Source organism: Opisthocomus hoazin, chromosome 7, assembly GCF_030867145.1.
Source record: "Opisthocomus hoazin isolate bOpiHoa1 chromosome 7, bOpiHoa1.hap1, whole genome shotgun sequence".
Taxonomy (NCBI): Eukaryota; Metazoa; Chordata; class Aves; order Opisthocomiformes; family Opisthocomidae; genus Opisthocomus; species Opisthocomus hoazin.
The window spans coordinates 57,326,613-57,397,877 of record NC_134420.1 but is presented as its reverse complement, the minus strand read 5'-3'; the positions used below and the strand labels follow the sequence as shown (position 1 = coordinate 57,397,877).

Below are 71,265 nucleotides of genomic sequence, written 5' to 3'. Positions count from 1 at the left end.
CTGCATTCGTGATTTGTTACCTTCTTCTCATAATTAGTATTGTAAGTAACTGCTTTTGGGATGTTATATGTATGAATGAAAAAATACATAAATTTTTGATGTAAGATTTTCTTTGAGGGAAGTCCCCACATAAAAATGTGGCTCAGCTCAAATTTGAACAGACAATCTGAATGTACTAGATGCTTGGCTTCCTGCACTCATGACACCACCTCATCTCAGCTGTCGATATGCCGTACTAAGGTAATTTTTCTGAAGAACAGAGTGCCACGTGCTCCCTTCTCTAGGGGCCCAAAATTGGATCCAAATAACAACAGACAAATAGCTGGAAAAATCTGGGGTAAGCTTGGCTGACACACGCACTGTGCACTGGGAGGGCAGTGGTTTTTTCAAGAGTTAAGAGTTTGCCTTGATTTAAGGAGAGAATGCCATTCCCTGAGATTCTCTGACATACACATGAATAGGCAAAGAGATTTGTCCAGCCTCATGGATGATGGGGACATGAGTGACACCTTTGTCCTCCTCTTCCCTGGGAAAATACACAACAGTCAATCAAATCAACTCAAGCATTACCCAAATAATGAATTTCTTACTTGGTGTTCACTTGTCTGTATGTGGTGAAATGGCCTTTGGCTTCAGCGGGCGTTTTGCCTTTAGAAAAGCATTCATAGCTGACCTTCCCTGTGTAAATCTGTTAAAGAGAGTCACCCAAGGATATGCAGAAAAAACTGAATGTCATGCAGGACTGCCAATCTTTCTGGGCTCATACCCAGACTATGAGAGTAAGGAGAGCAAGACCCATCCCTCATCTCTCAGTGAGGGTTGGAGGTGACCATTTCTCTTCCCCTCCCCTGGGCACCAGAGGAAGGGAATGACCGTATGTTAGTACTGATGATGCTGTCTACCACCTAGGCCATGCAGGGCACAATTGTAGGTTGCCTTGTTTGCCTTCACTCCAGATTTGGACTCTTTCTGCTGCAGGTTACACCACTGATGTGGGACAAGGTGTTTGTGTCAGCCAGGAAATTACTCAATTGACATATTTTTTAAAAATTTTCATCACTTATTTACCAGCAAAGTCTGGTCAGGCCACAACTTTCATCAGGTTTCTGTTGATAATATTTCTGGTTACTGATTTTCTGTTGATACACAATTATTTAATTATTTGGTCAAGTCATAATTCAGTGATGCTGACGTAAATTGAAAGGGAAATAATTGTATTCATTTGTGTTATATTCAGGTAAGTTAGAAGAGCTGAGGGCAGGATGCATCTCCTTTTCTGTAGCAGATCTATCATCAGCACACTGAATGCAGTGATGGTTTGAAAAGTTCTTTAAAAAGTTATTAATTGATGACCAGGGAAGTTTAATATTGTGATTTTTATAAAGCTTGATTGGTTTCATAAGCAATTACACTACTTGGAAAATTTTGTTTTATGAAGCAAGGTCATTTCAGTCATTTCTGTTATTTCAACATTTCTTTCAGGTTCAATGTTAAGTTAAATGGAAATGTAAAAAGAAATCTGATGTATTTTGTTAGATTTTGCTTTTTAAAGAAAGACTACACTGCATGTTTACAAACAGATCAAGAATTTGCTTCTGGAATCAGATCTTGTATGAGTACTATCAGCTTGCAGTGATGAGATTTTTTTCCTAATACTTTTCGAACCCTGGTAATAGCAATGATACGTGGTGCATTGTCGTAGCATACAATCACACAGCTCTGCTCAGTAGTGTAGGATAGCAAAGATGGGAAAGGGTTGTGTTGAGACAAAGAAAAGAGTCTCTTTCTTTGCTCTGATATCAGCACTTTCAATGCCGACGGGGTTTTGGGCTGAGTGTTTACAGAGATGACTGTACTTTGAAATGTTCTGCACGTAAAATGAATGGGTATTTTTATAAACACATACGTCTATATGGGCAGGGCTCCTTATGAGGACAAAATGGACTAAATACAGACTGAGGGAGTATAAAAGAGACCTGTCCAGCTTCTTGACAAGTTGGTGCCAAGATTATACTTTAATACTGCACTCAGGGGCCAGGCAGCAAATACATCGCATCATATTGCACAATGGAGAAAGGCATTCAGGAGCCAGGCAGGTTTTCTGACAGCAAGATTCATCGCAGAAATTACCAACACAACAGCCTTTATATTGCACTTATCTTTCAAGTTTAACTTCAGTGTTTAACTCCCAAGGTCTGAAATTTTATAAATCTGTGAGCCCAGATCCTGCTAGACAAGAATGACACATTTATCAGTATAATTCAAAGTGTGACGGTCTCTTGAATGGGTCCTTCTGTACGGATGGATGTGAAAGAGCTCATGAGGATTTTCTTCAGATGAAATGTTTGTCCTTCCACCTGTATAGAGATTGATTCAGTGGACATGACTGTTGGAATCTTAGAGAAAGTACCTGGTCTCATAGGTTTTACAAATGGGAGAATGAGATATGGTCCCAGTTACAGATTTTCCACTGGGCACAGAGTAAGTCTGGCAGCTAAGGGATGAAAAATGAGGGTCCTGTTCCAAGAGTAGTCCATTCAGAATGTCTTCAGTGATTTTTATGCATTTGATTTGTTTATGATTATAAATTTTGGAAGTCTAGAGTCTTTTATTGCTGGGGGTGGAGGTCTTTGAGGGCAAGCTGCAAGAGAATGGTCTTGAAATGTGCAAAACTAATGCACATGCCTGGTATGTTGCTGATTCTTTTGAACAGATACTCTTGGAATGAAATGCTGCCAACACACATGGGAAGGACTCTGCCCCTAGGATCTTTTGCACCATTTTGAGAAGGTCCGCTGGGCAAATCAGCTAGATGTAGCAGCTAGAGAAGTAGGTTTGGGCAGCAATTTAGATAAAGCAGGTCGATGCATCTATGTGGCAGAGCTCTGTGGTGTGTAAATAGATACCATAGTGGTGGGCACATTACAGCTGAGGGATGGATCAGATAATCTCACGCGTGAGCAGCAGCTGCACATACTCAGTTTCCCAGATCTGTCCTAGGCTTTTCTGGGGCTGAGTAAACCAGTTGTGCACATATGTGTCATATTATGCATGGTGTTGTTCTGTCTTTGTATTTTTATTGACTACATATTATCTGCTATAAATTCCGATTTTGCAATGAAGAATCATCTCACTGCCTTCTATAATCCCCTTCCCCATGTTGCAAGACAGATTTAAATTCAGTCAGTGCCTACCAACGTCATCGCACTTTGTTTTTATTTTCTGGGATGACACCCTGAAATGCACTGCACTAAGTTTACAGATAGAGCTCTTTTACACGTACAGGAAAGTTACTATTCATTCATTCTTCCTTTTTGTCCTACATTCCTTAAAAACACTGCTTTTTCTGAGAATCTCCGACCAGCATGTTGTCCATAAAGGTTTCTTCTTTTATATTCAAAGGTATGGTGGGATTTGAAGTCACCTACCTGTATTCACCCAACTGGGTCACTAAAACATTTTTTTTTGCTTTCTGCAGCTGCAGCAAATGTCTCGTGTGAGACTTCTGGGGACCCTCAGTTGCTCATGATGAGTTGGGAGCGCAGTAGGAGTCTTTCCCGACGTGCAGTGCCCTATGCACAAAACCACATCTATTTGGATGACTTCTCCTGTAAAGCAAGGGAGCGGAGTTGAGAGAGAAAAGTTTTAAACAGCCTCTGCCTGCATCAACGCAATCCAACCTCCTTAGTTTTAATTATACCAAACTATGATTTGAAGCAATATGTATTTCAAGATGGATGCAAATCTCCTGCAGATCTCCGCTGAGCGGAGGGGAGCAAAGGGGAGCTGCATTCCCGGCCACGACTGCAACCCCTGGTCCCATAGCAGCCTTGGCCGTGTCCAGGCAGAGACAGTGGGGCAGGGGATTATGGGCCTCAGGGCTTGCGCTGGCAAACACTTCTTCTGCATGCCACTATGCAGAGATCTGCCAAGTCATGTTAACACCCTTATCTGGGCAAATGTCCCTTCCTTGCCACATGTAGCACCTTGGGGAAAATTTCAGCCTAAAAGCTTCAAAATCAACTGCAAAAATTTCAGTAAAAACAGTTCCCAGGATACCTCCAAAATACAAATGCTGCAAAGAGAATTGGAGGTTTAGGGTTAGATTTCTTGTTTTCAGAAGCTGCTCAACTTGCTTGGTGCTGTCCTTTTTTACACACAGTTCCCAGTCCTCTTTATGCATCTGTGTGTGCATGCATGTGTATCTCCTGCAGCGTATGCAGAGATTTTATCTTTTTTTTATCTTCTTCCAAACTGCAGTTCTCTCAGAAGTTCTCTCAGCACAGAAAAGTGTGTTTTTCCTCTACGAAATAAACAATAGAGGTGCAGAGTCCCATGCTTATATCTGTCTTCTGCCATTTCAGTTACATGTAATTGTACCTTTATTTTTATGTAATTTTTTGGAGGTCTTTGTTAATATGCATACTGTGCTGCAAATTTTTGTGGTTATTTTTTTCCTGAGGATGTTTAGCCAGTACTGAACCTGTCCAGTCACGATGGTTAAGACATATACTGCCTAAGACAAACTTTTTTTCTGCTTGCTGCAATTCAGCCTAACCGTCTTCATAATGCACACCTATTTTTCATATTTCATTGATGCCGTGCTCGGACAGAGTGGTGGACAAGTTATATCATCAGGTCCTTTCCAGGTCTGTTTGCAATTGTGGTTGTCAGCAAACTACCCTGAACCATATGGGATGAGCAGAGAGCTTTTCACCCACGTCCAAAGAGCCTGAAGTCTCACTCTTCATTTCTTACAAGACATGGGATCACTCTGGAGCTCAAAAACAAAAAGTATCAATGTGTTGTGAGAACTTCATATGCCGAGTCAGTGTATGCTATTTGCATGTCGCATTGTTTCACAGGTCTGAGACATAATTTTAAAAATCTCTGGAAGGAACCTACATGCCTCTCCCTGAAATGCTTCTTGTGCACCTTGGCCTGAGCTGCACCTTCTTTCGAAACAAGTAAGTACAGTTCCACTAAAACAAATGGGGACACACTGATTTCTAGTAGCTAAAGATCTGCTCATTCTTCACATAAATAAATGCTAAATTCCCTGGTCTTGTCTGTCAATTTTGTAGCATACAGTGAAGAACATAAGGACGTACGGAAAGCATCTGGAATTAGAGTTTTAGCTATATGAAGGAATTCTTTATTGGAACGAAGCTGGAGAAAGCCCGCACCTTCTACAATATTTTCCCCAGCTACTCTCTTGCCACACTAATTTGTACCTGTAATGGATATCTCAGGTAATGGACTTCACCCTCTTCACCCAAGTACAGCTGATTTCCAGTAAGATGGATGGCTATAAACCCTTCAAAAGGGATAGGCGAGGAAAGAAAGGTGGTGGGGTGGCACTGCCTGCAAAAGTGAAGTCTTGATGCATGTGTGGGGTTTGGGATTTTTTTTTTTCCTTTGACTATGTTTTAAAGCTAGCCACAGTTTCCTGTGTGACTTGAACTCAGTGTTCACAGCGTGTCCCAGTGTCATTTCTGTGTGACTCAAGGTGTCAAAAGCTAGGCTGGTGCGTGCAGTCTTGCTTGCCCCTAGTGCCTGGCTCATGGTGCCAGCATCCATAGGGGATGGAGGTCCTTGCTCCTGGTGTTCAAAGCCACGTGTGGGTCTCTGCTGGTACACAGCAGGAGGTTGTCAGAAGTTTGACAACAATAGCACAGAAACATGCTATTTGGGGCTCTTGGATTCAGTGCTTCAAAATGTCATGTAGATAAAGAATTTAGCGAGATTCAAATTTGGGCTCAACGTTACATAAAAACAGGGCTGTTGAGAAGTAAATAATCAGAAAAACATTTGTAAAGGTCATAAAGTGCCAAGTTTTGAAGATTGAAACCAGTCTTTATGAGCTGGCAGGATGTCTCTGAGGGGAACAATTTATCCTGCCAGAAGTTTCTTGCAAATGCTCCCAAACCATCACTGTCAGAGTCAGCCTATGGGGTCTATTTAAGCTGACCACTGGCCTGGTTGATTTTTAGGCACGGAACAACAGAAAACAAGATTAAATCCGAGATTAATCCATGTTATACAACTGTGACCACAACTAATGTGACAGACTTGATGTACAGTTGCAGCAGAGAAAGCAAAACAATTTTCACAAAAAAACAGAATGTGCCAACCAAGAAATGACTCAGTCTGTGCAGCATTTCAGTAAAAATACCTTTGACACTCTGCATGGACCCACCTACACACATATATAGTGTGAGTAACTTAGGATGTCTAAACTTGTCTCACAACCTCAGGTCAAAAAGAAATCACTCATTAAAGGAAAAAAATGGTAAACAGGATTTAAGCCCTTTTGAAGGGCACTGCACTAATAGCAAAATGCTTTGGTATCTGGAGAGCAAGCACAAAGTCGATGGACAGATTTCCCTACACTCACACAGGAACTCACCTTGTTTTGGTCCCGAGAGACTGTCCCACCTGAGGGGGAGAGTTTTTGGCTGAGAGGACTGGACAGTGCCTGCCATAGCCCGTGATGTGATCGATTATCCTGCCCCTACACCCGAACTGAGCCTGCACGTGCTCCCATCAGCTTCTGGGCAACTGTCAGGCATCAGCCCTCTCCATTTGGGCCAGACCAGCTTTGCCCCAGTGACCCAGGGATCTGTTTGTATCCCATTTCTAGTACCCTGAAACAAAGCCCTCTCCTTGCCCAGCTGCCACAGGAGCATTGGTTCCCCACACTCCCCCAGTCCTTGCTCAGCAGCACTGCACGCTGCCTGGGTGCTCTCCATGCAGCCTGGTACCAGGTCAATTTGCACATTACAGCTGTCAGACTCTCTGTCTGATGGCCAGCGGCATTCAGCATTTTCTGTCTCATCCTGGTGACCCTCCCTCTGCCAGGCTGTAGCTCCAGGGGCACGGGTGGACAGGGACCCTGTGCGCCAGCTGGGAACCTACAAGGTCTTTTCCACAGCCAGGAGCCACAGAGGCTGACAACTTGCGCTGGAGGAGAGCTTGGCTTTGATGGTCGTCATCCACAAATGGCCAGAGTGCCAACAGCCCCACCATCCAAGGCTTTGTGAAAACACCCTAACCTTTCCTTATCAGCAAGGTGGGCCTAGGTAAATGGCAAAGGACAGAAGCACGGCAGCAGCTCAGACGGAGAAAATACACCCTGCTTAGCGTTACAGCTCTCAGTAACATCAGGGCAGCTTGGCTGAATTTCAGCTCTTTACTCCAGCCTTCGTCTGTACTGTTGTGCTTGTTCTCATCTTATCTGTAAAGGTGTTAAACAGATTTTCCATCTCACTTTATGGCTTTGACACTTGTATAACAGGGTTTTTTTCCTGCGCTCAGGTTTTCCCGGGAGCTATGATATCCAAGCACAGCTCAGGAAGCTAATGATGCATAGTTTGGAGATCTGGCTCTCCCTGCCTCAGCCACACTGACTGGTGACTTCTAGCCCTGTCGTAGCTGACAAAACCATGTATGTAGCAAGCTACTTCTTCAGTGTGACAGAATCTGTCCTCTTCTAGGCTTAGAGTTAAGCCTAAACAAGTTAAACAACCGTTTAACTTTGCTCTTGAGGAATCAGAGTTCTCTCACTTTGGTGGGAAAAAACTACACAATTCCTTTCGCAATTCCACTCTAATTTACCTACTCATGTCTTTTTTTTTAAGATAATGTAGACTGTCATAAACAAATTACTATGGGACCCTAATTACTACATGATACAAAAAAAAGAAAGGACAAATACAGAAAATTATTTTTTTTCTGTCTTCTTGCTTTTAGTGACGTCTTTTCCCTTAGTACACTTGTGACCCTTATTATTGCACTGTCTGCCTACCAGCTCAGTAGATAGAGTCCAGAAGCCTGCTGAATTAGGTAAGTGTATGGTTATTTTTAACTGAGTTGAACGTTACATGTTTGTATGGCATGCTGTGCACCAGATATACGCTGGTGTCATATGACATTCTGTCCAGACACTTGTCCTAAATTTAGTGCTAAATTTAACCTGAGAGATGTAGGGCAAATAATTAAATGTCAGCCCTGCAAAACAAACCTGTTGCATTGTGATTTGAACTTAGGCATAAGCCTCTGGTCCTCTCTCATGCGTGCTCCAAGCAGTCAGTGCAGGACAACGACCCTTTCTCAGTGGCAGTATAAAGGACAGTTCATTTGATCAGGGCTTCAGGTACTGTATTTATTACATATGAATTTGACCACACAGCAAAAACAGCACTGGGTAAACAGAGATGATGGTGCAGTGCCCTTTAGCACTCTATTCTGGTTCTTTTGCAGTTCTTGTCTGCACAGCAACCTGTGATGTCCCAGGCCTGGCCATCTCATCAGGGGGAGCAGGCCAGCGTAGCATGGCAGGAGTCAGTGTGGACAACAGCTTGTCCCCCTGCTTTGAGTTTCTGAGCCCCATGACAGCAAATCCGCTTCCAGTTGGGGTGCCCAGAAGCCACCTTCAGCATTCATCCCAAGCCAGGCTGGAGCCCATCTCTCAGGAACCAAGCCCACCCACTTCTCCCTTGGGCTGTGCACAGGAGGGTCTTGCTCTGCCTTGCCACTCTGGTAGCACCTGCTAGCCCTAATTCAACTCCAAGCATATAGAAAGTCGTAATTCCTTGAACTTCATTGTGCTTAAAGTTACGGTCATTTTTGCAAGCTGCTGAATTGAGGTAGGGGCATCTTTTGTTTTTCAAGGGCTGTTTATCTGTGGCAATAGTAAAGCAAAGACAGACATGTATCTAGAAAGCCTGTTGTTCTCATGTCACTGAGGGAAGGGGAGCAATGCAACAGGTCTTATTGCATACAGCAGGCACGACAGTTAGAACAAAATCAGTCTCAAAGGAATTAGATGGTACCAGAGAAATGCATCAAAAGAGATTTTGTTCATAAACTAGCCTAAGGGATCACATGGAGAGGTAAACACCCATTGTATATTTCCAAAGGCTGCTTTAAAAAAACTGTGGAAATGTTGTTCCCCATCAAAACTGATTTCACTTTTCCATCATTGCTGTTCTGGTGTCACTGTTTTTCGCAGGACCTTTGCTATTCACAGCAGCTTGTGCCTCTTGTTGCCATTCTCATCCTCCTGCTCCCCTGCAAGAACCTTGGAGCAATGGGGTTGCAGCAACATCTCTGAATTTTGTGGTTTTTGTAAAGGTCAAGAAAAAGACAAGTCTTTCATTAGAATTCTTACTAACGTACATTATAACATAAGATAAATGATATTTGCACAGCAAAGAGTAACCAAAAGATAATGTTTATGCTTCCCCTCTTCCTCCAAGGAACATGTATTTGTTTATACAGTCTTTGGGTTGTGTTCACTTCATGCTAGCATTTCGTATTCCCTCTGACTGATTCCTCTTTCAGTCTGAGTAAGTGGATGTGACCTTATGATGACATTTGCAGAGAGGCAGTAACTGCGGTAGCTGCACGTTCTTCCAAAGCTCGCTATCAGGGCAGGTCCGGGCTGCGTCATCAGATACCTGAAATGGGGCTCGAGACCCCAGATGCTGGGTGTTCGCCTTTGTGCTCATCCAGAATTTCTGGAGAGGTGAATTTTGTGTGTGTCTCAAAGGTAAAAATTTTCTGTGAGGAGCCACCGTACAGAGATGGAAGTTGTACACTGCGCCGAAGGCCACTCTGGCTCGGCGGGGGGTGGGGTGGGGGGGGTGTGAGTCAGGAGCCATTAGCGTGGGATAAATTCCTTCAGAAAGGGGAATTGTGTTCTGAGAAGAGTGATCTCAAAACACCTACTTCTTTGCAGCACTGAAGTATTTAGGCAGCAGAGTCAGCAGTAATGTATATTGTGTTCCCTACCCTTGGGCATGCGTGACATCCCGCACCTTTTCCCATACAAGTGCCTCTGGCTCCTTGCCTCTCTCAGGGTGCTGGGGCCAAAGCAACCTCTGGCTCCTTGCCTCTCTCAGGGTGCTGGGGCCAAAGCAATCATTAGTTCTTGCAAAGGAAATTGAAACCCTCTTCCCCTGCAGGACTTTCTATCTTCTTGTTCTTTGTACATGGGTTGTATAGCGGGAGGCGCGGGAGGGTTACTTTTGGTTCTGCTGTTTGCATTTAATCTTTGGGAGTGTCTGGTGGAAGCACAGCACGGCAACACCGAATGCGAAGCTCTGCTTACTGAAATATGATTGCAAAAGGTCCAGAGATGTGTGCCTTAAGTCTACGCGCTCAGTAAAATACGCCACCAAAACATCTTGCTGTCTTTCTACAGCGAAAAATTTCAGTCAATGTGTAAGTAACTAGGGAACAGTTCCAGGTAATTGGTGCACAAAGCAGTATGCTAGTCTGTGGCAAAGTATTGCCCATCTATGGCAGCTCTGCGCACCGAATGAGTGTGTAAGGAGCTCATCGGACTCTCGGGATGCACGAGCAAACTTTGCTTTTTCACCAACTTCGGTTGCTTGACTTAGTCTTGTCTTAAAACAGCGCTTAGTAGAGCTGAAGGGTTACTTCATTCAACTAATGGAAGTAGAGACTCTGAACAAGCCCCAGAATAAAGGAAATGTTAAATGTGCTTTCCTAACCTGACTTCTGATCACTATTTTGAGGAAACGTGAAGAAGAAAGCAAATCTTGCCATTTACTTCACCATTTTTTTTCATGTGGTCATCCTTCTTTGTCTTCTTTCAGATTCACATCTCCTTTATTGCACCCTGTTTGTGAGACCCTAGCTGCCTCACTCATCAGCATGAGTTGACTATTTCCATCATTTTCTATTCAAAGAGAAAGCAAACAGATCTAATATGCAGTCATTGAGTTTGAAATCTGTCCCAGAAAATGGTGTAAATATATGTATTTATTTTTACAGGTGACATTTTGTAATCTCTTGGAATGTCTTGGGGTTAAGCTGAAAATGCCGATCCATAGCTGTGCGTGCCCCAGGGGAAATACTAACAAATGTGATGCAATGCTAATAAATCATAATGATTGTTATTACTATGCTTTGGATGTGCTGTAATAAAGCCACAACATTGTTTTGTTGGAAAAAAAATCAACCCCCAAATATATGATTTCATTCCTGTATAGTAATATTTCTGTAATTAATATTTAAAACTTCTGTGAGGTCTTCCTCTGAGGATACTGAAGTATTTCACAGATACTAATTAAATAGGGTCTTATTCAGCAATCTCTGTCCATCTGAGTAGTCTTGTTGGCTTCCTATCTGCAAGGAATTTTAGACTCTTCTCTAAAGTTAATGTATTTGATTATTTCCACTTCATTAATGTAGAAAACGATACGCAGAGGAGTTAAATTATTTACTCAAGACAAAAGAGAGAGTTAGTGGTATCTGAAAATAGATCTTCTGAAGCAGAGTTATGTGCTTTTATCAGAAAATGGTGCAGCAGCACTCATAGGAGCTCCAAATACATCGAAAGAGCGCACGGGGCTTTGCAAGGAAACCCAGGAACGTGGGTGGGAAGGGAACTGCAGTGTGCTTGGTGTGAATGTCATGGGGAACCACCTGCAATGTTCATAGCTGATAGGACCTCGAGCCCCAGCGTCTTTTTTGGAATCAAACAGTCCATCCTGGAAGACCTAGACATTCTTGCCTCTGCCAAATGTGAATCTGCATCACAATACTGCCATTTTTCCTTGAATTCAGTGGCACATCAAGCCAGTCATCAGAGTGCCAAGGGTGTGGATCTGTTGAGAGACTGACAAAAAGCAAGCAGAAGTGTTAAATGTGGGAGATATTCACTACTGGTTGTAAGCCAAAGCTGGTTACAGTCTTAAATTAATATCAGGAAAAAAAGGGCTGGCTGTTGTTTGAAAGTCACAGAGGGTTGGCTGACATGTTTTCAAGGGTGTAAGAGTTTCACACCCTCTTGGTGATGACATCCAGGGCTCCTTTACCTGCCACCGTAACTGCTGAGCGTCCTCAACTTTGGACAAAACAACAGCCCTAGCACTAGCTATGAGGGGCAGATGGTCTTGCGGGCAGCAGAGAAGGTGGACGTGTCAGATACTGGCCATCCTGTCATGCTGGAGCAAGTTGGTTTGAGGAGCAAGCGTTGAGAGAGAGTGATGCTGGTCCTGAAAGACCCTGAAAGCAAAGCAGGTGAGTTGGATGTGATCGCCTGTTAGTGGATGATACGGTCTTGCTATATTGGTTCCCTTCAAGATTGCTCTTGTTAAGCCTTAGGCAGGGGGTGTTTATGCACTGGCAGAGTGAGCACAGCTAGCCTGAGGCTCGACAAGGTACTCGGAAAGGAAACCAGACCTGTTGCAATCTAGGCTTTTCTCTCTTTATATGCAATGTTTTGCCATGGGAATCAGTGAAGCAGCAGCTGAAGGAAAAAGCACAGGCATAACTTTGATCCTGTGTTATACTGTTTGCCTTCCTTCATCATGTCAGCTGGACAAATACACAGAAACCTTCCCAAACTGAGAAGTATCTCCATGTTCCACCTAATCCAACAGTGACAATTCTCCTGTATGTGCCTGACTGTTTTCTTCTAGCTCATCCCTGAATCAGGGCTATCTCTCCCTCGGCCAGGTTGCCCTCTGTCAGATGTGGGGAAGATGGCTACCATTTCACATTTATGGTTTCGAGGAGTCTGAGAGAGGGTCTGTCATTCACATTTACATGGTACGAGAGCAGTTCTTTCCCAGTGGTACGCTCTTACAAATACTACTTGGAACAGGTTCACAGCTGCTTTTGTCATCTTTTGGAAGCCTGAAGTCTTAAACTTGCAGCCTTAAAAATATATGAACCACTCCAAAACATCAATAAATACCCACATAATGTTTGCCTGTTTTGTTTAACAAGCAGCAGCTAAAAGAAAAGTAAATTGACCTCCCTTCTCCCCAAGTAAATAAAACTCTTCAGGACAACATATTTTACTTCAAAATTATAAGGCTTTTTTTTTTTTTTTTTGCTTTAGGTTCCAGAAACATGTCCATATATGGTCTACTTGTCAGGGACAATAAATAATGATGTAATAGAAAGGTCAGCTTTTTGTCATTTAGCTACAGGATGTTTGATGAAGTTCTTCAGATAACGCAACAAAGAAGAACTTTCGGATGGGTAAAAGTTTCTGCCGTGCATCTTCAAACAGGAAATCTGAGATTCAGAACAACTTATATTTTGGCTTGTATTCGCTGATCATGGGGTGATCCAGAAATAAACTCCAGGCTTCAAAGCGAGAGCGTTTCAAAGCTGTCCTGCAGTTGATCGAAATATCCAGGCAAAGCAGGGAGATGAGTACCAGCAAGGATTTTCTGAATTAAGACTTGATCAAGGAGATAACCCATTTCAACAGTATTGTTACCCTTTTATTTCAGAACAAAAAGGTAATGCAAATATGCATGTTTTGAACTTATTTATCGTTTTCAATCTGTCAGTTTGCTGTGTCTATGCAAATATTTATTCCTGTGGTAGTTTGTAACCTAGCACCCTAACATAGTCTAGTGAGACTTGAGGTTTGTGTTTGTGGGTTCTTTTTCAAATAAGCCATAAAACACTCGCTGGTGTTAAGGAGATCTATTGGTCTGCCATTTCCTTATTTTTCTTTTACTTGCAGGTGGTGCTTGTACCTTTGTCCCTAGAATAGCTTGCTCAGAAATAAGTGTCATTGCGAAAACATGATAAAGCACAACATAACGTGCAGTGAGGAGGAAAAAATTTACATCAGCAAGTGATTTCTTTCATTTATAAATCTCCAACTGGTATGACACAAAGCTAACATTGCACTGATTGCTGTGTGAATTAATACTTTCTGAGAAGAAATAAAAGCTTGCAGGTGTATGCATTTCCAGTAACGAATTTGCATAGTCACAATTTGATGTCATCTAACATATGCCAGACAGACAGGTGACCTGTTTTGACAGCTGGGGCTGGACAAGGGGATTTCTTTGCTCGGAGGACTCTTTTGGGAAGCCTGGCTTTGCTCCTTCAGCACTGGGCTAGAACTTGCGCGGTTTGCATAAGCTGTCATTACAAAATACATTTGCCTGTTGCTGCAGCTGGACAGCACGAGGTGTCATTCTCTACCACCCCAGCTCCGGCAGATCTGATGGGCACTGAAATCTTTCTATTTTTAAAAAATCATTTGCTTCCCAGCAGTAGTTATCGGATATAAGATTCTTGGAGAACTACAAAGGTTTATCTGGAAAATGCCCTAAAATACAGGAAAAATGTGAATACTTTAAGTGCTGCAAATTGATGTAGCTTCCAGGACCAGCAGAGGAACTGGCCAGAAAGGCGCCACAGTGAGAGCTAAAGCGGAGGCTTGGTTTCCCGTGAAGACTTCCAGCCGTGTTTACCTTCCCGCTGTGTGCGCTCCTGCTGTTCTCAGTAGTAAAAAGGCAAACACGAGGAAAGGCAAACATGTATCTGCAGAAGCTGGGGCTCAATCATTCCTTGCATTAAGCAAAACAAGCAAGCCACTCCTCTCCTCTCTCTGTTGCAGCCTCCAGAGACTTGTTTTTGTTTTTAGAAATGTGGTTTATCACACCCTGAGCCACAAATACTGAGGTCCTGTATTGAGTTACAAGCTGACTGAGATAAACTCAGGGCAAAGGCAGCCAAAGTCCCTGGCTCTGCTCCCTTAATGACCTTGTCAGTCACCTGCCACCCTTCTCTGACAGCAGTAAGTAATTCTGCTAATTCTGCTGCCTCGGATCTATTGAAGGAGGACAGGCAGCCTTGCTAAGCTTTTCTTTAAGGAAGTGCTGTCCATGGGGACCAGCTGTTTCAGATGCTAATGGTACTGAATAGTGCGGTTCTGCATGTTCAACATGCCAGCTGTAATCCTGGTTGTTTGTTTATGTAGCATCAGGGATCAGAGGCCCATTCTCCCAAACACTGTATGTTGACAGAGCTTGTAGTCCAAATATAATAGCAACCTAATTGTTTTTGTCTGTGGCTTTTGCCACGATGTGAGTTGTTACTGATAGTCACCCTGGCGAGTAGCACCTTTGGTTTCAAAGATCTGCCAGGTACAGCTGCTCGTTAACCCAGGAGCAAGCCTCACAGCCTGGCCCTGGCACAAGCATTTCACTTCTAACCTTACTTTCTGGTCAGTGGGTGCAGCCAATTTACCTCTGCATGGCACAGGCCTGATTTCTACATCTGAACAAACAAACTTTCACTGAAACAGGCATGGCAAAATTAAGAATCAGGATCAGGCCCTATGTGGAAATGATGATAAATTTACATCCAGCAGATCTTGTCAGACTGAGCAATTAAATGGCAGCACAGGCAGCAGTATCCTAAGACATGTCTCTGCCAAGAGAGATCACTAACGAAGCCGTTGAAATGTGAAGGCAAAGCCATCTAAGGCAAAGCCATCTCTAAGGAATAATAAATGCACCATACCCACAGCTTTAAAAATCAGGTTCTGCTCTTACCATGCATGTAATACTCTGTGCTACCTGCCTGTGAGGATGGGCTCTTGGGCTGCTGCAGAAATGCAGGGGATAGCCAAGCCTTAAAACCTCCCCCAAAAGCCTGCAGTTAAGGCGAACGGTAAACCCAGCATTTAACTTATAAATCTGATTCCAGTACTTTAAACATACAGTGAGTAGGCTTAGTGCAAGCAAATGGATTCAAGCTGCATTTAGAAAGACCACTTCGGCCAGATCACACTTATCTAAACTGGTTCAACCATTCCTACCAATGAAGATTTTTTTTTTTTTCACACCTTCGTTACAGAAGCTTACAGGTTATAGCGCATCAGTCTAGTGGGCTTTCATCAGGCTGTGGTAGTTCACCACTGGCAACAGATGGGGTTACCTTAGGCCTGCTGAGCCTGGGTAGGTCCGGACAGCTGCAGCAGCACCAAGCGATGCCACCCAGCTTAGCTGCAGTGAAAAAAGGTTAAACTGGATCAGGCTGCGTTGCACCAGCCTCTGGCTGAGGGCATGCACTCGGCCTGTTGGCGCAGCTCTGTGGCTCGCCGTGGCTTGTTGCAGAAATAACTTGAACCAGTGCCTGGGCCTCATGGCTCTGCAGCTTCAAACAAAAGCATCTCCAGGTGGGAGGGAGGGTGGTGGTTCCGCTCTGCTCTGCTCAGGGCCAGTTGTACCTCCTGCCAAACTTGGGCACAACACGCAGGTCCGTCTGAGGTAGGGGAGACAGGCAGGGAGAGCAAGGATGGCTTGAAGCCCCTTGAAGCTAGGGGTCAGGACAGCCAAGGCCATCCTCGGCTACCAGGACCAACCCAAAAGCTCCTGCAGCCCCAGGACATGACCCTCACACCTTCGTTGGCGTTGTGCCAGTTAGATGAGCAGAATTGAAAGCTTTTTCTATTTTGGGCCCCACGAAGTTTCTTCTTGCAGGATGAGTCAATGACAGGAGCTGCAGCCAGCACTGTTGTTTCCGTCTGAACATGAGGAGGAACTTCTTCTCTCTGAGGGTGACGGAGCACTGGAACAGGCTGCCCAGGGAGGTTGTGGAGTCTCCTTCTCTGGAGATATTCAAGACCCGCCTGGACAAGGTCCTGTGCAGCCTGCTGTAGGTGACCCTGCTTCGGCGGGGGGGTTGGACTAGATGACCCACAGAGGTCCCTTCCAACCCCTACTATTCTGTGATTCTGTGATTCTGTGATTCTGCTCTCCGTGGGACTCCTGTCAAAATATTTAGATTAGTGAGGATCACCAACATGCAGGGGAGGTTATCTTCTTTCTCTGTGAGTGGGTGGGACCCACTTAACCCATACAAAGAATAAGAAGGTTAAGTAGGAGTGATCCCCAAACTCAAAATCTTCCTTTTCCCTCCCTGTGCCTCAAAGAGATGTGAAACAAAAGAAGGAGGGAGGGGAAGATGTCCAGGAGTGGCCTTTATACCTAGTTCCTTTGAGGATTTAGTAAGGCACCTAAATCAGTTAGTTCCTCTGTGCCAGAGTGTGGAGTCGCACTGGTGGTTGTCTCCTGTAAGCTCCTCCAAGCCATGACTGCCCACAAAGGGACTCCAACACCCAGCTCGGAAGCACGGTGAGGCTGGACCCACTGCCTGCTTTGCCTCCTGTGCTGTCAGGATGCCGGCAGTGGGACTGGGGAGGATAAAGTGGAGCAATCTGTGCCCTGTGCTCCGCTGCTGCAGGCTGCCCTTGGAGAGGAGCACTTTTGTCTCCGTTCTTGCTTCCTCCAAAGAGTTGTTGTGCATCACGTCCATTAGGAGCTTAAGATCAGACCCTGCCCTCTCCATTAACTGCTTAATTTAGGTCTCTGAGTCACCATCAGGGCCAGGTCCCTACATTTAGGCATTGCAGTGCTGGATGCTGCAGACAAGCCCTCTGACTCCAGCCCGTGGGTTTCACACATCCACAGCGCACCAGTTACCGAGTGAGTATGTAGGCTCATGAACTATGAAAGTGCTGCCGAGCATGCCGAGAGTTGAGCAAGCCAAGGAGCAGCAGAAGATGCTAGGAAAGCAAAGCTGTGTCATGGCTCTTGGCCAGCCGTGGGCTGGAGCTCAGTATGGGAGCTATCAGCAGTATGATGCCTGGGCTTGGCTCCTTGGGACAGAGAGGGACATTGCAGAGCTGAGGCACGCCAGCGCTCACTGGAGAAGGTAACCAACAGCAGCCATGAGAGATCTAGCTGAAAATAAAAAAAGAAAACCCAACAAAATTGGGTTGCATTATTTACAGCAACAGAAGTTTTTATTTTGGCACTTTTCATGGCTGTAAAATACTTCCTTCATTGTTAAAAGTCACAATGTCAGTGTGAAATCTGTTGGGCTTCCCTTTAACCTGAACTCTTCCCACTTCTGGTGTATGCTTGGAGTCTGAGGTGGCTGTTGATGTGGGAGATATCACCTTTTCTGAAGTGAAAAGCTTGAATCCAAGACGTTATATTACTTATGACTTGATTCAAGCTCTTTCAATTTCTTCAAACTGTATTAGTTTCTTTTTTCCTTTTTTTAAATTATGGTTAAAGAAACAAACGTGAGTGTCCTGACATGCATAGATACGGCTCTGTCACCGTCTGGAGAGCTACCATTTCCTCCAGGTCAGGACCGTCTCTTGGCCACGCGCACAGCAGTGAGGACTGCTGGAGCAGGGCAGTCTCTGAGCACCAGGCTTGCGGCGTGCTGGGCCCTGCTGCCATCGCCGTGGGTGCGAGTCCCCAGGAAGGCAGGCTGCCCCAGGCACCCGCTGAGCCAGGCAGAGCCCAAGCAGCCATGTCGGGGCAGGGAGCCGCAGGCTGCGCTGCCGGTGGTGCCCGGTGCGGTGAGAGGCAGCTCCTTGAGCAGAGGGAAGCTGGGTGGCTCTGCTGGGGGCCCAGCCCCTGCTGGGGGCCCAGCCCGGGCCGGCGCACAGCTCAGTATGGCCTGCGGCCTGGCCCGAGCAGGGATGGGGGGAGCTGGATACCAGCCCTGCCGTGGCATCGCTCCACTAGCCCCTCTCCTCTCAGCGCCTGGGGGACTGTTCTGCTGGCTCTCTGTCCTCCCTCTCCTGCCCACGGGCAGCCTGTACCCGTTGCTTCTCGTCCCAGCGTTCTCAGTTATTTTACACAGTTCTCACTCACTGGTGTGCTTACAAAAAGCAAACCTATTACCCCTTGGCCGTCATCTTCTTAGAAGAGGCAAGCTTCTCCATGTCCTCCTGTGAAATAAGCCTTTGGCTCTTGAATTGTGGGAGCCAGAGTGCTCTCTGGCATTCAGATGAGGTCATGCGAGAGCATCAAATCCTTCATGACATTATTACTTCCCTATCACTGCTGGAAATGCCACAGTATTTTGGAATGTCTTTGCTTTTTTTGAGTCCACGCTGCGGTGATGGTTCACAGTCATTCTGGTATTGCTGAGCGTGCCCTGATGTTCCCCCTTCTCTCATTTCCAGCTCTCAACCACCAGTTTTCACAAGTGAGTCTGACCAGAAGTCTTAAAGCTCATGACCTTGAACTTTGTTCTGTGAAGTGAAAAATCAGAAGTGAAACTGAGCGGTGTCATGTTGTTCTCCTAGCGGAGTGAAACAACGAAAGTCACTTCAAGAACAGCTTTGCATGTTGCTTGAGAGATCTCCAGATAAGTGGAAAAAATTACTCCACCAAGTCTCTTTACACTTCGTGGCAGAGATCTTGCCCTTGCAGAAAATCAGCAAACAGACAGACATACCTCTTCCCCTAATTTTATGCAATTAGAGCAAGAAAAAGAAACCCAACAAAAAGAGATGTCCATTGGTGTTCTCCTAAATAAATTCATTTCAAAGCTGCACCTCTTTACTCTTAGGGGGATTTCCATTACCTATTTTTCTCTTCAGCTGTGATAATCAGAACAAGCAGATAAAAACCTGCCCTGCTTGCAGTGGCTCCCCTCCCTTTTTTGAACAGCTGCTAATCACCAGTTACTTCTATGTGATAGAAATGAGTTAGCTCATTAAGCTTACATGCATGTTTTAGCTGTTCATGTTCTCCCCCTGGTGAAGGATTTCTGAAGCATTTTCTGGTCAGTCTAATCAAGAAGGAGAGCTGAACAAAAGCACAAGATGGTTGAGTGTCTTTCTTTCATTTTCCAGATTCTGATGATCACAATTTCCTTTTACAGGAAAGCAAAACAAAATAAAACAAAATGGCTACGACGGCAGCAAATACTCAGAGACAAACAATAGGCTGCGAGGAATACAGTCTGTACAGCAGCTTGAGTGAAGACGAGCTTATAAAGATGGCCATCCAGCAGAGCTTGGAAGAGGACGCCGCGGGCCAGCCGGCTGCCCAGGGCCACCAGAAGCCGGTGGTGGCAGGTCCCGGTGAGGTAGCCACGCCAAGCCACGCCAGCAGCCACAACCCGCCCTACTGCATCTACCCCTGGCAAAGGTGAGTGGGCTGCACCCTCCCGGCAAGCACCCAGCCCGCGAAGAGCAAAACACGTGCCTTATTATTAGCTTTACCGAGCGGCTGCTCTGAGAGTCTGTCATTAGTGTGAAAGCCAGAGTCTGCTATAAATCCGATGAGGTCAACAATTTACACCCTCACAGCAAAATGAGAATTTGCTTGCTGTCATCCGTTTTAAGCAACAAGCAAAGTAAGAAAAAGGGCAGTGCTATAGGCTCTCCTGAATGGCAGAAGCCCTGCCAAAGCCAGCAGCTCCTTTCCCCGGCAGGGCACATCGTATGCCAGACTTACACTTCGCCAGAAGGAGCACGGCATTTGTTCTGGGAAAGCGTAGGAGAGAGGCCAAAACCAGGCATATAGAACAGTGTGAGCTGGCTACCTTTGACATAGAGGATGTCGTTATTTCAGATCAGAGTCTGACCTCAAGCACATCGCTCTCAGCCAAGAGCAGGTCCAGACCCTGAAGCGTGGCGGCGTCTCCCTCCCTTGCGATGCTGGACTGTGGGTTACAGAAGCCTGCTGACAGTTTCCAAACCAGACATTGTTCTCCTTTCATTTTTTAAAAGGCACATTTCTCAAGGAGGGAGGGAAAAGGTTACAAAGCCATGCCAAAACCAAGGAAAAATATCCATGTAAACTTTTTTTTTCCAATAATCTGGGAGTAACAGATGTTTTGTTCCTCCTTTTTACTCATAACTCTACTGTCCTCTGACACCTCACCCGTTACCACCTCTGACTGTTTGGTTTCCAAGGCTGGGAAACCGGTGACAATTTGATGAGCAGTAAGGGTGTTTCATAGCTGCAGAATCAGGATGCTGTACAGCAGGCTGTCCTGCTCCCATCAAAGGCCATGGCTTCTCAATGACATTACCGTGCACTTGTATCATCAGCAGTGCCTCAGGGACCTGACACGGGGGAGAATGAGGGCTTCCCTGGCCGTTTGGTCCTGTCCTCCTTGGGCGTCCTTTGACACCTGCTGCGTTGGCAAAAGACAGCATCTGCAGTTCCGTGCGTTAACCTGTCCTGCCTTTGCCTCAGCCCCGCAGCTTCTGACCTCCCGCTGCAGGAAAAAGCTTTGCAGCTTGTAGCTCCAGATCTGTGGCATTGCTTAACTCTCCTGCCACCTGGGAGAGCTGAGGTGGAAAGGGAGCCAGCATCCGGGGGCCCGGGGTCCCTCGCCGCCCCCACCTCCAACCTGCTTGAGTGGCACTTCGGAGGTGACGAATGTCACCTCTCCTCGTGCCTGCTTCCTGTGCGGTGGCGGCAGGGTTAACCTCACTGTTGTCTTATATGGTCATTTGAATCCCTTGACGCTTCCTCAGAGGGCCAAAAATAATCTCGAGCCGAGCGAGCAGCTGAATCCAGCACAGAGCAAGCCGTGGCCATCTGCTTTTATTCAAAGCCCTGACCGGCAGGCTTTCTCGCTTTGTCTCTGTGGATGTGTGTCTCTGTTCCTGCCTTAACATGACCTGTTTCTCCTACTCGGAGTATTTCTCTTTATTTCATTCATGTCATCGCCGCTCCAGACTGGCGGCCCAGGCGAGGGGCCGCGCTCAGCCATCCGGCTCAGGGGCAGCCTGGGGGGTCAGGCGAAGGTACGACGGCAGCCTCCGCAGCACATCCCAGCCCGTGTAAGTGCCTCCCTCTCCCTCTCCCCCTTTCCCCCGCGGTCGAAACACGCCTTGCTGCCCGCTCTCCCCCTCAGCCAGCTCTTCTGGGTGGTGATGCTGTCTAGTGGGGGGAAATGGTGGTGTTCATCTGGAGGAATTCATGAACTGCTTAGAGGGGTCTTGCTGACACCTGCACCGCACCCTCGCTGCCTTCCCGCTCTTCCTTCTGACCTTCCAGCTGCCCTGGACCGTGCCCGAGCTCTTGCGGGTGACCCACCCCAAACCTCCCTTGTTCTCTTATCCCCGTTCATCCCTCTCCATCCTCCAGTGCACTTGTCCTGGGGACTCCGGATCATTCGGTAGCTCTGAGGTGACAAGGACAGCAGGGAAAAGGTGCCTGCCCTGTGGTTTATTTATATAGGCTGGCTCCCGCATCGACACAGTAGATGCGGCAGGCAGGTGCTGGTACTAAATGCACCCGTATTAAGTTCACGGTTCAGCAGTTGGGAGGAGTGGGGAAAACAAACATTTTATTCCAGTATACAAACGGGGTGAGAAAGTCCAGTCCTTCAAAGCAAATATTTTATAAATGCTCCCAAGATGCCGTGCCTGTTCCCAGCAGTACCCGCACTGTCGTGCCACACTGCGGAGGGCTGTTGGGGAGCCATACCACATCCTACCTGCCCAAGGAGGAAACCAGCTTGACTAACTTTGATTCTCCTGGCCACGTTTTGCTGTTGGCAGAGACCATAAATAAGTTTGGATGTCATGGATGAGGAAAGCAGACAGGCAAGGGGGTGGCCCAAGCTCTGCCCCAGTGCCTGGACCACGATGGGTTTGTTACAGCTCTGTGAGGGGCAGAGCAGGTGCAGTCACCTGCCTTTAGTTGTCAGACACAGAGAGGAAAGTGTTGTAGGCAGCATTTCTCGTGTGCTGCAGAAAACCCTTCTCTGTATTTTTTATCTACCCAGTTCAAATCCACTTTGTTTTATCCATCATTCAAGTCCCTCCCTGGATGCATGGTTGCAGTGACTACTCCTCCGCTACTCTTCTTCCTTTTGTCCCTCACCCAGCTCTACAATGTCCCTCACCTCACCCTGCACCCTGGCTGATCCAGGCTCTATCTCAGGATCTCCACAGACATTGGTCTCCCTGACAAAAGTGAAAATCTTATTCTGCTGAAACATGAAACCTCCCCCATCCCTGTCACCTGCCAGCTCCCGTTGGCCACACTAAAATTGCATCCTCTCGTGAAGTGCTCTGCACACCTTGCATGCCTCTCTCCTGCTCTGAGTGTGATGGCTGGAGGGCAGGCTTTTCTTCTCCATTATGAAGCTCAATAGAGTTCAGTCCACAAGAAGGCTGATAAACTAGCCCTTCCCTGCTGCCAGGTAAAAGCAGAAATGTGGCTGGGAAGGCACAGGAGAGCATAATGGCACAACTGTTTTCTAGCCCTGGTCTCACAGCTGGGTGGGGATAATAGTTGGTTTCACCTGGGGACATGTTCCTTCATGCTGCCTGCATCTCACCAGGCTGCTAGGAAAAGAAGGAGCTTCCTGAATGCTTCTGTGCTCCACAGAACCTCTTCTGCAGCACTCAGAACTGACGCCTCCACACATCTCTTCTGCAAGGCGTATTTATTATCTTGGCTACCAGCCTTCGAAACGCAGTAATTCTTTTGATTTGTGTATAAGGTTAAGATTTCTTCAGATCTTCAGGCTCCCTCCACAGTTCTGATACTCGTTTTTTCTATGGCTGATGAAATCCAAGCAGCAGAACATGTTGCGTTTTTTCTCTCAGCCAGCTACAAGCTGGGCAGAAAACAAGGATTTCACATGGACATTCATTAAACTTTCTGTACTGATCTGGAATTTGCTTGGCTAAAGCATCTACAGCCTGGTCCAGCAAACCCCCTTATATTTCTCAGGAATCATTTAAGGTCAAGGAGCCTGACAGAGTTTTGCTTCATTCAACATCTGAGGGCTTAAGCAGAATAGTAACCAATTCTTCACGCATTTTTGACCCTACCACAGATCCAAGGTACCCTCTGCTTTCGCTGAGGTCTCAGCTAACACGATTCATCTTGCATTTGCTGCGTGCCAGCCCCATGCACAGATCCTGCCGGGGCCCACCTGGCGTGCAGTAACTCATTAAGTGCTGGTAACTCTCTCGTGTGCCCCAGTCCTGAGGTCGCAGTGAGCAGCCCTGCATGTGTAACGTGAAACTTTGCACAGAGCAACAGATGGCTTCAGCAGCCTTGTGCCAGAGGCTTTTAAAGAGAAGATCCCCCACCTCCTCCTCCTGTCCCAGCCAAACATGCCAACGGTTGCTGTGACTTCAACAAAACGCTCAATTTCAAACACCTCTATAAAAATCTACTATCTGTACAAAACCAGCAATTTCAGGTTTAGTCCCCAGGGTACTCTAAATGGTATGGAGATACAGCAGCGTCCCTGGGACCTCAGCCCAGCAGTTGTCTGAGGGTCGGCCGATTTCTCCTGGGTGGGCTGTGGCAGCTGCCTGCTCTAGCTGTTATCTCCTCAGGCAAAATGCCTGGCTTTGTGTCCTGTATCTTCCCCCATTCCAGTGCTGCTATTTTTGTGACTCTGCTGACTTGAGATCAGTGGTTCCAGTTATGAAGATAAGGAGCTGAGAAGGAGCAAGAGAAGGTGCAACCGGCACTAAGTTTTTCACCTGTGAAATAGTGTCTTTCCCATACCTTGGCACACGTATTGAGTTCACCTGCTTCTGCTCCAGGCCCTGAGTTTATCCTCAGAGAAGCAGCTGATATTAGCACTGAACTAAAAGTCACCAGGCTTTTATTTCAGTGCTCATATAAGTGTTTATGGCACAGATTGGGTACCTCTGGGCAATCTGAAATTAATGAGGCCTGTGTGAGTTTCAGGCAGTTGGTCTGTCCAGCCCCTGCAAGGCAATAAAATCCAGTGCTGCTCCTGTAACCTGTGCCAAACGCAGAGGTTGAACCAATGATCTGCTTGAGGACTCCCGTGCTGAACTGCCCATAAATTTCTGTCTCTGATCTCACTCTGTTGTGGCATTTTAGACCTTCTGTCATAACGAGAGTTTCTGGTTGTTGCCAGCGTCACTGCCCTTCATGACCTTCATCACATGCTGTATTCCTACCCTGGTGATGTCAATAGTCTCTCTGAGACACGCACCTCCCTCCCCAGTCTCTCTGCCTTCAAGGCCACAAGATTTTCTCTTTAGAGTTAGTTCAAACCACAAACTCTCCTGTGTTTTCAACATCCTCTTGTTCTCTGTCTCTGAAGATACAGCCCACGTTCATTTTTGGCAAGTCCCCATCAGAACTGGAAAAATGCTTCTTCCTTTACGGTGTTTGCCATCCTGAAGCTTAGCCATTTGGTGCCTCAGAATAAGGAAGCAGTGGCTGCCTTCTCCCAGCACAGCTCAGCAGGAGAAGGCAGCAGCGCTGGAAGGCACAGCACACTGCCATGCACAGAACCACTGCCCGCAGCAGGCAAGGCTCCTGCCCGCGTCATCTGCAGGGTACCAGGGTACCAGCTCCCTCCGCAGCCCTGGCCGGGGTGGAAGGAGGGAGGCAGGCTGGACTACAGGCACTGCTGAGCCGTGGCACGGTGACTGCCAGGCAGCCTTGTGACTCCAGCAGAGCGGGGAATCCCGCAGCGGCTCCCGCTGCTGTTCTGCAGAAGGACTGGTGTGCCCAGGTCAGCCCTGCTCTGCAATTGCTCTCACAGAGCTCAGAGGAATAGGTTGCTACCCAGACCATGCAAATGCATGCTTAGCAAAGGGAAGGCTTGCCAGAGCGATGCTCGCTTGTAAGCTGCTCGTTGTGCCTCACTTCTGGGTGGCATGAAGAGCAACGCATGCTTTTTGTAGATTTTCACAATGAGCCTCTTCTTGAAAGCTTCAGAATTAGATAGCATCAAAGAAGATAACTTTCGCACTATTTTTCTTTCCATTGGTAAACACTGAAACACTACTTTAGCACTTTTCAGTGATTCTACGTATTTCAAGAACTTTCTACTCCAAAAAGGCTTTAAAATATTCCCTCCTTTCCAATTATTTTTTCATTCCTGTTACTTGCTGTGCCTAGAAGTTACTTGGCCCTGTGGAGCCTGAGAGTGGTTTTCTGGGTTCAAATGGATTGTAACTCAAACCACTTCACAGCTTGGCACCAGGTCCCAATTGTAGTTCCAGAGGCCCCTGACTGTTGTGGTTATTTGGGGAACTGCTAACTTGGCTAAGAGGTTTGCAAGAGTGGACATGGTGACAGAGCTAACGAGTCTGCTCCCACGCAGCCTTCTAAAGACCAGATTTTCACCTAATATGTTTTACTGGAACATGAAAGACAAATTTTTGAAGGTCTATAATGTCCAAAGTGGTTACCGTTTCTGATAATTTGAGTAGTCAATGCTGAAATAAAATCTGGGGTTCTCGGGGCATGGTCAAGAAGGGCAGCTCAGAATTTTGTTGGGGATGTGGATTTTTTTTTTTAATCCTCCCTGACTGAAGAAAGAAGAGTCAAGACCGACACTGTAATGTTCACATGATCTAACCAGATCTAGATATCTTCTTAACTGGTCCAGCTAACTTCTGAAAACAGGCTTGCGTAAGAGAAATAGGAAGTATCTTTACAATACAAGAACAAGATTTATGGAGAATTTCTGCTTTAGGACTAAGCCACATGCAAATCAAAGATAAAACTTTCTTCAGGGATGAACAGGGGCAACGCTCTTCAAAGCTGATCTTGTTTAAGAGATCTCTTATGGAAACACCTTGCCACATGGGAGGCATGTATTTACCACAACCATGGACACGCATGGCAGTGTACAGAGCATGGGTAGAATTGGTCTCCCCCAACTCCAGGTATATAAAATATAAATGTTTATGTCAGAGATTAGTCACACCTACACTTTCCTTACACTTCAAGGAAAGAGATCAGCAGCTCCAACTAGGGGTTCCTCTGTTGTGAATGGTCACATTAGGACAGACAAATTTTACCTGCACAGACCCTGTAGCAAGACACCTTAGGGCTACAAATACTTACTATATTGGCTGTAAGGGTTCACTATTTTGGATGAATGATACAGTGATGTTGCTGAAAAAAAGCTTCTCAGTTAGGAAGAAAGCACTAATCAGGTTTTAATCTTGTTTTAAAGAGAACTTGACCCTGTAGTGACAGCAATCAAGGATGGAGATGAAAAAGCAGTATGTAACATGATGAAATCAGGAAAAAACCTTTCTGAACCTAATAAGGATGGCTGGATACCCCTCCATGAAGCTGCGTACTATGGCCAAGTGGGTTGCCTGAGCCTGTTGCAAAAAGGTCAGTGAAGTTAAAACTAATTCATTAAAAAAGGGAGAAGAAGAATATGAATAAACTAAAAAGCAGAATTAGCAGCAGCCCAGTCCTTGCCTGGGACTGTGTGTGAAGGTTTTTTTTCAACCTCTCTGAGCATGTATTGATTTCACCTTCTTTTTGAGATTATGTTTCCAGACTGAAGCCTCTAAAAGTTAGGATCTCCAGGAGAAAATTATATCTGGAGATATCTTGCCACGCCCTGGATCTCTCACAGTAAAGCCTTGTAGTTGATCTCTCGGCAGTTGTGAGCTGCTTGGCTGCTACCGCTGGCAGTAATTACCCCAGGTCCCACAAGCTGGGGAGCCAGCCAGGCACCTCTCTGCTGGTGCTTGAAGGTGGTTAACTACTATAGCTTGTTTTCAAGTTGCTACTGAAGAGCAGTTACTCAGCAGCTTTCTGCATCATGAGTGGTGATAGCTGATCATTTTAATCCAGGAAAAATTTCTTTACTGAAAGAGTTGTAAAGCATTGGAACAGGCTGCCTGGGGAAGTGATGGAGTCCCCATCCCTGGAGGTGTTCAACAAACATGTAGATGTGGCTCTTCAGGGCATGGTTTAGCAGGCATGGTGGTGCTGGGTTGACAGCTGGACTTGATGATCTTAGTGGTCTCTTCTAACCTTCATCGTTCTACGATTCTGTGAGATGGTGACTGATTTAGATACTTAATCTGAGTTGTAGCAACTTCATAGTATATTCTTAACTTACTTTGCCCGTGGAAAAGAAAAACAAATAAACAACAAAACTCACCTAAAACTCCAAGGATTCTGAAAGCTGATGGTGCTGCAGATACTTGTTTACTTACTACATGCCATAGTGACTTTGGTCTCACTGTTTATTCACAGCATACCCTGGCACGATCGACCAGCGCACACTCAATGAGGAGACGGCTCTCTACCTGGCCACCAGCCGGGGCAACCTGGACTGCCTGCTCGCCCTGCTGCAGGCTGGAGCTGAGCCCGACATCTCCAACAAGTCCAGAGAAACACCGCTCTACAAAGGTGAGTGCCTGCATTTCCAGGGATGCTGAGCTCTTCTGGCACCACCAAGGCAGAGCTGCAGGTTCTCTTGCCATGTGGGGCTGAAATGCGGCAATTAGCTCCCATCTTGCACCTCCCTCCAGTAGTCCTGTAGCTCCTATGTCTGACCTGCCACTCCATGGCCTCTCTTCTTATCCACATCAGAGGCAGCATCAGTGGTTGCCCTGTGGGCTGTGGGCTGCAGCATGGTGCAGAGGGTGGGGAGTGTGATGCTTAGCGGGGCCCTAAGCACAGGGTGTCTGCACAATGTCCCAGACCAAAGGAAAGCAGAAAGCTGGATAGTGCAGGAATACGTATGCTTTTCTGAATAGTAGGACCTAAGTAGCTGTTAGAGGTGGGAGTACAGTAACCACAGACATGCCAGTGATTCATACACTATGTGGGCCAGACCGGGCAGTGTGCTACAGGAGATGCATAAAGTTAGAAACCATTCAGCGAGGTAGATAAAGTGTTTAACATGGACATACAACTTTGCTGCTGGTCAGAGAGAACACTTTCTTTAGCAGGACAGCATTACATTAATGATATTATGAAGATTCGGAGTACATGATCTCTCACACCTTTGTGTCCCTTCCTCTTCTGTTGACTGCTCCTGGCATGACTACTGTTAGCACTCTAAAACATTAAAAAGCACATATTACTGGTTTCAACAGTAATCTTGCCTCCAACTTTGGATGCCTGACATTAGAGCTGCTCAGTTTAAAATGCCTTAGTTTTAAAATTCTGGCTTATAGTCAGCTAAAGGAAAGCTGTTCAATTGTGCATTAAACACACAATACTGGTAGTAGTAGTAGTAGTAATAATAATAACAATAGAAATAACAATGATAATAACAATAATATGAAAGCACCCTTTAGTCAGAGAAAACCCATGAAGTATGTGCTAGTGCTGATGCAAAAATCTTCTACTCTATCCTCCATCAAAAAAGGAGCGAAAAAATTATCATAACAAATTACTCACCCCTGGTATGGAAGAAAATTAAACTCTGGGGAGCTATGCATAGATAATTACAGCTGTGCCCATTCAGATAGTTGCTTTCAGTACAAGTGAGTGACTCCTATGTATGGGAGAGGAAGCCATGGCAATGTCCCAAAGGAAGAATCAAAACCAAAAGGCAGGAACTCTGTGAATAAAAGACACTACTATTTCAAAGAAGAAAACAATTGCTATGGAATGTGCTGGTCTCTCTTTCTGCACATTGTACAACAAATGCTAATTGTTAGTTGTAAAAGTATTAAAAATAAAATTATATTTCCACAGTAGAAGTGTGTAGGAAGCCTCTTGATTTGGGATTCAAAATGCAATGGAACAAATTGGTAGAATAAAAATCAATAAAATACTGTTAATTATCAAGAAAATACTTTTAGTTCAGCATGGTCCTAAACTATAAATTTTTGCAGGCCAAGAGAGTATTACTGACTCACACCATTATTGTTTTCTAAGGATTCTGTGCTGCCCACTGTTGGTTTGAGCTTTTTTTATTTTGTTGTCTATATAGAGCTTTATTCGCAGTTCAGGGCAGTAAGATGCAGAGTCAGTTTGTGCAGAATTTGGAAAGAAGGTGTTCAAGTCACATGATTTCTGTCACATGTTTGTCCTTCATAAATTATCTCCTGCACCTTGTCAGCTCCCTGTGTCACTGTGGTGTCTAGTTGTGCTAGCTGGATTTCCCTGGGTACCAGGCTTGGCACGAGTCCTGCACAGGACACGTCGCCTCCCCCCGGTCCCGGCTGAAGATTGGCTTCACTGCCGCATCCTTTACAAGCCCCAGACAGTGTCATTTGGCAACAGCCTTGGCCCTCATTTTGTCCTAGATGGATCTTTGGTCTTACTCACTGTGGCCTAGTTGTATTATGTTGCCTTATGCTACATGAAATGCATACCACAACACCCAGAATCTTTCAAAAGCCTGTCCTAATCACTTTCCTTTCTTCCAAAACAGCCTGTGAGCGCAAGAATGCAGAAGCTGCCAGACTCCTGGTACAATACAATGCTGATACTAATCATCGTTGCAATCGAGGATGGACTGCTCTCCATGAGGCCGTCTCCCGAAATGACCTGGAGATTATTGATATCCTTGTGAAAGGGGGTGCCAAGATTGAGTCTGCAAACTCCTATGGGATCACTTCTTTGTTTGTAGCAGCTGAGAGTGGGCAGTTGGAAGCTTTGAGATACCTGGCAAAATGTGGTGAGTACAGTTGTGCCATTACATGCCTTTACTCATTTCATTCTTAATATTTCAAGTTCCCATTAATTCTCCCTGGCTTATTTTTTCTGCCTCTGAAGACAAGGCCTAGGCTGTGGTCGTGCTGAAACCTTGTTGCTCCAGATGGCTGAATTGTGTAGAGTCTTTCAGAGAGGATGGTCTAGACACATACACTTCTTCAGCATTCATTCATGGTCACCTACTTTGGGAAGCAACATGGTGCTCTCTAACTACATTGCCTGACAGGTTTCAAAACCCATATTGCTGCACACATGTAGCCTAAAATCCAATCAGTCATAAAAGACAGCTGTACTTGGTAATAGATGGCAGAAGCTGAACATTAGCCAACCCCATCTGCTCGTGAACATGTGCAGTGATGGGCAAGGTGGCAAGGTTAGCTCTTCTCCACTAGTGAATTCTGCTGAAAATAATAGATAAAAAGCTATTGTATAGTTAACAGATTTACACTAAGGACAAGCAGACTCGCTCTCCCCCATGTGTATGTGTTCAAACATATAAACAGAGTAAATTTGGTTCTAGTTTACACAACCTGCCTTTTACTGCTCCACTCCTGTAAAACTGCTTTCCAATTAGCACAAAACACTTTACTACTATTCAGAGGCAAATTTTATTTTCACAGTGGGCTCGTATCTTCAATGTAGGTAAGAACTGGGTTCTGCACTTGTAAAACAGAGCTAAACAGCAATGAAGATAAGAAAAACTTCTGAAGCTGTTATTATGGCTAAGAAAGATATTAGAGATGGGGAACAAAAAATGTTTTCTGCTGTCCAGCTAGTATTGTCAAGTCAGTTTTATATGAACAGTTAGTCCATCATACTGCCAATGATTTTAGATACTAAGCCAGAATGTGATTTGTGTTTCAACTTAGATAGATATTAGGATTTCCTTAAAGTTCAATTTTGAGAAAAACACATAGAAGAAAATCCAATAAAGCTGTCCGATTGTTTCAAGCCCTGAAAAGCTCCTCTGAGAATCCCAGGAATGATATCACTGCATTGTTTACGATGAGCAATGTTCAGCATAAAAAGCGTTTCTTTTTCATTTCTTTTTCATTAGGAAAGTAGTCCTGTGTTATGTTTTGTCACTGCAATTCTCCTGATGTTTCCAGCTACGACATATTCAAAGGGCCAAACACAACACAGATGTTCCATTCTGGGGGGAGATCACAGGGAAATGTTCTGTCTGGCAGAGAGTTTTCCTGATCAAACGTGAGACTGATTGGCTTCTTTATTGGGGTTTAGAAGCAGAACTGCAGTGAACTGTCATTCCCATTTAGGATACACATAGAGCAGCCTTCCTGAGGACATATTACATAGTACAGTATATTACAGTCAAAGCCCAGACTTTCAGGCCTTAAATATCTAGCAGAGAAAAAGCTAGATTTCAAATTGTTTGTGGCCAAAAAGTATCAGGTCTTCTTGCGTGTTGTTTATTAAGCCAGGCACACACTAGAGCTCAAGAATTAAAAAATGCCCCAAAAAATCTAGTATCTCATTAATAATATTTATCTTTTTCTGGTAAAACTTACCATTGGACCCAAATTTGAACCATCATGAAATGAGGAGATATGGTCTCAGATGCTGAGTTTCAAAATGAAATACTCATTGACTAAGGCATGCCCACATAAAAACTGATTAGAACTGTTGCTCGGTACTATGCAGATGTCATGTTATAGAGCCCTATTTTAGCCTGGATATGTACTAAAATTGAAATACATATAAATGTATTTAAATTATGAATATATAGAGTATAAATAATATGTATAAATATAAATAAAGATGACATATTTATTTGTAATAAATAAATCAGAGAATTATTCATAATCATAGAATTTTGGAGAGCACCTATTGAGATCATCTGGTCCAAACTCCTGCTTAAGAGTAGTGTTTATACATAGTGTAAACAAATAAATGCTAATAGAATTATTGTGTCGAAAGAAAAGGCCATGCTGTATAAAGAACAGCATATTTTATAGTTTTTGCCTTTGAGATACAGCTGAATGAAGACTGGATTCAGGACTGGCAGCTCGTGGTTGCCACCCATGTTAAACTCCCCTTATAAAATTCAAATCATAGTAAAAACCAGTGGAGATCTATGATATAACTGTATGTAACTGATATAATTATGTCACTTTTTCATTTTGCTCTGATATAACCTCATTCACATCCAGCACACTTTGTAGCTCCAGCATCATGGAGACATTTGTTTGCACTCAAAGTATGTTGCTTCCTTCTGATTTTAACCTTCTGGTGCTACAAAGATTTTTTTCCTTCCTAGGTGCTGATATAAATACTCAAGCCAGTGATAATGCCTCTGCTCTTTATGAAGCCTGTAAAAATGGACACATACCTGTTGTGGAGTTTCTTTTGTCCCAAGGGGCAGATGCTAACAAAGCCAATAAGGATGGCCTGTTACCTCTCCACATAGCAGCCAAAAAAGGGATCTGCGAGTAAGTTTTAGTTAATTTCTTAGTTTCATCTTTTAGACAAGAATCCAAAGTCCTTATGAAAAGGAGAATATAATGTCCCAGACCTAATTCTGAGCATTGCAAGCAAGGGAGCTGCCAGTTGAGAATGGGGCTTTCTACTTGCAGAGCTCAGGTTGGAAATTATAAACTGAAGAGTATGTTTGCAGGTTGGGATTTGATGGGTTACAATGGGATAAACAGGAATGTGGGGTGCAAGATCCCATTAACTTTGCCAAGATATCACCTATTACAGATAAATGACCTCTTGTATCTTGGAAGTGGATTAAAGTGAGCTCCACAAAATATACTTGAGATGGAACAAAAAAGCACTGTAGCGGGTGGTTAGTCCTCAATAGCTATTGCAACATAGTTTGCAACTATTTTCCTGCATGAGCCTACTGTCATTCTTCTGCACAAGAAGAACATGCTGCATTCATCTCTGATGCGTCCAGGTTTTATTAACAATAATTCAGATGCTGTCAGCGGGAAGTGGTTAAGTGAATCTCTAGGGCATTAGTGAGATTGTTGCTAGAATATGGTGTCCAGTTCTGGTATCCTCCCTTTCAGAAACCTTTCAGGAAATTGGAAAGGCTTCAGAAAAGAAGTACAAGAATTACTCACAGTCTGGAAAATATACTTTATTAGTGGGTGATTAAACGACACTTGAATGTAACAGACAAATGCATAGAATGATCCAGTGGTTTTTTTTCTGAAATGAAATGTGTTTGGGATAGAGCGGAGCACATTCTTTAAACAGTGAGAAAAGTAAATACTGGAAAAAATAACCAGGAATTGGGTAGATTTACTAGTCCTCTGAAGTAGAGGTGTTTATAGGAGGAGAAGCTCTACAACCTGTGACAAAGGTATTGATTTAGAAGATACTGTCTAGGGGTGAGATTGTTGCCATTGTCATGTAAATAGTGTTTACCTAGCTCTTTCAAGACCTGAGACATTGCAGCATGGTTCTGAGTCTGAACTTTGCGTTTACTTCTGACCCTAGGACAAGTTTTAGCTCCTGCCTTTAACCCCTCGCTGTTGGAAGGGGGAGTGGCCCACAGCTATTCTTGCAAAACAGTCACATCTTGCAGTGACAGACCCTTTTGGTGGCTTCAGTGGACTCTTCTGACTATCACAGTTACTGTCCTTTCAGCAGTTGTCAAAGGAGAGAGTATATCCAAGGGCAAAGCCTGTTTCTGGATGGTAAAGCTATCTTTGCAAACATCTACTGAAGCAGATTCTTACGTATTTCACAATGTCTGAGGAATGAGAGCTTTTGACAGCACTACACCTTCCCATAGTATCTTTTATCCCAGCATTTAGGTCTGCTTGGGAATCCCAGTCAAGCTTCTCAAATCACTCTGAGAGACCTGAGGATATTTGTTTTCTGTAGTTGGAGCAGGCCTGGTTCTTTGTGCAAGCTGTGTGTTCCCGGGCAGCCCAGTGTGAATTTATGTAATGGGTTTATATGCTTATGGCATGTACAGGAATACCCTGCATAGACTAATGCAGGCATGATTCAAAACTTTCTCCGAGGTTTGAGTTATGAAGACATTTTCTTGAAAATGAACACATTTTAGATGAGAAATGTGCCTGAGATAGAACCCAGCACCAGTTGCTCATTTTCAAAAGAGTTCATCTGAAAGTACAGCAAGTTGGTCTGAATCCAATTTGTATACAGAGTGTGGGCCAGCTCTCCGAATCTTTTCCTCCCTTCTATAGTTCCACACCCCGACCTGAAAAGAAATCTGCATGGAACTCCGCAACCTGAGTCCACCCCCATGTTACGAGAGAAAGGGCCTGATTCAGACATCACATCTATTATTCCCAACAACAAGCAGCTCAAGTAAGACCAAAACTCAGCCCAAACTCTTGAGTTCTTTCACTTGTAAGAGACTTAGCACAAATTTTTGTGCACAACTGCTGCAAACTAAGTGCAAAAGAAAGAAAAAAGAAAAAGATCTTCTTTTATAAATATTTATCTAAATGACAAAGCTTTAGCCCAATTGGCTGATCATTCTTAATTCCTTTGGTATTCAGTAAAATAACACCCTGCATGGTGACCTCTCTTTGTATTCCTGCAGATTTAATACGTAATTCTGCAGGAATTCCACACTTCAACTTTTTGCCAGAGCACGAAGTCTCCCTACCATCAAAAAGCCAAGAATGTGGTCCCAAGGCTCAACTGTGAACTCTTGTTGCTCGGTGTTTGTTTATTTTAAATGACACCTTGTCAATACTGACCTGAAATTCATAAGGGTCATCTCATCAGCTGTAGGATAACTGTGAGCGGTCATTTAACTCCTTCCCCCTTGGAACTCAGATGCTGAGAAGGGAAAATTTTGTGAAGTGTGGACAGATTTATTAAGCAAATGCAAGTCAATAAATTCTTGGCACCCGCTTACTAAGGATGCTCTGCCTCCACCTCCATATAATTCCTAACAAATCAAAATTATAGAAGTAGGTGTCAGGGATGAGAGGAAACTTGGCACTATTTTGAAACCATACATGAAGCTCAGCCCTGTGATAGACATGGGATGTGGTCTGGCTTGTCTGGCCTTGGCTACCTTCACTTGAGCTGCATTCTCCCTCTAGACAGACAGGAAAGACGGCAAAGGTGGAGGCACCATGTTACAGGACCAAACCACTTTGAAGGATGAGGAAGAGAGACAGGTTCAAGCTACAAAATTCAACTCTGATACAAATTTGATGCTTCCTGCTTTTCCTCCCAAAATAAATCTGGGGTACAGGGAGTGTACTGAGGTCTGGGACACTGCAAGCATTCAGATGCAGAGCTTCAGTGTGGCACCCCTGTGGTGAGGCTCAGGTCCCCCTTGCAGACAGAAATGACGTGGTGCCTCTTTAACTCAGATGTGGAGAGCTGGCTGAAGTACATATGCTGGAGGGAAAGAACAAACCAGACCTTTAAATCTTCAGAACAGTTGATCATGGGATGACTAATGCTGGCACTTGGCATGGCGTCCTTGCAGTGCTCTGGGCCCTTTCTGTTATTATGGCTCTTACAGAACATTTGCTAACAGTGGGAAGTTGCCAGCTCACCAGCACCCAAACCTCCTGCTCCCTGGTGAGCGTCACAGAACTGAAAGATTAGTGAGCCTGTCTGGAGAAAAAAAATCAAAAAATATACTTAATTTCCCAAGATATTTACATAATTTAAAAAGCCTTTTTGTTTAAAAATGAGACGTAGAAGTAACTTGGAGACATCAATAGTCCATCATGTAAATAGGAACACAATCCTGTAAAGTGTCATGCGTCTTCAACTCCCATTTCAGCTCCTGAGACCGTTGGAGTCTCAGGCTTTCACAGGATCATTCAGTGCATCACAAAGGTTTTCCCGAGACTAGCACTTAGATTTGGCTTAGTTCATTATGTAAATATGTGTTTGAGGGCCCAGTGCTGGGACCAGCCATTGCAGTCAAGCTGAAGATATGCAGCACTTTAAAGGAGACACACTGCATGGTGGGAAACTGAGATTTGGATGTTTGTGTGTTAGAAGAGCTGTTGACTGCCAAATAGAGGAATTTGCAGGGGAGGAAGAAGAGTACAAGAAGGAGTGCTTAGCTTGCTGGGTCCCACAAGTTCCTTTTTTAGATCTCCCTCTCTCCACAAGCATTATATAGGGAGCACGGGCATCTCCTGAGGCAGTAGGCAGACTCGGGTTGGATGGTGCTTAGTTTCTTTCTGGAAGTAGCTTAAGGTGACTCATCTGTATTTACAGAATCAACCTAGTGCCTTGGCTAAACCACCCAACTTCATGAGCAGGAAATAAGGGTTTAACCCATGGGGCTGGCCATGCATCTCCAATCATACCTATGGAGACATACAAATTATCATGAATTTGTGACTGTGGGGCTCCTGTACATCATATATTTGAAGCTCACATACATAATGAGAACAGCTTGAGTTATGTTGCTGTGTTTAGGGCCACAGCACATTTTCCGATAGCAATCCCTGATTACTGGGGTTTAGGACTTGGCTGTACATTTTTTTCTCTCTGGGCTAAAGCATAGAAACCAGACTGGAAAACATTTTTATTTCTTTTCCTTCCTTTTCTTAACTGTCTTTTTGGCTCCTCATTATCTGGGATGAACATTGATAGCGCCACGGATTTGCCACAGCCAAAAGCCACACAGTGAGGGCCTCCAGGATGAGGATCAATCCAGGCTAACAATAGGAAAGCAAATATGTAGTTTATCCTAGCTCAGTCGTACAGAAGAAGGTTGGGTTTCACCTCCTTTCTGGTCTCAAGCCTCTAGCTGTGGCTGTGACCCAGGAGGCACACTAATGCCTTGTGTTGGTGTCCTTCTCTGCTGAGCGATAAAGCAATCCCAATGAAGGTGGGGAGACACAGCCTCTCTGCTGGCACCTCAGGCCAGAGGCTGTGTGCCCGTTCCTTCAGTCCTATGCACAGCACAGTGATGGAGGTGGAGAATGACTGGGAGATCCTGGCTGGGTGTCTGCCCTTTGGGCTGTGACACCTAGGAGAGTTACAACAGGATGTGTAGGTAAGGTGCCAGCACATCTCTTCTGTTGTAACTGCCCCTGCAGCTTCCACTACCTCATAGAAACTGGTTGATAATTTCAAAAAAACCCTGGTCCTCCAGGAAAGAGGGGGTCACGCAACTCACATTCTTGGCAAGGTAGGAGCACAAGGACTTGTTGACAGTTTTCAAGTTCACACCCTGGTTTCTCTCAGAGAGAGTTGTTCCTGTGCTCAAGTTAGCAGGCTCTCTCTTAAGGTTACAACCACACATCTATGATTTGCTGTGTGGCTGTAGATCCCCTAGATGCCTTAGAGCTCACTGCTGTTCACTGACTCTCCACCGGGCAGGATTGTCTCCATGTTGATCCCTGTGACCAGCCGCACCCGTGTCAAGCGCAGTGGCATCAGCCCCCTGCACTTAGCGGCCGAACGCAACAATGATGACATCTTGGAAGAGCTGATCGATGCTGGCTACGATGTCAACACCGCCCTTTCCAATGAACGGTCCTGCCTTTATGAGGACAGACGCACCACCCCGCTCTATTTTGCTGTTTTTAACAACAACATCTACGCCACGGAACTCCTGCTGCAAGCAGGAGCCAACCCCAATGTTGATCTCATCAACCCATTACTCATCTCTATCCGACACGGCTGCCTGAAGACCATGAAGCTGCTCCTTGACCACGGAGCAAACATTGATGCCTATATATCAAGCCATCCCACTGCATTTCCGGCTACCATCATGTTTTCGATGAAGTACCTTTCTGTGCTGAAGTATCTCCTCGATCTGGGCTGTGATGCAGGTTCCTGTTTTGAGTGTCGGTATGGAAATGGCCCACACCCTGCATTAAATTACAGACGGGACACACTTAATGATCCTCAGCTGGCCAAAGGGCCAACCGTAGTACAGGTAAGCACTGCTTAGTTTACCTACAGCACTTCTGGGGACTTCTCCTACCCATGCATCTTGACAGCTTTAATGTATTTTTCCTCCCAGCTTTCCTGTGAGAGAAGATGCCTTTCTTCCTACTTTATTTACAGAAAAAAAGGCTCAACAAGAGTCTGTGAATGTTACGTGTCCATGTTCAATGACAGCAGGAGGGTAGGCAAATGCCGCTGTGGCCCTAGGTTGAATTTGCAGTGAATTGCAGCCATCTTAACAAACTTGCTGTCAGATCCACAATATTCTTTTCCTCTGGACCTGGGGTGCCAGGAGTGAAGCATGTCTTCTTGACAGGCAGTGTCACATGGGCGGTAGCATACGGATGGTAGCACATGGGCAGTAGAAACCTGCTTGGTTTATTTGCTCTGTAAGATTTGTTTTGTCTGATAGGGAATCTAAGCTCCCAGTTAAACTAAAATTGTCTAGTGCTTCACTTTATAATGGTAAACTAATGAATGTAAATAGTTGCAATTTCCAAGTCTACTGGATAAGCAGCCCTGGAGAGGGGCTTCAACATGCAACACAACAAAGAAATCTCGGCACGGAAGTCTTTCTATTTTGCAAAGAATCAGGAAAGAAATAAATCAGCTTCTACCTAGTTTAAGTGTAGATTTGAGGGATTCAGAAGAAAGTATCATTTAGTCCAAAGAGATGGTCACCAAACACCCCCTTCACAGTGGAAAGAATAAAGAAAATCATCAAAAGATCCTAGGAAATTTTTACCTTTCTATCAGTCCTGTCTTCCAAAAGACTTTACTCTCCAGTAACATGTCTGGGAAAAAAACAAACAGAAAGAAATCTTAGAAAGAAGATTGTAAGAGTCCATCAAAATAATCTCTTATCCCAAATAGAGCTGTCTTGTTATTGAGAGCAAAATTACTCCAGGACACCACATTTTTGTCAAAGAAAGATTAGAAAACGTTATATCATCTCTAGTTCTTGAACTATGATATGGTAGCACATAGAGTGAACAGAGGGCTGGAATACCAAGGCAAGGGGAGAGAGTTTGTCTGTAACCCTCTATGATATTCTAGCCACTCAAAAACAGTTCAGTCTTCACCTATTTAAGCACAATGTTTCCCTCTGGATCTCACCTAAAGCTAGTGTTAGTGCCTAACAAAATATTAGGTCACTCAGAGAGAGTCATTGCCTCAAAGGTCAAACCACACGAGGCAGAGGTAGCAAAAGCTGTGTAAAATTTTATCTGTGCCTAGAAAGAGATCTGTGAGGATCAAATGCATACAGAGAAAAAGCAATCTTTTCCCTTCGATGTTATTTTAAATTTGCTTCTTAGTGCTGAGAATTTGGCTAACAAAAGTACGGCTTGTATGTATGGTGCAGCTTCATGCTACAGTTGTGATATGGGTTGTATTCCGAAATACAGAGGCTCCTATGAAACTACAGCCATCTCCACACAAAATATGTGCATTTTTCATTTTCTCGTATAAGATTACATACGGAAAATAAATCTGAATGATTAGTCTTTATACAATAAAGTGAAGTGGAAGTGGATTTGAAAAATGCGTAACTGTATATCATTACTGCTGCTACTAAATTAATGTGTCCTGGAGAAAGTGAATGCAGAAAAATGGTTGTTGTCTGACTCCACGTTTCCAGAATTTCAGTGTCAAACCCGTGAAGGTGGGGAGCGCAGGATCCTCCTGCCACGAGAGGGCATTCAGGGGCCTGCCGAGGCCGCAGGCAGAGTACGTCCCAGGCCCAGAGTCACCCTGTCCCTGAGTCAATCCCATTGCCTCTTGTGGCAGGTTTGCATTATTTTGCTGTGCTTCTTTTCCTGCAACAAGTTTTGGAACATTTTTATTCCAGAAAACTGTTTTATAGGTTGAACTTGTGAATAGGGAAGAGAGAAAAAGGCAGGCAAGGTCTCTGGCAGAGACAAGGAGAGCAGTAAAATCCAGCGTTTTACTGCCCTACGCACGTGTCCTCATTTTCACTCTGGCAAAGTGACGTTACTGCTTGGAGATGGTAGTGCAGATCCCCGGTTTGCACATCCTATAGGTAACTGCATGGCAATTGCATATACACTGGAGAATGACAACCAGATATACTAAACTGAACTTCCCGTAAGAGGTCTGGGTTGGAAGCTGTGCATTGTCTGCTGAGATTCTCCCAACATTACTGTGTCTAATTCTCCTGGGAAACATTACATGGTGATGGTCAACGAAAAAAAAACTCAGAAGAGTAGTAAACACCTCTGTGAATGCTCTGACCTTGAATAAAATGACCTTATAATTTTCTTCAACTTTCTTCTTTCCTAGATAAGCTAATGTAATTTTTATTTCTAAATAACACTGTCCACACAAGAGTTTAATGCATTTTGAGTTAGGGCTCATGCACGTATAATCAAATGTGGTCTAGTTACAGGTGCTGAAAGTGAAAGAGGTTTAAGCTGGTGCATTTTCTTTCCTGTTTGGGGTGGGCTTGGAGGGTGCCTGCAGTCAGTCTCAGTGACTCAGCTGCTGGATGGCACTTCAGCCACCATTATTCAATTGGGTTCAGCCACATGCCTGAGTTCTTATCCACACAGCGTGATTTAATTCATCTTAAATTTTCTGACTGTTCACATGCAGGTAAGTCCACAGATATCTTCATCATATGCAGTGCCCTAACAGAGACAGATGAAGCTGTCTGGTATCATACACACATTTAGATGAAAGTGGGAAGAGAAGTCACTACTTTTTTGAAATAAGACTGCTTAAAGTCAGGTCTTTAAGTCTGTTCTTCAGCATCTCCATAAGCAGCCTTCCATGCGATGGCTCTGAATACTCTGCAGCTCACACTGGGGGCAACAGAAGGTTTGCCTGATCCAGGACTGTGTAAGGAAGATACTTCTGCTCTGTATTAGGCCTAGCGTAGTTCTCCCACGGGCGCGTAAAACTGCCTGGGATTCATCTCTGCAGAGATTTCTCCAGACTTGTTTCTAGTGAGATGTTTGGTCCCCAGAAGCTGCAGATACCAGTGGATTCACTAGAAGTAAGAGGTGCTGTGTTCTGCTGAATCTCTCTTTCCCTAAGCCTCCTTTCTACACAGCTGCTCCACAGAGCCCCTTCCAAGAAGGGAAAGGGACCCAGGACACTGGGTCACAGCACCCTGGGCTGCATGGATCTTTCCACAGCTCCTTTGCTAGCTTGGAGCAAAGCTGTGAGCACTTCTCTGCCCTCCCATTTCTGTGGAAGTAGGGCCTTTGGACCCTGTAAACAATTCAGCATCCTCTGCTGGGAACCCACCAGGGTCATGGGTACTCCTGCAGCTGTAAAGAGGGGATTCTGCCCTCAACTGCAAAAAAAGAGGCTTTAGTTGAAGTTTTCTGGGGGAAACTGGTAATTGCTCTCACAGCTGGTAGAAGCGTGGGACATCTGACGCAGTCGGGGCTGTTGCTATTGTTGCAGTTTCCACGGGTGCGTTCATGTCCCACCGATTGTAATCAGTCTGTTTTTCCTTGAAGTTTTGTGAAATGGTGTCTACTCCAGAGATGAGTCGCTGGGCTGGGCCGATCATCGATGTTCTCCTGGATTATGTGGGTAACGTGCAGCTCTGTTCCCGGCTCAAGGAGCACATTGACAGCTATGAGGACTGGGCTGTCATTAAAGAAAAAGCAGGTATGGTCACCCAGCAGACAATCTGGCACAAATAGTCGTACTATTGGATTCAAAACCTCAGTCATCATCTCCTCTCAGTATTCATCCTTTGAACTTGATATGATTTTCCTACTGAGACTGAATTAGATTTCAGACCAGGTATGAGGCACTAGAAATTGCTGGGGTGTCATCAACTCTGTGACTTTGAATGTACAGCAGCTGTGGATCTGACCTACTGAGAATGAGCCTTGCCAGTGTAGAAAGACCCATTCGACTGCACCTGAGATCAGGGCAGGCGGGCAGCGTGACCACCTCCACAGCAGCCCAGCAGGCACCAGTGGCCTTTGAAGCCTTTACTAATATACTGCTTTCCTAAACATCCTTTCCCTCAGGATCCAAAGTCTTTCATAGACATTATCAGAATTAGTTTTCTGGCACCAAGACAAATTTTGTACATATTACATTTATTTTCAGTGCAAAGACTGAGTACTGTGAAGCAGCTTAACTCCTCCTAGAAAGCTCAGGCTGAGATGGGATACAGCACCCTGTCCTCCAGCCCTGCTTCCTTCCCTATGTCATGCCTCAGAATAGATAAGCTGCCACCAATGCCAGATGCATCATCCCTCCATTACAGAAAAAAAACCTTTTTTCATTCCTCCTTCTTCCATTTTCCTTCTGCCACTGCCCTGGCCAAGTCGAGCTGTCCCTCTGAAGCTTAAACCTGTTCTGCTCATGTTTCTGACCCGCTTGTCTTTCAGAGCCGCCACGACCTCTTTCCCATCTTTGCCGTGTCAAGGTACGAAGCCTGGTTGGAAGAAACCGCATTAAACTGCTTGACACCTTGCCCCTCCCGGACAGACTGATTCGATACTTACAGCACGATTACTCACAGTGACCTCAGGGACACGGACATGCAGCGGCTTCCCAGCATGGCACGCAGCGTTGTTGGCATGGCAAGGGCGCACACCGTGCCCATGGGGAGGAATTGCTGCTGGCTTGGCCGAACACCCTCTCAGAGAAATATGCTTCTGAAGCATGAGTGAGGAGAAAATGGAGGAAGCAGAGAGCTAAACATAGGACTGTTGTTAGGCTTTCCAAGAGAGAACACATATGATTCACCTCCAAGCTTGGTCTGCAAAGAACGAGAAATGAAAGGCAATGCTGAAAAATGAACAGTGCTGAAGCAAAGTATCAGTGAGGAATTCAAAGGTGTCCTGGGGCTGTGGTGGTGCTTAGCGTCCTTGCTGTGATCACAATTCAGAAATTATCAGGAGTCAACATATTTGGGAAAACAATCACATTTCCTTCACTGACTGAGATTTTTATTTTAGTTTCTATTCTGCTTTTTGGATTTCTGCTAAGTGTGCTGGTTGCTAATTTCTGATAACTTGACACCATCTTGCTAACAATTATTCTTTCATTTGTTGGACATTTCTTATTGACTACTTGATTTCTGAACATTCAAAGCTCAGAAGTTTTTAGTAGACTAAAATCCAGAAACACTGATTCCTTCAAAATTCAAGGGAAGGTTTATTTTACAAGGATGTAAGAATTGTAGTTGCACATAGTAAATACAGTTCATGTTGTATTATGTTTGCAGTAAGAAGTAGGTGGAAATCTGCTAGAGAGAATTTCCTACAGTGGGGATTTAAAAGCAAATCTGAGCTTTTTCTTTTTTTTTGGTGTAAATTAGTAGTAGGTGCACTGTAACCAGTGTAACCAGTAGCTTTACTCTGTCATGAAGCTGGTGTCAGAACAGAATAAAACCCTAGACGAGCATGAACAGAAAGTGATGTGGAGGAGAGAAGCAAGGTACATAGGGAGAGGCAACACTACTAAACCAACTTTATCTGTTACTCCACTAGAAGATCTCATCCCTAAAAAACTCAGCCTCTCTTACCTCTTTGGACCTCTGTGGCTATAACAATACCACCACTGGAAGAAAAGAGAGATTAAGTCAAAATTAGAAAAGTGGGACTTTGAGATTTATGAAAAAAAAATACCCAGAATTAGGCTTCCAAATCCTTATTCAGGTGCCTAAACAATGCCAAGTTTCTTGCACCAGGTGCAGTTCCACTTAAGCCAATGGGACCACTTTTGGTGTCAGATGTTACTGAGGCAGAATAAAAGTCTTAGGATTTAGCCCTGAATTTCCTGCCTTTGGAAGTTTAAAGTGTCTGTTAGCTCCTTTTGACACTGATGAAAGTTATTATCTCAGCTTATTTGAAAATTAGGTCACCTATTTACAGCTCAGATCCACAACTGATTTATGGCAGCTTAACAAGTTACCATCTATCAGCTGAACTGCTATAATTGTCCGTGAAATTCTTTTATTGAAGTTTTTAACAAGTCACATTCCCTCACAGCTGGGGAGGCTGAGGAGCCCACGAAGGGTTGTTGGCAGTGACTACAGATCAGTTGACAGGTATGACTTGCTGAACTGCTGATTTGATGAGTGCTTCATTCCTGACTAGGCACCTAAGGAAGGATGGAAGAGCCTAAATTTGGAACCACGTCTTTGCAGATCTTATGCTAGAAGCACACTTATTCTTACCTTAGATGACAAAGGAGCTGTGCGCCATGGTTTGTTTGGATTCCCCACCAGAGACCTTGCAGATCTGGTTTTGTTTATGGCCTGCATACCATCCATGGAATCAGGTAGAAATGTAACCAGGGAAAATGCATTGCACCAAGTTTGATTTGTGTGGAGTTTTATACCTTAACACAGGACTAAAAGTGTGTTGCACACATAGAAGTCTGGGCACAGAAGTTCAGATTCTGTGATGTTTTTGTGTGAGATGTGTTCAGCACTTGTGGCACAGGATATGAGCGGAAGAATTGGTTACAGCTACGGGCATTCTGTCCACAGCTGTCTACTTGCCAAATGCAAAAGAAGTTGAAAAACCAACAGTTTCAATTCACACTGAACAGTGATCTTCTTGCAAAGCTTTGGAAAATCAGGTGAGATTCCTCCACTGCCAAAATTTTGCCCAGTGACTTCCATTACTACCAGTTTAGGTTCTATCCCCTTGTCTCCTGCAGTGTGAACAGGGAATTGCTTCAGGTTAAAAAAATACTGAGTGGAGGGAAAGGGATGGGGAACAGGAAATATTTAGACCAGCCTTGCCAATGAAGAAGGCCTTGCATCAGTAAGCAATAGCTTGAGAGGTAGAAAATCACCTGTGAAGTTTGTGCATCTCACTTTATGGGGCTGAGAAGTGAAGGTCTGGGTTTTACCCACACTGATATAAATCAGAAGAAAATTCCTTGAAATTAAATGAGTGTAACAGAGTTATAGAAGGTGATGGATACAGAAGTGGTTTGGTGGAGACCATTTACTTAAGCCCTTGTTCAGCGTGCAATGATAGCTCCAGGGACTGCTGGCTGATAGAAGGATTCACAATCACCAACTGCATGTATAACCACAGGGGTGGGATTTCATAAGTGATCCCAAACTGGGAATTTCCCCTGAGCTAACATCATTACTTACGCAAGTGTCTCGTGAGTTGCAATTTCTTTTTATGTCCTTGGAGAAGTTGAAACTTGGTTTGAGTGGAGCAAATATGGAAAGTTTATTTCTTCTTTCAAGCAAGAGACCTTCATCTCTATGGGGAGACCCTTGTCCTCGTTGCTCTCAACCACCTGTCCTGAGCAGGAGAGTCACTGAGCTGGAGAGCACTGGTCTGATGGGAACATACCGCAACTGTGGGAAGGAGAAGGGCACACTGTGCACAGAAACTGAGGAGAACAGTCTGTTAGACAGTGAAGCTGGTAATTACAATGTTATTAACTCCTTTCTGCTTGATCCTCACAGCAAATCCTCACACACTCAGTTTACATTTATTTGCACTGAAATGGAGCCTGCTACCTCTCCCCTCCAGTCATTGACACAATATTTTGTGCACAATACTGCATCTGTACAAATTCAATGTGCGTTTAATGCACACATCTAGAAGCTACTGTGAAAAGACAAATAGCCCCAAACTCAAACACACCAGGCTTTGTAGGCAGATCAGTAGTTCTAGTGCAAGGTAAAGTGACTTGTTTTTACCGAGTGTGATAGATTGACTCCTTCAGAGATGATGACTTTATGTGAAATGTTCTCAGAATATTTCATGACCAGATTACTGTACATTGTTTTTGTTTTACTGCAACATGTGCAGTTCACTTGATGTTCTTGTGCACTTTTTTGATTTTTTTTATTTCATTTTGTATGAAAGCTTTTTCATTTACCTCTCCCTTCCCACTATTTATAAAAACTATTGTGGTTTTAACAGTTGAAATTTGCATTGTTGTAGTAAATAGGAGCTCTCAAATGTTACGTTTCCATCTTTCAAACAAAGTATGAATAAACAAGTAGATTCTGAAGGGCTATCAGCTGTCCTGAATAGCAATATTGAACAACCAAACACAAAAAAAGCCAGGAAAAGTCTGAATCGATCCAAGCTTGAACAACTAATAATGTTGATGTTAATCTTAGGGGTGAGAGAACAGTAAGTATTGCTAGAGAGAAGGCAGAGTTTTTATTCTTTGCAAAACTTTTGGAAAGTCTCACACATCCCCGTTCAGTGATTTTTGAATATACTTAACAGTTGTCTTCTGTTCATTTGCGTTTTACTTCATTGCTGCTCCAGTTCAGGGCCCCAGCAAGGGCCACCGCCTGCCTTGGGCTGCGAAGGGAAGTTCCATGTTGCAAAGGATTTGAAGGATTTTTAAAAGTAATGTCAGTTTAAATCTGAGAGTAAATGTGTAAGTATTTGTGTGTCAGGGGTCATTTGGAACAGTCTGGTTCAATCCTTCATCGTAACTTAAAAACATGCTATTCTACTACATGGAAAATGTACAGCAATATACATTCAAATCAGAAAAACAAGAAAAAGAAAACAAAGAATTTAATATCCAAAAGGCAGAAACTTGGTTTAAACGCTCTTCTTCCTCTGGATTTTTTCAGAAATAAAAATTCTACAGAGGCTGTTCTCTTTGCCAAGTATTTTAATTTTGAGAGAAATCAATATTCTGGTGTGATACGCAGCATTTTCCCTTCTCAACTCAAGCAAGAACACTTGTCCACAGCAATCACTGTGGACCTCTGGTTTGTTCCATGGGCTGCTCTGGTCACCCAGGTGGAAATCCAGACCGATGTCAAGCAGGTTGCTCTGCACTAGCTGCACTGAGACAGAGTTCAGCACCTGGCTTCATCTGGATTACAACAGTGACACAGAGCTATTGGTGTGAGAAGGCACCCCTTTTTCCATGTAAAAAATTCCTTGCTTAAAGCTCTGCAAATAAAGAGCCATAGTTCTCCTCCCATTACCTTAAACAGAGGTGCTGTCTCTGTTTTCTGTTAGAGTGTGCTTGTGGAGAGGGACAGTCTCCTCATGGATTTTTTTTTTCCAAAAAGACAAAAAAGGAAAGACATCTAATTATATTCATACTTTCATTTCAAGATCAAGAGCTAACCTGGTCACTTTAAACCTTAGATCAGCTCTTCACCACCTTGCACCTTGCATGTATGTGCTCCCAAAGGTATTTCCTTCTCTGTCTCCTACAGGAATAGTCTATACAGGCTTTATAGATATATTAAATGCTGGTAGCAGGGAGAAAACAATGAAAGCCTTCTCTGTTTCTACGTTTGGTCTGCTGGACTGTTGCAGCCATTGTATCCATAAAAGTAAACACTGGTGGGATATACTGTGAGGTTTGGGGAGAGAATGAGCTATTTTTAGCCTGAGAGTAGGTCATATCCTAATGAAAGTTGCAACGGTGTTATATAACACCACGACCCATCAGAAGATCCAAAATGATACTCTACAGTTCCTTAAGAAGATATTTTTTTCACGACTGCAATGCTGTCGAAAGAAGTTTTGCCTGTTTTTCCCCTTATGGAGATACCAAGAGTCGTAGGGAGCTACACCAGCCAGAGACCACGCCGATCATGGCCACTTTTGATTGAGTCCTGGGGAAAGGTCCCCTTAGCTTCAGTGAGAGCAGGTTCAGGCCCTGGGAGATCACAGGTGTCCATTCTCCAGCACTTTTTCCCTCCATAATGCACTTCTCTTGACCTCAGTGATTTACTCCAGTGTAACTGAATAGATACATAGGCCTGCAGTATAAAACATTTCAGATTTCACGTTCTGTGCCTTAGCACAACTTTCTCCATGGGTTTAAGAGAAATCTAACTTTAAAAAATCCCCTATTAACTTTTCTAATGCCAATTTGTTGAAATGATTGCGAAAATACTGGGAAAATCATTTGCAGCCAGGTCTTGTGATAGCATCTTAAAATGAGGCAAAATAAAAGATGTCTGTGAGCCAGAAACCAAGGCAGGCTATTCTATACACTTTTTTCTTCTATGCATTTTATGGTTTTGTATTCAACTAATTATAAAATTTCTCATTTGTTCTGTTGATGCAGAACAATTTCTGATGTGGAATTTCACCCTGCTTCTGTTTGCACCAGCTTAACACTAGGTGATTTCCCAGCCCCAGAAGAATTAATTTTGATTTGCATCACTCTGAATAGGCAGAGATTTCAGCCCTCATAACTACCCACCAGTGGCAAGTCAAACCTGTGTCTAGCTGGTGGGGCAAACATGAACAGACCGCACTTGCAGAATCACCAAAATAAAATTACCTCCTTTCTTCCCTTAATTTTTTCTTTTAATTATCTCAGTATTTACATCAAGAAGAGCTTAAATCAATTCACAAGAATGGTTTCTACATTAAATACTGTCCTTCCAGTCTCTTGCACGCAAAAGGAAGTGACCTGAATATCTTGACTTCTCAGGAATTACTTTAAAGTACAAAAACTCTTTGAATGGGTCTAATTCATTCCATTTCGCTGCTGCTGCTGCAGGGCAACCTCGGAAAGATGTTCCCACATGGAGGAGGTCTCCTAGGTGTTACAAGTGCAGCTATGAATGGCCTGCAGCCCCGCTCGCCGCGGCTTAGACAATGCCCGTCGATGAAAGAGCCCCGGTTTGCCTCACGCTCCATGCCACCAGCTTCGTAAGGCTTATTCCCAATTTACACCCGTGTACTGAGAGGAGAGTGGAGCCCGAGCAGCTGCCCAACAGTTACTAATTCGCTCCAGCCCGCTCACAAGGAAGAGGGTGCGACTGCCGGCCTCCCACCTCACCGCCCCACGCCGCCGGCAGCTCGCGCCCAGTGCCCGAGCAGGCACCTCCATGCTCTCTCAGGAGCGACCTGAGACCCACCATGGCTAAAGATAGCCAAAAACATTGAAGATCGGCGGGGGGACGGCGGGCTTGGTGGGGATGGGTTTCAAAACCATGGGCCTGTAGAGTTTCTGCCCCGCGCCATCGGCCTCCTTGCAGAAGTGTGGCACCTCCGCCGGCAGCGTGGCCGCACTCTTCCTCCACAGCCCCAGCCCCGGGAAGGGCGACGGGGGCAGCGCGCCTGGGGGCTGGTACACCCCCGGCCCGGGGCAGGGGAAGGGGCAGCAGGTCCAGGCACCCGCACGGCCCGAGAGGACCCCGGCAGGGTCCTTCTCCCCGGCGTGCGGGGCAGGCTCAGGGGGGCTTTCTGGGCCGGCAGCGTCTGAGCTCCGTTTGCTTTTCTTCCCCTCGTAGACGGGAGGGTCTCTGGGGGCCAGGAGCCCCTCGGGGCCGGCAGGAAAGGCCCTGGCTGGCAGGCTCTGGGCCGGCCGCGGCTCTTCCCAGAAGGATGCGGGGAGCTGTCGCTTCCTCATGGGCACCTGGTCCGGCCTGGCAGCCTTGGGGTTTTGCTCTGGTGAAACCCGTTCCCCGGTGAGGCTCTCCTCCACCTTGGCTGTCTGCAGCACCGTCTCAGTGGCAGCCCCACCATGCCGACTGGGGTCAGGTGCCTCGGGCTGGGGGCCACGGCCCCGGTCCTCTGCCCCCCTGCGCCAGCCACACTCAGGGGGTTTGCTGGGGTGGCATCGAGGGATCCGCGAGTACTTCTGAGAAAACCGCTTGAGCTGCTTCTGCAAGTATTTTCTGTGGTCAACCGACCGGCGACAAGGGGCCGATTTATCCAGAGCTGCTTTGATGTCGCTGGAGGCCAGGTTGACAAAGTTCAGCAGGGTTTTTACCTCGCTGTCCGATGCCATCTCACTGGATGCGCCGTGCAGAATTTCCCATGAAAATTTTATATCCGCCTTCGGACAAACCTCGGCAAACCTGCGAAACACGACGGGCAGACTTAAGAGCGGGAAGCCTGGGTTCAAATAGCACCAAGCAGATGGAGGGAGGGTGGGGGGACATGTCAATCTTCTCAGCAACGCAAACAAGTTGTCCGTCAGCTCACCTCCATGCTGGCAAACTCCCGACGGAGCCGCCGCGCGCCCGCTGCCCACCGCCCCGCACCGCTGCCCCGGCACGCACCGGCACGGGAACCGGTTCGCGAACGCCGGCCAGCCCGGCCTCTAATCTCATTAGCGCTTAGGTGGAAAGAAGCCGGGGCGGCTGCTCCCGACTCTCTGCAAGGCAGCGCGGACACTCACCCGGCGCGCGGCGGCTTTCTCGCCGGTGCTGGCGGCTGCGGCGTCGCGGCGGAGAAGAGCCCCTTCCCCGCTAATCTCGTTAGGCAGGTTACACACCGCCAACCTCAGCGGAGGCAGCCGGGGCCCGCCAGTGTTTGGATGCAGTTTAGCAAGCACTTGAGCAAGCTGAATGAATATCGACTCCGGCGAGTTCGGGGCTCTCCCAGGCCAATCAGAAGCCACTTTGCCAAATACAAAGCATCCCAATCAGGCATCAGCCTCCCCTCCTCGCATTCTTTGCCATCACAAATTGTCGCCATGGGGACAGCCACAGAAAGACAGCTAATAAATACAATCATTTCCCCCCAATTTCTACCATTCTCCCCTATTGTCTTCACTCCTACCAAGGCCTTTCTTTTTAAAAATGACCAAATCTGAAGCAAAAATGCTGAGGATGAGTTAGGAAAGTTAGGCACCCTTTTCTCCACACTCCCCAAAGCTGTCTGGGGGCTGATACTAACCATGCTTCATTGGCACAGGACAATGTAATACAGGGGACCGGGCTAGCCTACTTTTAACCATTCCCCATCAGAGCCTGTTTTTTGTTTTTTTTTTTAAGGGGAGGATGATGTCAGAAAAAGGTAGGAAAGGAACAAATCTCTAAAGAGATGTGCAGATATCCATGGAAAGGGAGCTTGAGCGCTCAAGAATCTTGTCTTTATGTTTGCCCCCTCAATTGAGTTACACAAAAGCTGAATTACCCATTCAAACTACCCGGACAAAAGGATGGAGTTGGATAGTACTCTTGCATCTGTAGTCAAACAGTTAGAGACTTAAATCGAGTCGTCATGATGGAGAAAGAGTTAGACAAAGCCCATAGAATTGCCATCAGCAAACATTTTCCTGTGTCATATTAGTGGGTCTCCATGACTCCCCCTGGCCTGGGGACAATAGCACAAGTTTGCACACTCGACTACTGTCACCCTGCCAACGCTGGCAAGGAGCAGAAACAGGACAATCCTTTAAGGGGAAAGCATGCCCGCTGCAGGGAAGGTAAGAAGAGAGGGAAGAAAAGGCGTGTGAAATGCTAATTGAGCTGCTTCCTTTACTGATCCAGAGTTATGCGAGCCCTCCGCCTTCTCACAGGCTTGTCCTTAAGGGGTGGCAATAACTCAATAGCAGGGTAAAACCGGGAGCTGGAGGAAGAGGTGAGCAGAAGGGTTGCCTTCAGCACACACCAGACACACAGATGACAGACCAGCCCAGGACCTGCGGCCTCCCGCGGCCAGAGCAGCACTGCTCCCGCTCTCCAGCCTTCAGCGCCCTGGGGTTGGGAAGAGAGGAGAGGGAGGCACACCACGTGCGCCCACCATCAGGGAGATGCTGCCAGCTCTGGACCAAACCCACGCATGCTTTGCTGAATGCAGGGACTGAAGTCCAAGCCCTTTTGCAAGTACAATCTAACTCACGGATGTGAGGTGTCAAAGGCCTCAGTGCTGAGGGTTGAAAACAGCTACATTTTACATTTATTTTATTGTATTTCTATTAGTCTCATTTTCCTCGGAGAAGGACAAATCCATACTGGGCCACCATACCAAACTCTGGGCAGAGGCCTCAGGGACGACTGTTCAGTTTCCCCGTACTGGTGCGCTCAGTGCTGCCATCCCTATTCGCATTGTTTCTCCCAGTCTGGCCGGAGCCACACGTGTCAGTGCCCCAGCTCAGGTGTTTCAGGTCTAGGGAGACCCTGGGGCCGCAGAAGGTGCTACAGAGCCTTTGGCACCGCAGTGAGCTGTAACACGGTGGTTGATTTGCCACCGCAGATGTGCCTCTGTCTTCTCCATTTCTATTTCAAAGCAGTTCACTCCCAGGGACACCTGGGGCAGCTAGCCCTGCCTGCAGCCTCTATCATCTGCCTCACACCAGCATGGAAATCTCTGCACCGTCTTCTCCATTCGGCTCATTAAGGACGAGGGGACACAGACAATTTCCAGTCACCTGCCTGAGGATCTGTTTCGGGATGTGCTAGCCAAGGCCTGGCCTCCCTGTGACCCAACACAGTTCATTCTGTGCAGCTGAGGCTGCAGGGAGAGATTTTGTCTAGCTCACTGAAAGACATGCATACTAAGGGATCACATCTCTGTTCTCAGGAATCAGGTGCCTCCTGTGCTTGAGCATTTGAAGCCAACCTGGACACCAGTTGCACAGTGCAGTCTCTTAATAGATTTAGTTGGTTGCCCAAGGGTGTGAGAGGGAGAGACAGAGAAACACAGGACAAGTGCCTGGAAAGCAAAGAATTGTCTCAAGATGTTAATGAACTGTGTCCTCAGAGGCCTGGGAAACTCATGCCACGTATTGTGAGACCCTATATCCAATCATAGTGCTCGAGACCACTGGGCTGTTCTCTGAGTCTGAGGGTTAGTGGGCCAGTCAGATTGAGGAGGGTCAAAATGGCCTGCCTGCTTACTGGAAGATGAGGGAAACCCCACAACCCTCCAGCACAGCCACTGCAGCAGCCCTCTCCAAGCCCCCAGACTCCAGCCGTGCCCATCCCCTCCTGGAGGGACTCTTGCCCAGGATGCGGCTCCTTGGGCAACACATGGCAGGGGTGGAGGGGCTCCCCGTGCCCCACTGCTCTCGCTGCTCCAGCATCCCGTTCCCCTGCAGCTGGGTAACGGTGGGGAGCCAGACGGGAATGAAGCGGCGAGAGGGATTTAAAAACCAGAGCAACCCACCCTTTCAAGGTCAGACTCAGGTTGAGCTGCACAGGGTTTTCTCTAAGACGCCACCGGAGCCCTTTTGTTCCTCGCTGCTCTCACCATGTTCATCCCAATGTACATGTGAAAGGAACAATTAACAATAGGGCACTCCTCTCCAAGGATCCAATGCACTTTGAAGTGTCCACCAACCAAAGGCTCAAGAATGATACATCATTTTCCACTGTGAACATGTCAAACTAGTACAGCAATTGAAAAAATGTCTCCACATGCCTTCCCAGCATGCAGACAGGGACCAGCTGGAGAGCCACTTCATATCCGACGTGTCACCCCTTGACAGCTGTCTTCTTGGGAATTTTTGGTATGTAAAGTTTTCTAACTCCTTTTTTTAAGCAAAGCACAAGAATAAATCCATTCACTTCAAAGTTGCAGCCGGGTCTCTCCTAAACTTCCAGTATTTCCTTCAAGACTGAATAAAGGAGAGAGAGAAAAAAAGATTTTCTTACACAAAAATACCTGTGAAGTGTTTTTAAACTGTCACTCATTGTAAATGATGCCAACCTTCAGCCACTTCTACACCAAAACCTTCCACAGCCTATTTCCAGGCTGGGGGGCCCATTCAGCAAAGGTATTCTAGCATCAGGCTGGCCTGGACCATGCGAGCAGACCCACCAACCCCAACGCACACCATTAGCTGGGGTAGGGGTCCCTCCGCCGTCAGTGCGCTGAGCAGTTCAAACAGCATGAACACCCAAATTGCTGCCGTGATTTCAACAGTCTGTAAAGCAAAGAGCAGCTCTGTGAACAGCTGAGCGGTACGGAGATGATACACAAGTCACTATTTTGACACAAGTTTACTCACAATTCTTTTTCCTTCCCTAAAACAGAGCTTTTTTTTCCACCTTAGCCTGAGAAATAGGGGTTGTCACAGGGTTCACCCCACTGTCAGGATAATAACTCTCTGTATCACATGATACACTTTCTGGGCAAGCCTGGACTGAAATCAGCTCTGGGTGGCTGCTTGCCCTCCGTGATTTGGGGTAAATATATTTCTCTGAGGTACACGTCTGTATGGTAAGCGCTGTTATCCTCATCTCTTCCCCATGGATGTTAAAACTAGTCAATCTGCATTAATTTAGAAAAGCCCAAAACACCAACTTTCAGATTTCTACTTAAAAAACAAGGCTTCTTAACAATGGTCAAAAGATTTTCTTTAGAAATTCCCTAGAGGTTTTACTTGTTTGTCTGGAGAGGAGAGGAGAGGAGAGGAGAGGAGAGGAGAGGAGAGGAGAGGAGAGGAGAGGAGAGGAGAGGAGAGGAGAGGAGAGGAGAGGAGAGGAGAGGAGAGGAGAGGAGAGGAGAGGAGAGGAGAGGAGAGGAGAGGAAAAAACAAGACATTATTTCATGGAAAATGTCAACTATTTTTCCCCATTTGGGTCACAATCCTGTGACTCCTTGTTGAGCCTAGCTAATGTGCACTTTGAAGCAAAGGGAAAATGAGGCTTCAATTGTGTTGAAACATGGTAAGAAAATAAACTGGAAAATTCCCAGATGGGCCACGTGAATCATCGCTTTTCTTTGTCCATTAGATGCAGATAAAAGCAAAGACATTTCAGTTGCATGATACTTTTTCGCTTACCTTCTATTTCTTCAGTTTCTGTTCTTCCTTTGCACTTGGAAAGAGAGCGAGCATGAAGGTAAGGATAAGCATTCTGAGGAGAGCCAGGAGCCTGAGGGAAGGTGGTGATGGCGCATGGTGGAACCAGAAGTACTGGCCTGGAGAGAAGAAGTACTGCGATGGAGGAAAACCACTAAAGCTCTTCCTCGGTGGTCCTGAGTTGAGATTTCTTATTGACAATGACTGAAGTGGATGGATGTTAATGATGTACTGATGGCATAAAAAAGGAAGCTGGTACTTCACTTCATACAGCAAGAACTGGGTGACCTTAGGAGTGAACTCAATGGGAGGGGAAAGGATTCTAGTAATATTGGGCCATGCACCTCAGGCATCGATAGCAGGAATTTTTGCCATGAGGAGTGAGGTCCACATCTGGAAATGAGCAGGAAAAACAGGTCATAGGACGAAAATCCCCCTCCAGCCGGTCTGACCTTCCTAGGCCCCAGGATGGGTCCTGTAGGACATCACCCAAGGTGGGTATTGATGATGTTCAGACCTCCAGACAAGTTGTCCTCTGGACTCAGAGCCTGTCCCCAGCCTGGGACGTAAGCTTTCCCATCCCAGAACCTGCAGATTTATTTTAAAAGGGAGAAAAACTTCCAAGTTACCTTCATAAATATTTCTGAGAATTAAATTCATCTGTGAAAAAAATGGTGCGGGCCAAGCTAGCAGTCCGAGGACTCAAAGGACATCTGGGACAGGCAAACAGTGACCATGGTTGCAGGTCTGTGGTCCCTGCCACCAGCCCCCAAGGGATGTCTGACAGTGTGTGCACAGGGATGCAGCCAAAGCCCTCGGCATCCCTTCCCGTACCCCAGCAGGCAGGCGCTGCAGACAGCAGCGGGGACGTCTTGCCCTGGCACTGACCCTCACACAGCCTGGTCCTGTCCCGGAGATCTGAGCTCAGGAAGGGGAGAAGGAGGGAGAATATGGGATTTCTCCCCAGACTCATGTTGTCCAGTCATCCCCTTTGCTCTCCCTCCTCACCTGCTTTTTGGGGCCAACACCTCTGCTCTCAGGAGAAGAGCAACCTGGCACTCCCACCAAAGGAAGCTTTGACTCTTTCCCCCCGCCCTTTATTTTTTCCTCCTGACAAGCTGCTTTGACCTGAGTGACATCCTCTCTTTGCTTTCAACCCCCGATTTTCTGCGCTTGGGGACAGACTTTGAGCAGGCACCATGTGCCGAGGCCTCGCAGAGGCAGGGGGGGGGGGGCGGCTGCTAGCCCGCAGCCTGCCATTCAGGCAGATGGGGGGGGCCGATATGAATAGCTCCTGTCAGTCTCACAGCGCGAACTTTGCAACTGTGCTACGTGTTGGACCGCACGTGACTAATGCCATTCTTCTGCAGGCTGAAGGCAGGACACAGCTGTTTCTTTAGGGAAAATTTTGTTTTTCTGGGCAGAAAAAACTACCCATGGCAATATTGTATCCTTGTACCCAATATTATACTCCATAATTAGGCATGATCAAAGCCCATCCTGCCTTTCACTGCCTCTCTTTCTGGTAAATCAGACAATGTTTAAAAATGAGCCTGGCTTTGGTTTGGTCCTTCTGGAGGTTTAAATCCTGCCTCCCGACACAGCAGGTATGCACTGAGAAGAAGCAGCAGGGCCAAATATAGGTTTCTTTACATAATTCTGGAGTAATTAAGTAGTTCAAGATCAGAGACAACTTCAGTGCCAAATGCTACACAGAGCTTCTGTGATGAGAAATAGCTCTGCAAAAAGGATTAAAAGAATACAGACACGAATATGAGCATGTGAAAAGGCGAAGACCTCTTACAAGCTGCAAAAAAAGAAATGGACAGTGAGGTCTGGACAGGGGATGAGTCTGGATCTCACGCCTACGGTACAGAAGAGCTGTGCCACGCAGCAGGGTAGTGTTCCTCCTGTCCACATTCTGGCCGGGCTCACAGCCCTGCTCCCTGCTCCGCTGTCTTGGACGGGGCTTCTCCACGTGTACGTTTCTGCAGAGAAATCTGTGCCAGGCTCTCCAGCTTGGGTGCAGCCAGAAGCCCACCCCTGTCACTCCTGCACCTGCATTTCCTCAGCAGGGGACTCTCGCCCCTGCCCCACAGCCGGGCAGCCCTTGGAGCGGGACGGGGTGCTGGCAGCCCCCGGCAGCGCTGCCCGGAGCTGGCCCCCGTGGCTGTCTGGCTCTCCAGCGAGGCGCCAGCGTGGGGTTGTACCCCCAACATTTCCTTCCACCTGCCTCTCTCGTCGCATTTCGAGACACAGCATCTGCCCACCAGCACTGCTGAAACACCCTGTGGGGTGCAGGGCGGGAGCTTTGGTTTGGCTGGTGGGCGAACATCACCCGCAGACTTGTGGGTGCGTCGGCTCAGCGCCGGGGGAGTTGAGAGGCTGAGCTTCTCTTGAAGCACCTTTGCCACCCCCGTGGAGGGTCAGCAAGGTCGCGTCTGAGCATGAGGGACCTCAAGTTGCATTAGGAGAGGTTTAGACTGGATATTAGGAAAAATATCTTCACTGGCAGAGTTGTGAAGCATTGGAATAGGCTGCCTTGGGAAGTGGTGGAGTCACCATCCGTGGAGGTGTTCAAAAAACTTGTAGATGTGGCCCTTCAGGGCACGGTTTAGCAGGCATGGTGGTGATGGGTTGATGGTTGGACTTGATGATCTTGGAGGTCTTTCCCAGCCTTAATAATTCTCCTCTATGAAGAAGCGTGCCTTCGATCTCCTTCCTCTCCTGGCGCTGGAGGGTCTCACAGGCTGTAACACGCTGAGCTTCTGCGGCACTGCAGCCCTGGCTCAGACCGTCGTTGTGCAGCACAAGTTGCCCTCGGACCCATGCTTGTTTGAGACACTTCATACATAACATCAACACAGAGAACAAAAACTAACTCTAACTACTCTTTTCGTTTCTCTCTCTCTCGAAACAAAGTTGGAAATGACATGGTTCATTATTGCCAAACAGGAAAAAAACCCCTTCTAACCGACGACAGCTAGAAATAACCGACGAACGACCCCCTCCTCGCGGAGCAGGTCTGCACGCTCTCCCGGCGCTCTGCAGCGCGGAGCTGCCAGCGGGGCCCTTCGGCCCCGGGCGGCCCTTCAGACGCACGCGGGGGCAGCTCAGCGGCCCGCGCCGCCGGGCTGCCGCGCCGCCGCCGCTAGAGGGCGCTGTGGGACCCGGCCGGGACCGCCGCCGCTCCCGCCTCTCGCCGACCGGCCCCGACCGGCGCCCGCCTCACGGGCACCGGCTAACGGCTACCGGCCCCGACCGGCTCTTTGCTGTTGTCGCAACCAGAGCAGCTGTGATCCTCCTGGCGCTGGTCCCGGACTGGGCAGCAGCAGCAGCAGCAGCCAAAGAAACACCGTTACTCCAGCCAGAAAAGCCAACATCACGGTTTTAATTGTTATTGGTAATCACAGAGTCACAGAATGACAGGGGTTGGAAGGGACCCCTGTGGATCATCTGGTCCAGCCCCCCTGCCGAAGCAGGGTCACCTACAGCAGGCTGCACAGGACCTTGTCCAGGCGGGTCTTGAATATCTCCAGAGAAGGAGACTCCACAACCTCCCTGGGCAGCCTGTTCCAGTGCTCCGTCACCCTCAGAGGGAAGAAGTTCTTCCTCATGTTCAGACGGAACTTCCTGTGCCTCAGTTTGTGCCCATTGCCCCTTGTCCTGTCACTGGGCACTACTGAAAGGAGTTGCCCCATCCTCCTGACACCCACCCTTAAGATATCTATAAGCATTTATAAGGTCCCCTCTCAGCCTTCTCTTCTTCAGGCTGAACAAGCCCAGCTCCCTCAGCCTTTCCTCGTAGGAGAGATGCTCCAGTCCCCTCATCATCCTCGTAGCCCTCCAGTGGACTTTCTCCAGTAGTTCCTCCTTAATAAATCCAAGATTCCCTTCCCGTCTTCTCACCCTTTACGCCTCGATCCCGGGGTGCACCTGGGAGGTGTTCCCCTGACACAGCGCTGCTGCTTAGACGATGCGCAGCAGGAGAAGCCATTGAAGGCAAACGCAGGAGGCTCCTGTGTTCAGGAGTCCCTCGCAGAAGCGAAAGGTTCGAAGAGGTCTGAGCGAAAGCCTGAGCAGCCTTAAAGCTCCCTCGGTTCAATGGTGCCTGAGTGTGCTTGGCACTTTCCAGGCACTCAGGTTCAGCTCTTCGGGACCAAGCCTGCATTCATAAAGCATCACGAAGAGTTTCTGAGGAAAGTCAGAGCTGCAGTGAAGAAATTGAACAAATCACAAAGCCAATATTAACCGAAGCATCAGTGATCAGAATCAGTCTCTGCTGGAGCTCGGGTGTTTGCTACAGCAGTTCTGGGATCATTACTCCCGCTGAAGACAAATTTGAACTGGGCATGGATTTCTGCAGGTGCCAGATTAGATTGTCCCATGAGTTTTCTGTCCAAAACATAAAAGCTGGGTGCTTGGAGCAGTTTAGCACTCTGCTTGTCTGGGATATCACGGTGTTTATGTCCACTGGGATCCTATATGTGGGTGTTGACAGGAGGCAGAAGGGTTTGGTATGTGTTCCTGAAGAATGTGAAGGACTTAGAACAAGAGACCAATATGCTGAAACGACTAAAAAAAAAATCATAAGAATGTTTATTGGCCCTAACACAGTCTCTTTGACCATCTTTTGCAGAGAGAACGCTAATAAAGAAAAAAATTGAATATTTTATTTGTTTATGACAAATAGCGACAAGAATATATTGTCCAAGTTGGGTGGCCAAACCAATTTTTCAGCTCTGATGCCAAGTCTATCATTTGTCTCCTTTTCTTTCTGCCTCCAGTGGATCTGGTACATACAAAAGTCTGTCACTGTTACACAAGTTCAATCTGTGCATCAAGCTGCCAGGCGTGTGCAGAGCTCCACATGAGAGACAGTGGTCTTGGGGAGCCTGGTCTGATATGTCATGGGGACCATGGAAAATAATCCAGATAGATGATGCTTTAAAGTACTGCTTCACTCACAAAATTCTATAATCAGTGGCTCATGGTGAATGAGAACTATTTGTAGCTATTTCTAATGGTAGCTTAAATGCCTATTACTTGCAGTGCGATTTGCACCTTAGCAACGAAATCTAATAGGCTTTTATATCTGAGGAGGCTTTTATACCTGAAAAGGCTGTTATACCTAAAATACTTAGTCAGAATTTGTATTATTTTCTTCATGAAGTATGTCGTGGAGCTGGGCTGCAAGGACAGCAGAGTGGTACATGCAATACTTTGGCTCAGCTTCGGCAATCCACAATTTAGTGATTGCTGTTTGTTCTAGGACAGAGGTATGACACAAAGTAAACTAGAAGAGACCAGTGGCTTACTAGTCTGCCAGGCTGGCTGAAGCAAAGCTCTGCATCTGCTTAGCAGAGAAAGATCTGTAGAAAATAGAGCTGCCTGCACTGAAAGTAAATGGGAAAAGGAAGGGTCAAAACACATCTTGCTGTCCTGCTAGCAGTCTCCTTCCCACTTACAAGAAGTGGTATAATCATATCTGTGTGTTGCCACAGATCACAGTTCAGGGGAACACATGAGCACAAGCTTATACGCAACTCTACAGATGTCAACAGAGACTTACTCAGATGAACTCTACTAAAATAATATTTGATTAGCAGCAGTCAGTTCCTCCTCTCTCCCTTTTTTTTGGACAATAGTTCTCAGAAAAACATTTCTCCACTGTGTTACATGCTCAAGAGAATGCTAGTTCCAGCACTCCAGGTTTACAATGCTATATATGTAAAACATTTCTTCAGTTGTAATTGATAGAACTTAAATTTTGGATACTGAAGGAGTCCCCAGGCCCAAGCTGTCTAAGAGCTTAACATAGGTGTACAGGGCCCTTCTTTTAGGGATTAGTTTTGCTGGAAGATACAGAAGGTTGACATTTTCTGATAAACAAGTCATTACACCTGCATTATTCCCAGGGATGGAGCTTTGATGGCCATGTGGAACACTTTTGGTCAAAGAGAAGCACAGCCAGCCTCTGGAAAGCAGAGCCTCTTGGATAAATTGGCCTGGATCAAGCCATGAGGACAAGATAGCATTCAGCTAAGTGTGCTAAAAGAGCTCAAATGTGAAATTGCTGAGCTACCAATGCAGAGTTTACACCAGCCTCCACCCCAAGGATCAAAGGTGAGTAATGTGATAGGTAGTTGTATGAATAACAGAATAAGCAACATTTCCTCTGGACTGCAGGCAGATTTACCAGAGAACTGGGATATGATATGCTGGGATCAGTGCTGTGTACCATCTCTGTCTGTGGCATGTCATAGTGGGTGAATACTGGCAAAATTTGCAGAGGATATAAAGTTATTCATAATAATCAAAGCTAAAGCTGACTGTTGCAGAAGAAGCTTATACCAACTGACAGTGAAGTGCCAGATGAAATTCAGTATTGACAAGTGCAAAGTAAGGCACTTAGGGAAAAAAATAACTCTACTTATACATCTGCAGTGACAGGCTCTAGATAGCAACACTCAAGAAAGATCTTGGGTAACTGAAATTAAGGTATGAGGTTTCTCAAAACATCACTTATTGCCCTGCAACAGTCAAAAGAAAAATTGGATAGTAGGAATTGCTGAATGAGAGAACACAATGAAACAGTATTACAGCACTGAGCTAATAACTTTAGAAAAGATATAAAACAGGTATCAAGGATGGTCAGAGTTTTGGAACAGTTTCTTTCTGAGAAAAGACCTAATTAGGCCTTTTCAGTTTGGAAAGAAAACTATCTGAGGGGACTTGATATAAGTGTATAAAATCACCAATGGCACGGCGAAGGTAAAGAGGACAAGGTTCACTTGCATTTCTCCAATGCAAGAATTAGGGGTAACAAATTGAATTATCATATAGTACTGCTAAACCCTAAGGAAGGAATTTTCCACATGATGCATTAAACCATGGGACTTATTGCTGAAATATAAATGAGTTTTAAAAAGATTTAGACAAAGTCATGCCATATAGGACCATTATTAAGCTGAAAAATCCACATTCAACCTGTAGCTGAGGGACTCCTGAAACTGTTGGTTGTCAAAAGCCAAGAGAGGGTATCAGGTACAGATCACTGTGTACTTCCCCTGTCCTTGTGTTCTTCTTTAAATATCCACATAGGCTGTCATCTGAGGGGCGATACTGGACTAGAGAGACCTTTCATCTCATTCACTAGAGCATTTGTTATCTGAAGGATCAGGAAAATATGTCCTGGGTGTGACTGTGCAGTGTGAGGCAAGGAAAGGGTGTACTGGAACCATGTGAAAAGCAAAGTCCCATTTTCTTCCACCTACTATTTACAAGTTTGTTTGGGGGTATTCTGTATTCATAGCAATTTTTTTCTGATGCTCATAAAAAGGAAGTCTGCAACTCAGAAAGATTTACTCATCATGCTTTTTTAGAAGAAAGAGGAGGTTGCTCTAATGGGACCTAACATAATTCAAAGTGTCATCCATCATGAAAAAACACATTATTTTTTCAAGAAGATTTTGTTTCTGTTGCTGTTGTATTATGGTCTTAGTCACAGCACTTTTTCTTACACCAGAATATACAGTACTGAGCCCATCAAAACAAAAGCCCGAGTCCAGTTCTGAAAATGCCTCTGAAGCCTCCCTTACTGTGGCTGGAAGTCAAGGTGGCCATTTATTTCAGTACATGAGAGTGTGAATGTGATTGCAGATTTGGAGCCCAGGAGGAAATCCAAGCCAGAGAGAGAGAGACATAAAATTACATGCTTTCTTGTTTGCTGGTCTGCAGACCCCATCAAGGGTTCAGATGCACTAGTTCTGTTGCCCAGGGTCTGCATCCAGGGCTGACTATGGGGTCTAAGGCATAAACACGGTAGGCAGTTGTTGAGGGCATCAGACAGCTGGCAGCAACCAGATGTGGGCCTGGTGGCAGGAGCAGCCAAGCTCTCTGTTCGTGGGGCAGCACAAATTCAGTTTTGCTCAACTTGCTGCTGGGTCTGGAGCTACTCTGGGTGGTTTACAAACACAGGGCAGGCATGTTCCTGCTGGAGCTAAAAAGCACTGAGATGGGGCTGTTTCTGCTGTCTCATTTTATTCACACAAATTTCATGACCACATCTGAGGACATGTTTGATACATAGACAAAAGCCAAAGATTATGAGAGTTCCCAGGAGCGAGATAGATTCCCATCCTTAGCCCCATGTGCCTTCACAACTGCAATGAATTGTTTGGTAGGAAAACTTTTGTTGCTTTCTGCTCCACACATCTCAGCTTTGATAAATGCAGCAGGATTGATCTGTGCTGTGTGTCCCTTAACTGAGTTACGATGTATAATCCTCGCTGGAATGGAACATTTACATTCCACTGACCTAGTTCAAAAAAATGCATTAATTTTAATTTATGTAAAATTCTCCCAATAGAAGAGTGAGAGGAGAGAGGCGATGTCTTATTTGCAGTCCTTGTCTGCTTGGAGCTAGAAGTGAAGTCCAACGTTTTAATCAGAATTTTTGAAAATGCTGAAGCGTTTCAGTGGGTGGCTTGTTCACGTAAATCCATCCAGACAGAGCTTTATTACCTCCCATTTGAGCTCACGGGGTCATGAAAAATGTGCCATCAGCCTGTCTCCTCTCCACGGAGGGGTGCCTCTCCTCATCTGGGGACCTGGGGCAGTGGGGCACCAGAGGCAGTTTGACACAAGAGAAAAGCAAAGGTTTCACCCAGACACCTCATTTCAGCTTCACCTGTTGCACATCTCCATGGAGGCTGATCGCACAGCACAGGGATTGAGGAACTTTGTTGTAGAGGGAAGAGGGAAATGATCTTCCTACATCAGCTGATCCGAAGAACCCAGAGAGCGTGGCTAGCCCACAGCCCAGTCCCAGCACTGCTGTGCCTGCAAAGGAAAAACAGCCACATTTGTGAGAGTTGCTTGTGGAGCCCGAAGTTTGGCTGTAGGGTCACTTCTTCCATCCCAGTGAGTCTAACACCACAGGTACATTTGCAAAAGAGACTGAGTGGAGGGTGGTTTTGTATTCATTCAGCATGAAAAAAAACAGCTGGAAAGATGTCTCAGGTTAGAATTCTCTTTAGTAAGAATTACTCGTGGGGTCTCGACTCAGCGGTGTTGTTCCTACTCCAGCCAGCCAGCCCTGTTTCCACATGGGAGGCTGTCAGAACAAGTGGTAGGAGCCATCAGTATTTGCTCAGCAGGCTCTTTGGCTGCTTCCAACATTACTGTAGCCAGAAGGAAATAAAGCCAATTCAGGAGCTTTTTGTACCAAAACAGCCTAGGATCAGGGGAGCACAATGATGTCCAAGTCATCTTTTCCTTCCCTTCTTATCATCTCCTGAATAAAGAGTAAATTTGGGGCAGATGAGCGCAGGGTCCTACCCCTGGAGGCTCAAATACACCCTGCCTCACTCATGCTGGCAGCCCATCTGTGGCCAACAGGACTCTTTCCCTGCCCAAAGAATGCAATGCCGCAGCCATCTACAGGAGCCTGTATGTGACCCCAGGGAGCAGCTCAGAAACCCACTGATTCAGGGAGGTGCTTGGATTCAGATTCTGCCACGAGCCCTGATCCTAAAGCAGAAACATCAAACACAGCCTGTGCTCACACAGCGCTGCTGCACAGAATGTTGTCTCATGCAGTCCTTGGCAGAAGTTTCCATGCAAACACAGGAACCAGAACTTGATCCAGCAAGAGGAAAAAAAAATTAAAATAGAGCTATCTGCATACAGAAACTGTGTAGTTCTTACATATCCATATCATGTAGCATACCTGCTGTTTACAGTCTTACACCTTTCTCTGGTTCAAAATCATTTCTGTTATAACTCCAGGAACAAGAAACACTTCCTTTGTAGGTGCAAGTATCTGTGTCTAATGGATATAGCCCAGGGAGGAATTTGATCATTAATGTGTAGGGGCAAAAGCCATCGTGCTTTCAGGAGGCCACCGCCCACTTGACATTTTTTTCTCTGTTGCTGGTATCTTTAGCTTACAGTAAAGCTCATTTCAGATGGAAAGTACTGTAGATGTTTTGCTCATTACCAATGGAAATGCGATGGTGTGTTCTCAGTAAGGCTTTGAATGTGCTTATCTCCAGCTGTTTAAGGACACGTTCGTATTGCTGAAGAAGGGCAATCCCTGCACTAGACTGCAGCTGCTCAGAGAGATACAGTACCGTAAAATGCAGACTGTGATTTGTGACAATAGCAAAATTGTTCTTTTTTACCAGCCAAAAAGCAGTCATTTTGCACTCTACCTTACGCAACACGAAAAAGCTATTATGGAAAGTAACCTTTTCCTGTTTTCTAGTAAATGGATACCAGGAACACCAGGAGTACAATATCAGGGAGGTATAAATAATGAAAGGCGAGGAAAGCAGGAGGAATGTTGTCCACAAAAAGTACTCCATCAGCTCCTAGAACATTTCCAAAGATTTATTTGGTAATGAAACCAGTAATATTAATTTCAAACATCAGAACCCAATTGTCAGCTTTTCAGGCCTAGATAACTCACAAGCTGTCAGATCTCCTTCCAAACACACACATCCCTCACAAACTTGTCTTTTTCTGCAGCTGGACTTGGGCAGAGTCCTAAAACAAATGTCTTGAGAGAGAGAAATGGCTATGCAATGATACAGCTTTCGCTAAAAACAGAAAAGAGAAATAAATAAGTAATATCAATCAAACAATGTGCACCTCTTTACAATTTAAGATTTGGAGGACTCTGGCAGAACAAAGGGAATTTTGTCAACCATTCTTCCAGGTACGGAAGTGTTCAGAAGAGACCAGAGATGATCACTAGCAGGAGTAGCCAAGGCTTGGTAAAAGCAGTCTGCAGGTGGAAATACTCTTTCAGCAGAATCTTTATTTTCTATGGAATTTCTCATGATCTTCAGGAATTTGATTTACTCATAGTTTGTAGGGATTTGCTATTGTTAACCTAGTTTGTTTTCAGAATCAACAACATGTTAAAGGCTGTCGTTCTGCAATGTCACTCTAAGAGCAAAGCTGACAAAAGGATTTCCGACAGAGAAGATTGTGCCAAGATTTTGAACACACCTGGCATTCTGTGCAATCTAGTGTCCATTGCTAAGAAAAGCAGCACAGATACATGAGTGTCCCACCTCTATCACCAGGTAGGATTGCTTCAAACATGGGGTGGCCCCCCTGTGCCATACCCTGGACCAGACCCTGTTCTCTGTGCCGGGTCTCTAACAGTGCCAGCAACTCAGCGGGCCAAATTGGAGATGCTGTTAGATGTATTTTGAGGGAAGAAGCGATAGATCTATCAAGAGTCTGCAAGGCTGATTATATCAGCTGAATTGACCTGGTGTGACCCCAGAACATCTAGGAACAAAACTGTCCCTGAACGATTTTTGTGGTTTAACTTTCATGTGCCACCTTTAGGACAGGCTTGGCTGGATACTACCCGGGATTTCTGGCATGGCAGCCTCACTGGCTTGATGCAGATGCATTAGTCTCTTCCTTCTCATCTTGCCATTACTTTAGTTCATATTTATGCAAGCACAGTGGTCAGAAACTCCTGGAGACTAAAATAAACTCCTTTTCTCTCTAAGAATAAGTCATGATTTCCTGGACCGTTTGGGTAACCCAAGTTCCAGCTCATGGGTTAATTCATTTTACATCACTTCAGCTGTGTCACACCGTGTCAGTTTTGTTTCTTGACTGGGTGAATGAAACCTTTAAAATGGGATGTAGCAAATAATGAATACCCTGTTCATACAGTAGGGTAATTCTTGGTTTTGTGTGTGACTGACTATGCAAACAAGATTACATCCAGGCCAATGCAGCCAGCCACCACGGGGCGAATGCAGCACGCCAGCTGCACAGGGAATAATTGGAGTTTGAAAATGTCATTGCAGACTTGGTCCAAATGCTCTAAATGAAACTTCCCCCTTTTACAAAGCTTCTGAAAGAAAAAAAATCAACTGGACCTACAAAATGATCAGTGCCATTATCCAGGTTTTTTTATTTAACAGTGACTTTTAAAAACCTTTTAAACACCTATTGTCACCACTGGACTGAGTCTAATTTTGTTCTCTGAATGCCTTTCTCAGGAATAGCTGTTACCAAAAAATGAGTGAAAATAAAGAAAAACACAGCAAAACAATTTTAAATTGAACAAATTGAACAACTGAGAATTGAACAACTTCAGGAGGCTTTTTTTCTTTCTAAAATTGCTTTTGTATTTTAACGCACAAGTGTGCCCATCAACCAGTTAGCATCATTTTTGCCGCTGTAATACACAGAAGCCTTAATGTACCAGGACCTCATCTGGCACTGGGACCATTTTCATTTAGTCTTCTCTACGGGCTGAGCTTCAGTCGTGAAAATCTATTTCTCCAACCATTGGGGGGGGTGTGTGTGTAAAATTTTCTACAAATACTGTAAAAGTAGTATATTGATCAGGAACATGAATGAATCCAGCAGCGTTCGGAGGTGTTCACAAATATTTACAAACACTCTTTGCAGTGCGCAGGCAGCCCTAATCACCAGTACAAAAGCCGTATCGTATCAGCCTGGTGTTTGGCAGCTGTGGTGAGCATTAAGATTCTGAATGCTTGTTGGCTCTGGAGAGAGCGCTTGGTAGTGGGAATATTGATTTGCAGGCAGAAGATTTAGATAATCCATTTCCAGGAAGGCTCGTAGAAAAAATAAGTTGATTGCTGTGCATTTGACACAAAGGAAGTTTGCACTTTGTTTAGTTGCATCTGCATTTTACACATCAGAAGCTGAATAGCTTTCCCTTAAAAACAGCCATTTGCCAGACTTTCCACTGTTCTACTTCAGGCAGATAGAATCAAGGCAAAAGGGTGTAGAAATTCATTTTATAGGTGCAACAGATACAGTTGGAAAAAGCAGGTAAGCTTTTGAACACACAGATCATTCTTTAGGTCTGCAACAAGCATCAGGCTTCAAGCTGAGTTTAATTTAGTTAAGAATTGATTAAACAACGGCACTGACTGATCATGTGCAAAGGCTAGTTGGCACCCATGGAGCAGGTGAATGGAGCAAGAGAAAAAACATGATGAAGTCTTGCAGCCCAGAGAGTCACAGCTACCCCCTGAGCAGCTTTGTGAGGAGAAGAGAAACGATTATTACATACCTCAAAACTGATGTCTTTGCTGAGTTGGTAATACGCAGTCTCCAGCAGAGCTGTGATTTTTTTGGGTAGGTGAGTTAACCTGTTGAGTACACCTTATCTGCCGGTGACAAGGAAAATGGAACAGATCCTTCACAGTGTTACATCAAGCAGATTATATTAAGTGCATCTGGTCAATGAAATACATCCAAGCTGTCTGACATGTCTCTCAAATGCTGAGATGTTTATTCAAAACAAGATTGTGCGGCAGAATGAAAGACCAGTGGGAATATATGCAGCTAATATTGATTTGGTTAGGAGCTTGCTATAAAGCTAAACACAATAAGCTTCCAGTGAGTTCAGCTGTCTGTCTCTGTGTCCCAGACCCTTCACTGCTGCTGTCCATTAGTGAGTCTCTTTTAGCTTGGTGTGAGCTGCTAGAAAGGCCTGAACTGCTCTGGGTCAGGGCTCCATGTCCTACTCCTTATCCTCCTCTGCTCTTCTGCACCTGGACTGCTTTCTCTATGGGCCCTTTGTTTTTTTGTATTTTCTTCTGTCCTAGATTGGTATTATTTCTATCATCATCTTGCTAACAGCTCTTATTTAGAAGTAGAGGAAAGTAGGGTCTCTCACCCATATGTTTATCTTGCTAATGGGAATTATCTGAATAGAAAATGAACACAAGCAACACTCATTTACCATGAAAAAAGCAAGCTGGAAAGCGTCAGAGAGAGGCAATGAATGAACTCCTCTTGCTAATGGCTGACTGGCCTTGTTATTAATACAGATATAATGATGTTAAGCTTCTCTATTAAGTCAGCAGACCGGGGCTATTGGTTACACTTCATTTCTAAGAAACAGGCTCATTTTTCAGTTACACTGTAATTCACGGTGTCTTTAAGTGCCTGGAAAATGCAAGAAGCTCAAGAACATCTCACTGAGGATGCTGCAAAGTTTCACCCAAAGAAAGAACTCAGTACAGGAAGACCACATTCTCTGGCTTGTGATTCAATTTTTCCCTGTTCCCAGATGAACGGAAGAAAGTGATTACACCAAAGGAGACTGGGAACCAGAGTTCCTAACAGATAAAACTGAAAGTAAATGAAGATCATCCTGAGGACACAACTAAAGTTACCTGCTTTAAACCCTCTACCAGAGCCTTCTGAACATTGAGCTCAGCAGCCACATACTGGTGTGCAGCTGCAATTTGGGAGTGCCAGGTGGGGTGAGGTAAAAGGTGTTGGAGCATCTTTATCTCTTCCTCTTGCCTCCATGCCCCTGGGGCAAGCACTGGGACCATTTTCAGCCCCGGCCCGCTGAGGGGGCACAGACTCTCTGGAGCCTTCCCAGCAGGGCAGCAGAACCCTCATGTCCCCTGAGTTTTCTCTGGCCGAGCTGGGAAATAGCGTTACCCCAGGGATGCTGTTGGACAGTGATGAAAGCAAATTGCAGGCCGTGCTGTTTGTATCTGGATCACTACACAACCACACCGTATGCACCCCAGCACGCAGCCCTGCCCAGGATCAGCAGCACATGTCGCATTCCCCTGCTGTGCACACAGCTGCAGGGGCATGGTTTTCAGACACAGCCTGTCTCGCGAGGCCCCTTCCCTCAGCAGAGCCTTCTTCCCTCTCGGTGTCCTTGTTTTTGTCTGTTCAATTTAGTGATGTTTTTACATTGAAGAGCTGGGAGTCCCAGGGGATGCTGTATTCCCTCGGTTGGAAATCTTATGTGAAGAAGACGGTTAATAGTTGCCCAGGAGGGTGAAGCGTGACAACAGAGGGAAAAGTTGGCTCCGACTTAAGCGGTGAAGACAAATGTAATGCTGCTTGGCAAGAGGAGAGCGTTTCCCTTGCCAGCACCCTCCCTTTGCCATTACTTGGGGGCACCAGACCACACACCAGGCCTTTCTGGACCTCCTCAGACCTCTTGGCTATGTGTATTACCAGGGTGTTAAGGGTTGCCCTCCTCTCACAATTGTTGGCGGAGGAGCCTGGCCCAGATCCTCACAGCTACTGACTTACTCTCATTTAATTCCAGTAGCAGTAGCTTCCTATGTACCTCTTCCCTTTTCTCTCAGCTGAAACCAACAGCATGCTAAACTGCTGCAAACCTCTTGGTGCCTTTGGTGTCCCAACACCTTGGGCAACCACCAGAAAAGGCTTCTGCCTCTCCTGACCCTTGCGATACCAGTTTGCTCTCCCTCATGCAGCAAAAGCAATGTCCCGTTCTCCCTTTTGGCTACTTTGGGGACCTTAATCTGGCAGAGCTAAAACACTTGTAGAGGCGCTCTGCTCATAGGTTGCCCATATTCTTGAACGGGAGATCCCTGTTGCTGTCTGGCTATCATGTGTTCTCTGGTTCAAGCCAGCCTAAAGTAAAACACAGGTGAAACAATTTATTCACAGCCTCAAAATACACAGCAAATTTACAATGCTTGCAAAAGATGTTGACGAAGAAGATAATATTAAACCAAGAAGGTCTCTTTCTCTGGTATCAGTCTAGAGATATCAATTAATCCCTAATACCAACACTCCTGGGAAGGTGGCCTGAAGGGACGTAGCCCTCCTGCTGCGTCCTGCCCCAGCCCTTTGCAGCCCTCTCCCATACGCTGCAGCTGCTTGGCCGTGGTGCGGATGGCAACTGACACTAGGGAGCAGACAGCAGCCAAAGCCACAGCAAGGGCAGCTGCTCTGCAGCCCAAATAGCAACACTTTCAGGGCAACTTGCAGATTTCCATAGCTCAGCATTTTTATTTTAACACCTGGGACTCTTAGAAATATTGTACATCAACTGTGGCAACTTAAAGCGACAAAAAATGGACATAAGCGGGAAAGATGATTAGGAATATGATCTGTTGGCTAAGTCAGGGCAGGGCAGGGCAGCATGCGTGTGCTCCCTACCACAGCTTGCACCAGCGCTGCAGCTTCGCTTCAGTGCAATGTGACAGAATTTTATGGCTGCCAGTCACCTCTCCCCAGTCTCAGTCTGGGCTGCAGGAGGCCACTTAGATGCGGAGCCCAAGGTGCTTTAGCTCAGGAGAGCTAACAATCTCCAAGCTCTCCCTATTGCACACACTACATTTGAATTTCCTGTCTGGAATCCGTTTGGATTTCTTTCTGCACAACTTCAGGTAGCAATGTTGGAGGAGGACTGGACACAGGCTGCAGCAGCTCCAGCACTAGACCCCAGACCTGGCCACCATGGGCCCTGCCCAGCTTCCAGCCCACGCTCTGGCAGCCTGCTAGCCTTGGGGAGAGAAGTGTGTGGGGCAGAGAAACTGCTCACACTTCACACATGGGGAGCAGCTGTGTGAGATCAGTTCATCTACGTGAAATTCAGATCCCCTAATGCTGCCAAGGTCAGGGAGATCTGCTTGGCTGCCTTGGGCTAAGCAAGGGATGGTCAGGCAAACAAAAGCTGCCTCAGGGCACAGCTGAGTGCTGCACCTACTCTTTGCAAGACATAAAACTATACTAAAAATATGACTAATAATATGCAATGAGACAGTGTGTGTTTTCTCTTGCTGAGGCAGATCCACCTGTTCTTGTGAGGTCTCCTACGCACAGCTGCACATCACCTGCTCCTCCAAGACACATGTGAGAGGGGAGAAGTTGCTTTTGCTCCACAGCCAGGAAACAATAAAGATCTATTCTGATAGAAGGGATCATAAGAAATGTGAAACTATAACAAAGTAGCTTTAATGATGTTTTCTAGTTGTTAGCAGTTTTTATTATTACAATTTGTATTCTTGCATACATAATGATCTAATGCTGTAGCTGTTCTGCTAACCTCTGTTTCAAATATGTGTAGGCTACAGTCCTTAAAAGAAAAAGAGGG

The 71,265-nt window shown here is 45.7% G+C and overlaps 2 protein-coding genes across 3 annotated transcripts; one reads left to right on the top strand and one right to left on the bottom strand.

Moving 5' to 3' along the window:
- The first annotated feature begins 13,130 nt into the window (after positions 1 to 13,130).
- Positions 13,131 to 46,845, top strand: ASB2 (ankyrin repeat and SOCS box containing 2). 2 transcript variants are annotated; one of them, XM_075426324.1, is made up of 10 exons: positions 13,131 to 13,289; positions 19,489 to 19,757; positions 21,302 to 21,406; positions 26,548 to 26,714; positions 27,594 to 27,749; positions 29,731 to 29,976; positions 32,293 to 32,464; positions 37,332 to 37,893; positions 41,393 to 41,546; positions 42,284 to 46,845. In XM_075426324.1, exons 2-10 carry the CDS (start codon positions 19,513 to 19,515, stop codon positions 42,418 to 42,420), a joined length of 1,944 nt encoding a protein of 647 aa, XP_075282439.1. In that variant the 5' UTR covers positions 13,131 to 13,289; positions 19,489 to 19,512; the 3' UTR covers positions 42,421 to 46,845. The 2 variants fall into 2 exon arrangements, with proteins under 2 accessions (XP_075282439.1, XP_009935111.2); XM_009936809.2 differs by lacking the exon at positions 21,302 to 21,406.
- A 1,785-nt stretch (positions 46,846 to 48,630) lies between these two features.
- On the bottom strand, positions 48,631 to 49,616 carry FAM181A (family with sequence similarity 181 member A). The gene has a single exon (XM_075427136.1). It carries the CDS (start codon positions 49,614 to 49,616, stop codon positions 48,747 to 48,749), a length of 870 nt encoding a protein of 289 aa, XP_075283251.1. The 3' UTR covers positions 48,631 to 48,746.
- Between the last annotated feature and the right edge of the window lie 21,649 nt (positions 49,617 to 71,265).

Excerpts from the sequence above, each read along its gene's own strand:
- ASB2 (XM_075426324.1), top strand. The coding sequence starts at position 19,513 with ATGGCTACGACGGCAGCAAATACTCAGAGACAAACAATAGGCTGCGAG. Across the intron at positions 21,407-26,547 it reads CGCAGCACATCCCAGCCCGT|AGAACTTGACCCTGTAGTGA; the intron begins GTAAGTGCCTCC and ends CTTGTTTTAAAG. Across the intron at positions 27,750-29,730 it reads AGAAACACCGCTCTACAAAG|CCTGTGAGCGCAAGAATGCA; the intron begins GTGAGTGCCTGC and ends CTTCCAAAACAG.
- FAM181A (XM_075427136.1), bottom strand. The coding sequence starts at position 49,616 with ATGGCATCGGACAGCGAGGTAAAAACCCTGCTGAACTTTGTCAACCTG.